The sequence below is a fragment of the Hesperophylax consimilis genome, chromosome 20, assembly GCF_061612785.1.
Source record: "Hesperophylax consimilis isolate HC1 chromosome 20, BYU_Hcon_1.0, whole genome shotgun sequence".
NCBI classification, from domain to species: Eukaryota; Metazoa; Arthropoda; class Insecta; order Trichoptera; family Limnephilidae; genus Hesperophylax; species Hesperophylax consimilis.
In genome coordinates, this window is record NC_142855.1 from 11,684,406 (window position 1) to 11,745,353 (window position 60,948).

Here is a 60,948-nt window from a genome sequence, read left to right on the forward strand (position 1 = left end):
GAGTCTGCATGTGATTCTTCAAATAGGACTTGTTTATACAAATATAATTGCATTCCGAACACGAAAATGGTTTTTCATTTCCGTGAGTCAACATGTGATTTTTTAAGGTCAACAAACGTGGAAATGATATTTTACAAACAGAACAAGAAAAAGGTTTTTCTCCACTGTGAGTCATCATATGCTTTTTTAAATTTCCCTTGTGTGAAAATGAATAGTCACATTCAGAACAGGGGAATGGTTTTTCTCCACTGTGAGTCAATGTGTGCTTTTTTAAAGTCGTCATTCTTATGCTTGAAAACTTGCATTCAGAACAAGAGAAGATCTTAACCCCACTATGGGTTATCTTGTGCTTTTTTAAATCCGACTCTTTGGAACATGAATAGTTGCATTCAGAACATGAGAATGGATGGTGTCCACTGTGAGCCAGCATGTATTTTGAAACTTGTAAATTTGAGTTAAGCTGCTGTCCACCATCTTCTTCAATTTCCCCAGAATAATTCATTTCTGTAATATAAACTTACGCTTTTCATACATGAACCGATCAATATATTATACAACAATTATTATATGAGGCATTTAGAATTTCTTAAGGCTTTATTTCATTATTTCTTTAACTTTTCTGCCACAGAGGAAGCCGTTGCACGTTGAATTATTTCAGTGTTATCAGTTTGAGTGAAGGAAGTTAACGGAACTGAAGTTTTATTGTTATTTTTCTTACCATCCATTTGATGATTTTCTTCAATATATTCCAAACATTCCACCTTGATATTTGGAACTTCAATTTCTATGTAATTAGTAGAGGTAGTATCTTCATTCTGAGTCCGTGGCTCCACCTTGATGGTGGTACCCGTTAGGATAGGAAGATCCATGGTACGGCTGTGAGAGCGTTTAATTAATACTATTATACTGATTTCGAGTAGTCAGAATTTAAACCTGGAATAGAAAATTTAAATGATTTTAACATAATATGCGAAAATATTCTAGTTTCATGTTAGAGAGATCTTACAATAAACGCATTAAAAGCTGTTCAAATTGAAATTCTTAAATTTTGTCTTGATTTCGTAAGGAACTTTTTACATATAATCCCAGTAAGAACAGGGAAAATCGTTGGGCAGACCTCACAAATCGAAACGAATTCCGGCAAGATAATGCAGTCATTATTTGAGCAAATACATACAAAAACGTAATTTCTCAATTTTCTCATCTATAGTAATTTAAGAAACAACCCGCGCATGCCTTCTAGGTGACACCAATCCCTTCAATAGCTGCAAGTTCTTCCTTTTTCCACTTTAAGCGAACAGAAACACAACTAATACTAGAGTGATCTCAAACATAGTCGTTTGGGTTCACTACTACTAGTATCTACTGTCAAAATCGGTAGAAAACTCATAATAAATTGGTTAAAAAACGTAAATAAAAATTTACAAAAAATAAATCGTTTAAAAAGCGTGGATTGAAATTTACAAAAATAAATCGTTTAAATTTATATGTCGCTTCTATACTGCAAAGCGGATATCGTACCTACACATAAGCATCAGGTTAGTGACAAAAACTTCATCGAAAACATTAAAATCCCGTAATTCACTCTCTTGACATCATACGTCAAAAGCAAGTGGAACATACAACTAGTAATGTTTCCATCACGGAATATGAACATCAAACCTCCTGTTAAATGCAACAGGTAACAGGAACTTTTTCCATGCGATAGTAAATAATTAACATCATAAATTCACCTTTATATGGTCAATGTGTTCTGATAGTATTTAACATCCGAATACTTCTAGCCAGACCTAAGCCAACGAAAAGTGACAGAAGCAATTGTAATGTTCTTTAACCATAGATTATTTAAAATTAAGAAAAACCACAGATCCATTCAAGATTACGTCACTCGTCTACATGAATTAATCTATGACTATGAACCAGTCCTAACACATCACCCTTGAGATTGTTTTTCATAAAATTGGCGCTACACAAATATACATCCGAATGTGATTGATTACTGTAATCACCTACCTAGGCGTCTACTGGTTTTGACAAGGGGCGTCAAAATTTTACTCGCGCCTGGGGTACATAATATTCGTAATATCATTTCAGATTGCTGCCATGTTGGGGCTCCATGTATCGTTTCATATTGCTGACATGTTCGGACTCCATGTATCGTTTCATATTGCTGCCATGTTGGGACTACATGTATCGTTTCATATTGCTGACATTTTCGGACTACATGTATCGTTTCATATTGCTGACATTTTCGGACTACATGTACCGTTTCATATTGCTGACATGTTCGGACTCCATGTATCGTTTCATATTGCTGCCATGTTCGGACTCCATGTATCGTTTCATATTGCTGACATTTTCGGACTACATGTACCGTTTCATATTGCTGACATGTTCAGACTACATGTATAGTTTCATATTGCTGACATGTTCGGACTACATGTATAGTTTCATATTGCTGACATGTTCGGACTACATGTATCGTTTCATATTGCTGACATTTTCGGACTTCATGTATCGTTTCATATTGCTGACATGTTCGGACTCCATGTATCGTTTCATATTGCTGACATTTTCGGACTACATGTATCGTTTCATATTGCTGACATTTTCGGACTACATGTACCGTTTCATATTGCTGACATGTTCGGACTCCATGTATCGTTTCATATATATTAACATTAACGAAAAATCAGAAAATATTTTCAAAAATGAGTTCCTAAATTGTATGACTGAATTAGATTTTAAATCATGCATAAACAAAAATACTAGAGAAATGCACGGACAAAAATCGTCTTGCTTAGATCATATTTGGATAAACATAAAATTACAAAACCTATATAAAATCAAAACAATGGTTTGGCAAACGAATATTACTGACCACCACACTTGCTTAATATTGTATGATAATGAAATAAAATCACAAATTAAGGCTCCAATTACTATTAAAAAAACCACAAATATTGCCACTTTAGAGAAAAAATTGAAAGCAGAAACTTGGTGTACGATACTACAATCTAACGATGTCGAACAATGCTCAAATATGTTTGAAAAACAAATTATGGATCATATTGATTCAGACGTATAAAACCTTGGATCACTTGTGGCCTAATAAAATCTATCAGAGAAAAAGAAAGGCTATATAAAAATACAATTAAAAATCCACACGATGAAAATGCTAAGATAGTTCTCAAAAAATATAGAAATAAATTAACAGCTTTAATTAAAAAAAGTAAAGACGACTACTTTAAAAAAATAATCTCTACTTCAGAAAACAATCTAAAAGTTATTTGGAAAACGGTAAATTATGCAATTGAAAATAAGAAAAAAAATAATTCTATAAAATATTTAAAACATGAAAATAATATCATAGATGTATCCAAAGACCCAAAACTAACAGCAAACATTTTTAATTCTTATTTCTCTAAAGTAGGAAACAATCTCGCTGATAAAATCACTAAATCTGTACACACACCAAAAACTATAACAACTAATACCCAAAAACAAAATACACTATCCACTTTTAAAAAAACTACCGAAACTGAAATACAACTTGTAATAGAAAGCATGAAAGACGGATTCTCTCCAGGTTTTGACCACATTTCTGTGAAAATTCTTAAAGAAATGAAAATGTATCTACTGAAACCACTAAACCACCTTATCAATCTCAGTCTGACTAAAGGCATATTCCCAACAAATTATAAAAAATCTATAATATCCCCTATCTTTAAAACCGGCGACCCGCAAAATGTTTCAAATTATCGACCGATATCCCTAATATCGAATATTGTCACATAAATATTTGTGACAAGAGAAGTTCTTGCTTAGTTGGGTTTATTTTGTCTATGGGTATTTTTTTTCGAACTTTGGCAATATTTTGAAGGAAGGAAGTAGAGTTTTGTTTATGGGCACTTCCTCCCCGGCCCATTAGGCCGATGGGTCGGTGGATCCAGTCACTCTCCTTTAAAGGGGCTTGAATCTGAGTTAATCATGTGAATAGGAGTTATAATTTCTTTTAAAAAAGGCGCGGGGTGTTTATCCATTCACGTACAGTTCGTGTTTGTTATTATTTTAGTGGGGAATATGGAATCCCGCTTTTATTGAGTGTTGGCCGATGGTCATGACGGAGTGCTCGTGTTTCGGACTTGAAACCGAGATTGGTTTGGTCCTGGCTGTGGCTGGTTGTTCTCGGCGGAGTGTCCCGCTGCCACTAAGAAAACGGATTGCTGTCTTGGCTCCGTTGAAGAGTCTGGTCGACTACCACGTGCTGCAGGCCTGATGCCCCTGCAGGCGTCCATTGAAGGAGTTGCTGTCCTCCCGCTTCCCCTAAGAGAACGGATTGCTGTCCTGGCTCCGTTGAAGAGTCTGGTTGACTACCACGTGCTGCAGGCCTGATGCCCCTGCAGGCGTCCATTGAAGGAGATGCGTCCTTCCACCAAGAGAAGGATGTCCTGGCTTTCGACTCGGGTCCGTTCCCCGCTGCCGAGAGCATGTCTTCGTTCGCCATCTGTTGTCGTTCTTTCGTTTCACGTTAAGTTAGTTTAGTTTGATTCAGGAGTCCATCGGGTATGTGCCTATATTTATTTCTATGGTTACAATGTTTATCATCTGTACTGCTTTGTTGTAACTCTTGTTGTTTCAATATATTTTCCATTAAGAATTCATTCTTATTATTTATGGTTACCCAACTTACTTGACAGGAAATTAATCCCACAATCATGAGATGAGATCTCAGCTCTACCGCTTCCTTTTAAACATTGGAATGTACCTACCTAACATTGCATACGTTACAATATAGCAAAAATATTTGAAAAGATTGTGAAAAAAAGGGTTGTTGATTTTCTAGAAAACAATAAAATATTACATTCCAATCAATTCGGATTCTTAAAAACAAAAAGCACACAAGATGCAATAGCAAATGTAACATCATTTATATACTCTGCACTTGATGAAGGAAATAAATGCGCAGGAATATTCATAGACCTAAGAAAAGCATTCGATAGTATCTCACACGCAAAGCTTATCAAAAAACTGAAATTAAAAACATCAATGATAAAGCCGTCCAATGGATAGAAAGTTATTTGAACAATCGTGCACAATTTGTTAAAATAAATGACCAAACTAGCGACCAAGAAACATCAAATTTTGGTATCCCACAGGGCACCGTGCTTGGACCAATATTGTTCATTTTGTATGTAAACGACATATTTATTCAACCATTGCATGGTCAAATTATCTCTTACGCTGATGATACAGTCCTTATAATAAAAGAAAAAACTTGGTAAAAAAATAATCTAAAAGCTACAGAAGACATAAATAATCTAAAAATATGGTTTGACAATAACCTCTTGTCGTTAAATAGTGATAAAACATATGTCATTCCTTTCGAAATTAACACTAACATTGTACCTCCAAATCTTCAAATATTCTTACATTCATTCTCTCGCACAACACGATACTAATCACTGCCAACAAAAATTTTCACTTCTGAAAATAGCGGATAAAATTACATATCTTGGAATAATCATAGATAAAAACCTAAAATGGAAAGATCACATCGACCATACAATAAAAAGAGTTAGGAAGTTAATTCATATATTCTTAGAAATTGTTCAAAAACTAATAATAAAAATTATACTAAAAAAACCTCCAGACTTCCCAACTGACAGCATATTCGAAGAATTCAAAGTTCCAACACTTAAAAACTTATTTATAAAAAATTCAATTATACAAATTATAAAAGAAAAAGATAAATACGCATTCATAACTGAAAACCGTACTAGACTTAAACATGTATTTGTGTGCCCCAAATTAAACACTTCTTTTGCCCAACACCATTATACTCACCAAGGAAAATTCTTTTTCAATAACCTACCAATAGAAATCAGAAACATTAGGAACAAAATTCAATTGTTGAACTCCATCAAAAAGTATTTTAGAGAATGTCACACTAAAAATCTTACTTGTTTTTCTTCTTACTGAATACATATATGTTTACATATTTTAGTTAACGGGTCTGATTGCCATGTGTCTGTATTACCTGCACCTACATATATATTGAAATACATGATTATAGTAAATAGTAATTGTACTTATATGAAATGTATTAACTGTATTAACTGCATTGTATTAACTGTACACGTGACTGTATTTGTACATAATATATGAAATGTTAACTCTTCTTCCATCCACAAGCTAAGGCTTTTAATGGAAGACCAGTAAAATTATATATACAGGGTGTCCGGAAACTCGTAGTACAAGCGGGAAACTGGTGAATCTACATCACATTTGGAGTCGATTTTGTAGTATATTTTTTTTTTGATTTGAGCTTTCGTTATCGAGTAAATCGAGTTAGAAGTTGATTTTTTTTTTTTTTTTAATTTTTTTTAATCAAATTCTTATAAATTATCACGGAAGATCAAAGTACCCAACTAATTAAAACTATTTGAAAGTAAAACAAATGAAGAAACTCGGATTTGAAGCATTATTTTGAAATCACCCTTCATTTAATCCGGTGTAATCATAAAATATTTCTGCTCTGCAGGGTTAAACCATCTGTTGTTCAACCCTAAACACCAGAAAAAACTTTAACCCTAAAATAGCCGAAAAATTTTTTTTTTTTGGTTTTTTTTTTTTTTTGAAAATGCTCAAATCAAAAAAAAAATGTTTATTTGGGTTCCCCATGTGGTGTAGATTCTCCAGTTTCCCGCTTGTACTACGAGTTTTCGGACACCGTGTATATATATATTATATTAGTAAAATAAATTATTTTTTCATTGACAAAAAAAAAAAAAAATATTGCTGACATGTTCGGACTCCATGTATCGTTTCATATTGCTGACATTTTCGGACTACATGTACCGTTTCATATTGCTGACATGTTCGGACTACATGTATAGTTTCATATTGATGACATGTTCGGACTACATGTATAGTTTCATATTGCTGACATGTTCGGACTACATGTATCGTTTCATATTGGTGACATGTTCGGACTACATGTATCGTTGTACACAAGCTAAGGCTTTTAATGGAAGACCAGTAAAATTATATATACAGGGTGTCCGGAAACTCGTAGTACAAGCGGGAAACTGGTGAATCTACATCACATTTGGAGTCGATTTTGTAGTATATTTTTTTTTTGATTTGAGCTTTCGTTATCGAGTAAATCGAGTTAGAAGTTGATTTTTTTTTTTTTTTAATTTTTTTTAATCAAATTCTTATAAATTATCACGGAAGATCAAAGTATCCAACTAATTAAAACTATTTGAAAGTAAAACAAATGAAGAAACTCGGATTTGAAGCATTATTTTGAAATCACCCTTCATTTAATCCGGTGTAATCATAAAATATTTCTGCTCTGCAGGGTTAAACCATCTGTTGTTCAACCCTAAACACCAGAAAAAACTTTAACCCTAAAATAGCCGAAAAATATTTTTTTTTGGTTTTTTTTTTTTTTGAAAATGCTCAAATCAAAAAAAAAATGTTTATTTGGGTTCCCCATGTGGTGTAGATTCTCCAGTTTCCCGCTTGTACTACGAGTTTTCGGACACCGTGTATATATATATTATATTAGTAAAATAAATTATTTTTTCATTGACAAAAAAAAAAAAAAATATTGCTGACATGTTCGGACTCCATGTATCGTTTCATATTGCTGACATTTTCGGACTACATGTACCGTTTCATATTGCTGACATGTTCGGACTACATGTATAGTTTCATATTGCTGACATGTTCGGACTACATGTATAGTTTCATATTGCTGACATGTTCGGACTACATGTATCGTTTCATATTGGTGACATGTTCGGACTACATGTATCGTTTCATATTGCTGACATGTTCGGACTCCATGTATCTTTTCATATTACTGACATGTTTGGAATACATGTATCGTTTCATATTGCTGACATGTTCGGACTCTATGTTTCGTTGCGCCTCAATAATCTCTCAAACACCATTATACAGGGTGTCCGGGGGTAAAGTGCAGTAACTTCGTGGGGGGATTCTACATGATCGTAGGAGTAAAAAAGATAAATAACTTTTTCCGAAATTCCAATTTTTTCTTTTTCATACAAAAAGACATACCTGCTAAAAAGCCATAGTGTAGGTGCAAACTTACCCGATAAATTCGCAAGTGTGAACGTGGCAACGTTGCATATTGTGAGTGGCGCGTATCCATGGAAACCGATATTGTGAGTGGCGCGTATCCATGGAAACCGCATGTGAATTGTAAACAATAACAACACAGAGTTCGCCGTATGTTTTGATATTTTACCAAATTCAAAAAGAGAACTGCACTAAAATCACGTTACACTTTTTATTATAAAAAATATTAATAACTCATTGAACACTTAACTAATTTCATCGCTTTTTACTAATTTAAAATATTTTCAAAATGTCCACCTTCTGCTTGTAGGCAAGTATGTAAACGTACAGTAATATTATTTATAATTCGTACATTGTGGCGTATTTCATCTGCGGCTTCGTGAATACGTAACCGGAAATCTTCGACGTTATTTACTTCTTTGGCGTAAACTTTATCCTTCATCGCACCCCAAAAGAAAAAATCTAACGGTGTCAAGTCTGGAGAACGCGCCGGCCATGGCGAAGTACTCCCTCGTCCAATCCAACGATCTGGGAATTGTTCGTCTAGGTAGCGACGAACGGCAAGTCCGAAATGTGGTGGAGCTCCATCCTGTTGAAACCACATTTCACGTCTTCTATTTAAATCAACTTCTTCCAAAAGAACGGGAAGGTCATTCTTCAAGAAATCCAGGTAACTTATTGAATTAAGCCTAGGTGGCAACACATGCGGTCCTATAATTTGATTGTTAATAATTCCAGACCAAACGTTAACGGAGAATTGAACTTGATGGTGCAACTGCCTTACGGAGCGCGGGTTTTCTTCCGCCCATTCATGCAAGTTATGCAGGTTTATCACACCAGTTCTGTTGAACTGGGCCTCGTCCATCCAAAGGATGTTCCCAATGAAGTTCGGGTTATTAAGTTGCTTACGAAGTAGCCACTGACAATATGCAATCCTTGATACGGGGTCACGTTCCAGAAGGCCTTGCACGCACCGATAATGGAACGGGTGCATTCCGTACGTCTTGAAGAGATCCCAGATAGAACTCTTAGGAACACCAGTCATTGCGAAAATTCTACGAAGCGACAATGTAGGATCATTTACAATTGTAGCCATGATGAAGTCTTCGTCCGCTATTGGTAAATTAATAGCATTGTTGTTTCGGGGTCTTCGGCCAATTCCTTGTTCGCGAATAAGTGCATGCGTTTGAACAAAAACACGAGCGTTGGGCACATTACGATTCGGAAAACGACGTCCATATTCCCGGCGCGCCGCTTCGGAATTTCCACCATTTAGTCCATAAAAATAATGAATATCTGCCCGTTCTTCGTTGGTAAAGCGAGGCATTGTCACAATAATTCAATATTAAAATTACGCACAAAAGAAACACATTTTTAACAGTTAGGTTACTCTTAAACTAAATAAAACTCGATGTTTAAGGAAAACACGCACCGAATAAAGATGTACTTTTTAGTAAGACTTAAACACTAGATAAAGACACTAAATTAACAAGTTTTTATTTAAATGAGACTTTTAACACTAGATAAATTAAATTTTCAAAGTTGTTTACTCCGCGCGTCAAATTATGTGACACATTCAAAGCACAGACGTTTGCTTACTGAATTACAATAGCGGGGGGTGCAGGAAGGGGTGCGGGATGTAGATTTGGCAACGACGAAAAAAATAATGCCGTCTAGGCACGTCGGAGAAATTTTTCGTTATTAGCTTAAAAGTACATCTAAAAGTTGGAATTTCAGAAAAAGTTATTTATCTTTTTTACTCCTACGATCACGTAGAATCACCTCCCGAAGTTACTGCACTTTACCACCGGACACCCTGTATAATTTAAATTAAATCAATCACTTGGGAAATTCTCATGTATCTTTCTGCCCGAGTATAACAAAATACCATCGAGTTTTATATATAAATAGAATCCACAATCCTTGCAAAGTTCCCCCGTAACCTTCCGACCGTGAACGGACTCAACGAGTCGTCGGTGATCGGCGGGCCTGCAACGTCCCGTAGCATTTGGGCTACCGTCGTGCCAACTTCAGGTACTCGTTGAGTTTTTTAACATTAAAAAATCATAATAGTGATTTATTTTTGTGGTATTATGCCGTGTGGCGCTACCTCCTTCTTTAGCCAACGTTTCGGACAGCATTAGAGTGCCCATGATCAGGGCAGATGTGTGATGATGGACAACAGGTTGGAAGAGTTGCAGCATCAACAGGATATATACATTTATACATTTGGAAAATATTTTGACTGTCCAACGAGGAGGAATTCTTAGGACAGGCAAAATTTAGATAAAATAAATTAAAGATTGAAAAAAAGAAAAGGACAGAAAGAATAAAATAGATTAAAACACAATGTTAGTTGATGTTTGTATACCATACTTACTTAATCTACTTAATTACCTATCGTATTAATATTTACTTTAATTATTGTCTAGCTAAATTAATTACTTACTTACTTTTTATTATAATATTATCTACTTACCTATCGGTTATTATTTACCTATTTTTATTTAGTTATTTTTATTTTTTCTTATAATCTATTATTCATACTATCCATGTTGTAATTGTTAGTATGGTTACCCTATGCTTGTGTCTGATAAGCCAGCACAGGTACCTTGTACTTTAGTTAACAGAAGAATATTATTGTTGCCAACTTACTTAATAATGCTTCTTTTGTTGACATTTTTGTTTTTATTTTTTTCATACATTTGTTACTAAAATTATGTTTATTTTTGTCTACCGGTCTCGAAACGTCCGTGTCATAAACTTTTCTTTTTTGGTTTAAATTTAATTTAATGTTGTTATTATTTTAAATTTACATACATGTATTTTTTTAAATGATATTATTGTAAAGCTGCACATCTTGATACAGGAATGCCCTAGTGAGATGTGCAGAGTATGCTTTTTATGTAAAAACTGTTTTTGGAATGTAATAAATAAAATAAAATAAAAATTATTAAAATAATTATTATAATTATCCTGTATAGATATTTTGTACAATAAACAGGAACAAAATTAGTCCTACATACATATTTTGTATAAAGAAGAAAATTTGATGGCATATTTTGTATATAAAAGAACAAAAAGGGGTAGAAACGAAAAAAAATAATAGATTACAACATGAAGTTAACTGCCGTTTGTTGAGCACAGATATGAAAACAAAAGGTAGGTACATTTACTTATTAAGATCAAAAAATGCTATTTATTTATTTATTTAACGCCCAGAGGGCTTTTACGTGTAGGTGGTACAATTTTGAAACATGAGAAAGAAATAAAAAAAAAATTACATTAAAAAATAATATATGCAAGAAACAAAATCAAAAAGAACATAAATTAAAAAATACAGCGATTTGACTGGTTTACAAAAATAAAACTTCCATTTAGGAATAGTGTTGAAATAAATCTTTTACCTGATCCAGAAAATTCGCAAATGCTGTTATAATTGTGATCTGATTTATTAATAACGATTTCAGGGATCGCGATTTCAGATCATCTCTCAAGGAACCATCAAAATGAAATCACTTTATGCAATTAAACTGATGTATCATTTATTTGGCAACAAAGTTATGCATATTACTACAAAATTATCTTAAACCTATTACATGCTGGAAGTTACTGGCTCTGTTTCATTACGTTTAGGTACTATATATTAGCGCTTACTGCTGTGCACCGATGTGGGACGTTTAGGTTGATTCTTTCGTGTCCATCGCGCGGTTCAACCCTCCACAGTTAAGAGTAAATCTGCATTCGATCTCGCCGCTATGTGTGGATGATCCCTGGGTCGTCTCCCGACTCCCACGACATCAGTCCAGGCTCTCGGAACTAAAGTGTCGGGTTCCCGCAATTGAAGTGCAGTCCCGCCACCCTGTGTACCCGTTTCCCCTCCTCTCCGTCTCCCCCCCTTGTCCTTTTGACTTTTGATTTAATTATTTTTCAGAGTACCTAAACCTAAGTTTACTTGCTCTAGCGTAATTATAAAAGGATTATCTAATGATGCTTTACTTGAATATTTAATGAATTTGGAGTATTTTACTAGAAAACTTAAAAACTATACTGCGGCTGTATGCAGGAAAATTCTATACGATTTTTTTATTATTAATTTCTACGTAAGATTGATTTTGGCTTTTTAAATTTATGGTGTTCATTCTCGCTATATTTAGCGAGAGAGTTTATCGTGGGATTTGAGTGACTATCTAGGCCAGCGTAAAACCTAGTAGCCTGTGCAAAAATAAAATCTTTAATCAACGGTACGTTAGAGTCATTGTGGAGAGTAGAGATTCTACTCCACTTGGGTGCATTTAAGGCGAGTCTAATGCATTTATTTTGAAAGAATTGGAGTTTATTGATATGAACGTTTGCTGCAAAACCCCAGATTGGGCAAGCGTAAGAGAAACATGATCTGATGGTTGATTTGTAAAGCAATAATTTATTGTCTGCTGATAGACGACTGTTTCTACACATCATGGGATAGAGAGCTGATAGATAACGATTTGCAGCTTTTGTTTTTTCTTCTATGTGTTTTTTCCAAGTGAGTTTATAATCTAGAGTGACACCGAGGTATTTTAATGATGATTCCCATGGTACGTTTTCCCCAAACAGTTTAATGAAAGGGGGCCTTTTAGGCCGTGACTTGTGGAACACGGTCGCAACACTTTTGGTCGGATTAATTGAAATTCTCCACTTTTTACACCACTTTTCTGTTAGAGCGGCTTGTTTCTGTACGCGGCTTGTAGCAGTGGCCGCGACAGTTGAGCTTGATATTATGTTGGTGTCATCAGCGAATTGAGTAATAATGATGTTATGATCTATTGGCTTTGGAATGTCGCATGAATAAATGTTATATAAAGACGGCGAGAGTTGACTGCCTTGCGGGACCCCAGCTGATAGGGGGCGCGTAGTGGAGAATGTGTTATTTATTTTTACTTTGAAAGAGCGATTTCTCAGGAAACTATTTATAAGTTGAATGATTCTAAGTGGGTACCCTAGTTGGTACATTTTATATATTAGGCCATTGTGCCAGACTTTTTCGAACGCTTTACTGACGTCTAGAGATAGAATAACTGTTTTCTTTTTAGTGTTAAAGCCCTCCGTGATGTGTTCCACGACACGGAGGAGTTGATGAGAGGTTGAATGACCTGCTCGAAAACCATGTTGAAAGTCTGGCAAGAATTTACATTTATTTGTGATTTCATTTAATCTTACAAGAATTACTTTTTCCAGGACTTTTCCCAAGCAAGGAAGGAGACTTATCGGCCTATGGTTCTCCGTTAATAATGGATCCTTGCCTGGTTTAGGAATTAAAATGACATCAGCTTCTTGGAAGTCCTTTGGAAAGCAACGTAGTCTAAGTGCTGCGTTGCAGATGGCAGTCAGGGCGCAGATGCCCTTTTTCGGTAGGTATTTAAGGATTTTGTTAGATATTCCGTCAGGACCGGCCGCTTTCTTTTTCTTTAGACCCTTGATGATTTTAATTATTTCTTCTGGAGAAGTGGCTTTAATAGGCGGGTCCTGGGGGTCGAGACTTAATATTGCTTCTACTTTAGAATCCACCTTAGCTACGAAGGCTGGGTCGTCGTGTTCCGTGTTTGGAGTGAATTGAGCTTCAAGGCTATCTGCGAAGGCTTCAGCCTTATCGGTTGCAGAAAAAACTTTACCGTTGAGGCCTTGAAGCGGAGCTATTTTAGTTACTGGACGTCTGAGGCTTTTGGAGAGTTTCCAGTAAGCGTCCCTGTCGTCTTCGAGGGAGGAAATGAATTCATTCCAACGCTCGTTACGGTGGTCGAGGAGTGCGTCGCGTACTTCTCTGTTTAATCTATTCAAGTGTTGTTTTACGATGGGGTTAAAAGAACTTTGCCACTCCTTACGCACTTGGTTTTTTTCCCTAATAAGGTCTTTGACCTCTTCGGGAATACCGTATTTCGCTGAGTTGAATTTCTTTTTAGTATTTTCTAATGACGCTTCGTTGATGCAAGATTTTAAGGTTTTAATTAAGTTGGAGGTGGCAGTATTTAATGCTAATTCGTTAGGTATTGATGTCGGTATTGTGATTTTACTTTCTAATAATTCGCTGAGTTTTTTCCAATTAATTTTCTTTTTGATAGGCACGTGGGGGACCAAAGGATTAGAGCCTCCTGATAATGTTAGAAGAACTGGATCGTGGTCGGAGGTTAGTTCGTTAAGTACTTTTAATGTGTGCAAATGATTCGTTTCTTTTAAGATTACTATGTCAATCACGTCCGGGATTGAGTTAGCTTGATGTAGTGTTGGAATGTCCGGCGCGTCTACTACAATTGATTTAGTGCTAGCGTATTTTGCCAGCACGTTACCTTTTAGGTTTGGACGTTGACTGTGCCACGATCCATGTTTTGCGTTCATGTCCCCGGCTATAATGGTGGGGACATTTTCTTCTAATAGACTGTCCAGTTCGGACGGGATCAGTGGACGTTTTGGTGGTGAGTAAACGGAGATGAGTTTAATTGGTCCTGAAGATGTATTTATTACTACCGAGGTGGATTCTATGTTAATGCTAGAGAATGAATGTGCTAGACGGTGGTCAATATTTTGTTTTACTAAAATAGCCGTGCCGCCGCCTCTATTGGTTAATCTGTCATCACGGTATGTGATGTAGTTTGGTAATTGAAATTTCTTAGATGGTTTGAGCCATGTTTCATTAATGAAGAATACGTCGATGTTGTATTCTTTAAGAAATTCAATTATTTCACCTTTGTGGGTGATGACAGAGCCATTGGCGTTCCAATAGGCTGTTTGTAGATTGACTGATTTATTTTGGTGTCTAGACATTATGATTCCTTAAAGTGGCTTGAATTTTAAACATTTCGTCAGTAGCGAGTTTAATCGTGGCTTGAAGAGCTTCTAGCTGTTCTTTGAGGGCTTTAACGTGAGCCGGGTCCATCGGGGACGAGGGTAGTTGGGACTCTTGGGTGGGGGCTGGACCCCTGTCTAGTCTGTGCTGCTGTGAGTTTGAGTGATACATATGGGCTTTGGGCTGGTTACTAGGACCCCTATTCGATTGGTGCTGTCTTTGTTTATAAAAATGAGGCTGAGGCCAGCTACGGGAATTTGGATTGGGAGAGATGCGTGGGTGTTGGGATGCGGGATTACGGGCAGTGGGGGTAGGGTTAGGGGTGGGGGGAATTATGGAGGGAGGGGGGATTGGGACAGATGGGGTTGGAAGGGTGGGAAACTCCACTAGGGAGGCTGCGGGAGCTGCTACCTGTCTGGGGGGGCTTAGATGTGGAGTTATATTTACCGATTGTCTATTATTATCATTTTGAATTCTGTGATTATTAATTTGGTACCGCCTATTGTTTTGTAATTTCACGTGTAGTTGGAGTTACGGTTTCTGTTATAATTAGGGTTTGAATTTTGGGGCCTGGCAGGGCACCCACCATAGTTGGCCGTATGGGCCCCTTGGCATAGAGCACATTTGGCCGGGGTGTCCCGAGGTTTTGTGCAGTTAGATGATCGGTGAGGATCACCGCACTTGACACAGCGCTCGCTGCCATGGCAGCAATTCGCTGAATGCCCGTGCATTTGACAGCGGTAGCACTGTCCAATGCGGGCCTTGTTTCTTAATGATTCGACCTGAATCCTTAGTCGAAAGATTGATGAGAGGTTATTGAAAATGCCCTTGGCTGTTTCATTTTTGGTAAGTGTTACTAGCACTAAAGGTATCGGCAATTTTGTACGGGCCGCCTTCATTCTGTGCACTGAGATGACCGGGTACGATTTGGCCAGCTCTTCTTTTATCTCCTCGGGAGAAATGTCTTCAGGGATACCCCTTAAGACAACCCGTAAAGGTTTCTCCTCCGGAAGCCTGAAGGAGTGAAATTCGTTATTGTTGGCTATTAAATGTCTGGTGACCGCATTATGGTCGCGCGGCGTTTTGGTGATTATGTGCAGGCCGTTTCCCATCTTTTTGGCGAAAAAATCGATGCCTTTATCTTCCAGGGTGCGGAAGAGCGTCCTAGTCTCCGACTTTTTATGAAGGACTATTGGCGGAATCCTAGTGTATTTGATAGGCGCTTCGGTATGCGCCGAGGTTACTGGAGCTGGGGAGTTAGATCTTAATGGCGAAAAACGGTTGTTAGTTGAGGTAGATGCTGCCGGTGAGGGAGATCTAGATTTACGGTTTAGATTTTTTTTGGGTACCGGAGAGGCCCTTGGAGAGTTTGTAGGGGTTACTGAACCGCTAGAATTGGCGCGAGAGCGCTTGCGCCTGGGGATTGTTTGAAATGGTGCTTCCGATTCGTCGGATGAAGATGGTCAGTCTTCCATGATGACCAAATTCTCTCTAAGAGAGGCACTGCTTGGGATGGGTGACGCTACGTGCCTAGGTGAGACTGAGGGGGATTCTACTGGGGAGAGTACTTTGCTAGGCGCGGTACTCTCTTCCAAAAACTGTTTCATCACTAATTTGGAGAGGTGATCTTTCTCATCAAGAGAAAGTTCGCGATGTTTACGAGCTTCCAGGAAGTCAAAAATATTGTCTTCGAGGACTCCGGCAACGCGCTGGGAGTACAGGGTTGACATTATTGATCGTTAAGGTAAGTGTTTTTATAAAGAGAATGTGGTTTTAGAAATGACGGTACGTTGCTAATGTTATTATTAATTGCTTTGTTAATTGCTTTGCGACCGAGCTGGGCGAATTCTAAGAATTTGGCAATTTGGACGAATATGCTAATTGCTTTTTAATGGCTTTAATGTTGAGCGAGTCAAATTTCTGGGAATTTAATATATTCGAAGGGGTAACCGGCTGTTGCTAGGCTTTTAAGGCTGAATAATTATAAAATGGGTTTTCTGTACACCCGGCGAGCGGAATAATTGATTTTGAATTATTTACGACTTGTTACTAACTGGAAATTTATTGAAAGTGAGTCACGGGAAAAAACGCGGCACTTGAATTATAAGCAAATATTTGAAAACGAAAAAACTTTGAAAATGAAAAGCAAGATTTGCCTCAAGCCGCTATGTGTGGAAGATCCCTGGGTCGTCTCCCGACTCCCACGACATCAGTCCAGACTCTCGGAACTAAAGTGTCGGGTTTCCGCAATTGAAGTGCAGTCCCGCAACCCTGTTTCCCCGCTTCCCTTCTCGTCCGTCTCTCCCCCTCTTATTTCCCCCTTGTCCATAGTTAATCATTCCTTTTATGAGCACAATTTTTGCGTTAGCGCTTATCCCCTCTACATGGTCGATCACCATATAAGGTGATCCTTCTGATTGCACGTGACCAAGGCATGTTTTACACTAAATTGCTGCGTGATCGATGTAGTGGTGTATCCTATATGATTTCTAGTCGTATAGATGCTTGATTAACGGTGGATATGAGCAACTCATAACAATGCAATAGGGATAACTGTTTTTGTTTAGTATTTAGTAACAGTTTGGGATAATACCTACCATCATTTCCCATCATATACTATCATACCTACTATCCATTTTCGTTCATTAAAACAGCCTTACCCACACTGGAAAGAAGAAGATGATTTTTGTTGCATTGTAAATTGTCGAAGGTCAGTACATTATTCGCATTTGCGGCAAGCAATTGCAATTGTTGTGTCGTCGTGAATTGGAGTCGTATATTCACATGCTTTGTGCTCTGTTTGCAAAATATCATCTCGTTTTGGAGGAAATTTTCACCCTGTGTACAGTGCCAGTTCGTCAAGAGCCATACTGCAGGGATTCACGGGAATTCAAGGTAGGCTGTTTCCATCATTCCACATTTCCCGTGATTTTCTAACCCAATTGAATGTGATTTATATTTTCGCATCCTTATTGATTTGGTTTACAGTCCATTCCGTGTAATAGAATACGATACAGTTTTATTATCAAATTTAAAGGGATTTCATTTCCTTTATCATCACTTCCTTCAATAAAAATCAATTTCGATGTTTCACATTCGCCAGGCGTCCCGTTAAGGCTAACATATATTACTGTCAAACTTGTTGTGAAATCAGATATGAGCGCATCAGCAGAATGCTGCCTGCTCTGCACATAATAATAATAATAATAATAATAATATTTTTAGGTATCACTTTATAACTCATTTCAATACGTTTCTATTCAAATTTATTTCAGTTCAAAAGTTATGGAAGTCTAATTTTATATTTGCAAACATAAGTTTGTGTAAAATAAGAGTTTTATTGTTGTATGACTTAACATAAAATAGTACATAATATACCTACAATGGTTACATTTTTGGTAATATAAACATCACTATTATTAGCAAATAACAGTATTTAAAATTTAAAAATTTAAATTATACTTTACAATATGTTTCGTCACATGTCTTTTAAAATTAAAAACAAGTTCCACTTGTGTTATACTAGCTGACGTGTACCCGGGGTTGCTAGGGGTTATCCTTAGGGGATAGACATATACCATCGCGGACTTTTCTACACGCCTTTTTTAAGATATAAAATTCCGTAGTACATTATTTTGATGTATCTCATTAGATTTACCCAGCGTTAGCAACGTAAGCGCCTGAAAATACATTTTTTATGACTCGATTACAAAAAACCGACTTTTCTTTATTTTCTATAAATAAAAAATACATGTTTTACGTATATAAGCCTTCCGAGAGAAATTCTATAAATGATTAGTGAAAATCCTATCAAAATCCGGTGCGTAGTTTAGAAGAACTAAGCACGCAAACAGACAGACGCGGATAGCGTCTTTGTTTTAAACGGTTTGGAGAACTGTCGGTATTTCTTGGATAAATATTGCAAAAATAGATAGACGATTATACGACCAATGCATTGCTAATTTATCATTCCTTGCACTTGATGCGAGGATTTGGGGATAAAAGAAATATGTATACATAGGACAACTTGTCCTAAAATAAACGGTGACTAATTGGTTCACTTATGAACTGTGCCCAGTGCATATGCTAATTGAATTCGTTTTTCTTTTTTTAAGAACTCACTTATTACGTCGTCATAAAATATCCTCGAACTTTGGAGACTTACAAGTAATTTTTTTTCTATTGCAATTATGGAAAGATCAGAAATTCTTTGTTGGTTGTGTGTACTACGCAGATATGAATGAATTCTTTTTACAGCTGAAAACGAGGCCTTTCCTAATGGACTTCTTGTTGGAATTGTTGCCAATAACGAGGCTAGTTTAATTAGTTGCGGAAAGGCTAAAGTTAATTTATTTTGTACGCAAAATTCCAAAATTTCTACCAGCGTTTTTGCCTCAAACTCCGGCGTACTATATACGCACATTAATTCGTTTTTAAGACGTTTGAAATCAAAAAAGGGCGAGAAAAGCGATTTAAGATTTTTGAATTGCAAGGATGGAAATTGTCGAGTGAATTGACTGAAGAATTCTGGTTCTAATAGTTCTAAAAAAGTTAGTTCCTTCATTGATCCATATCTCGCATCGATTTCGCTTAAAATGTTGTCTCTGATTTCTTGAAAAATACATAGATAGTGAAATTTGAGGTCATCAATGTTTCTTTTTCTTTTGGGTTCCCTCGTTAGTTCTATAGCGCTTGTATAATTGGAATCGAAAGAAAAATCTTTCATAAAACTTTCAAAATGCTTAATTTCTCTGATGCAATATTCCATGTCAGTTGTTCCTTTTTGAACAAATTTAAATAATTTATCCGTTCGTTTATAAATTTGTTCGTAAATATGTAAAAAAAACATAAACTCGAAATCCCCTAGCGAAAATAAAAAAGATTTTGAAGAACTGACAGTTTCCCCATCCCAACCATCAGGTGAGTCGGTAATGTTTTGGAATAATTCTACAAGCTTAAGACGCTCAGAAGAAATTATTTTTATTGTTTGAGAATCATTACCCCAACGCGTGACGGCGCCGCGTGGCGTCTGGCGACCACACAATTGGTTGTAAAATTCTGTTCGTTTCGTGCTCGATTGAAAAAAGTTACCTATAGATTTCACAATATGGAAAAAGTTTTTAGTTTCCGGTATCCTCTCGCATGATTTGGACAGTATAAAATTGTATGGACTGCACCAAACAAACATCGCATGTGCACATTGTAGTTTTACTATTTTCTGCACGTCGTTTTTGCAGCTGGACATAAAGGGCGCACCGTCGTATGCCTGTGCTACCAACTTTGAAATGCAATTGAACTCTTTTAATTTATTTATAATTACTTCAGTTATGTTTTCTGCGTTTCTATCCGCGCTCACATCAAGAAAACCTAAAAATCTCTCAGTGATTGTTGTTCCGGTTACATACCTTAAAATAAAACATAATTGTTCAGATCCACTGGCGTCTGGAGTCTCTTCGACTATCAGCGCCACAAAGTCACATTCGTTAACTTCGCACTTAATTTTATTAATTATCACACAACTAATAGCGTTCACAATATCATTTTTGATTTTATCATCCGACACGCCTCTAAAAACGGTTTTGTGATCACGTAAGTGATTTCCTAAAATACCATCGTATTGAGATACCAAATTGACACATTCTAGAAAGTTACCACGGTTAGTTGAATTAACTGATTTATTATGACCGAGAAATGGCATTTCTTGCTTGGCTAAAAAACAAGTAATGTCTATTAACCTGCGAAATACACAACGGTTCTGATCTACTATCTCATTATGGCGTAAAATCTCGTCACTGCTTTGAGTGGATAAAGTGGTTTCAATTCTGTCGGATCCAAATTTGCTGAGAGCTATAACGGCTTTGTAATGATCTTGCCTTTGCTCGTGCCTTATGGCCCCATCATTATAATGACATAAATCATTGTAACCCGAGAAGTTCCAGACATTTTGATCAGTAGAAAATAATAAACATGGCCAACAAAACATGCGCTTTAATTTTAGGGATCCACTTAACCACCAAAATCTTTTATATACATTTGGTTTAAAATTCCGATTGTAACCTTGTTTTGTATTGTGAATTATTTTTAAATCAGGAGTTGGCCTTCCATCAGCCACAATTTTCAACTTTTCTGACAATGAACATTTCGAAAAAGTTGTTTCCTTCAATAGATAATAAATAACATCGCTTTGGTCTATTATTTTATGATCTGTCACGGTTTTAAATGAATTAGATGTGGAGTTGGGCAGATTTTTTGTAATTTTTAACTTGCCAGAATTACTGTCGACTTCGCCGTGTGTTCCAGTCGGATGTGTAACTGCAATAAAAAAGTTACAATTGTATTAATGTTCAAACATCTCATTTACTTACTACAAAAATAATAGCTACATTTCTAAAGATTCAGGTCAGACACATTTTTTTGGGTGTGATTTTCTTTAATTATAGTAGAAAGTTATTCGGACTGATATTTTACGCAAGCATTTAAATAACCGTCTTCGATCAAACTTTTGAGAAATAGCGGCAGAAACACGTGTTATCGCTCCGCTTTATTCGAAAACAGATATTCCAATTTTAATAAATCATCTTTCCTGTATAATTCTTACCAGCTGTCGGCTCATCTTGTATGGAATACTCCAAACATTTTCTTTTAACATCTGGCAGATCTGTGTCTATATCTGTATGCGGTAGTTCACCAACACTCTCTCTTACAGTCTCTGACTTCATCACGACGCTAACACTATTTGTGTGCGGGAGTTCACCATCGCCGTCGCGTCCTGTCCGTGGTTCTATATCGATGGTGACACTATCTGGGTTAAAAAGACTCATTATAATAATACCTCAGACATTAATGCGAGTATCGTTGAGTAAAGTATACAATGGTTTTCACCAGTAGCGGCAGATCAATAATAATGGAGAGTAAAATAGCAAATGTTAAATCAATGTCCAGTGTTTATACTATAGCATGCAAAGTCGTAAACTTTCTAATAAAAGTGTGTTTATCAGAAGCGACCTGCCAGGTAAGTATGTTTGCTGTATCTGTTTGTAAATAATAAAACTAGATAGAGTCATTGATGTATTATATTTAGATGAGAAAAAGTGAAAAAGGGGTTCCACTCTTGTCCGGTCAATTAGTACAATTTGACCTCCACCGCTCTACCGACCGACTGCTCGCCGACCGACAGGAAACTACAAAATTCGGTTCATGCGCAGAATGCACCGATTAACGCTATTGGAACACGTTTCGATAATAGCTCGTACCTTAATTTTATATCCCTATGGATAGAGCATAGGAAATCAATTGTATAGCACAAAAACGGTGCTATATAATTCATTCAGTTATTATTACTGTAAAACACACGAATTTGAACCCGCGACCTTCGGATTGTTAGTCGAGAGCCTTACATCTCGACCTCGAACCCCTCGACCTCGAAATGAAACGCCGTTGCCGTTGCTGTAGGAATTAATTAAAGCGCCTATTTCGTGTATTATTCTTACCAGCCGTTTGCTCAACACTCAAGGAATATTCCAAACATTCTTGCTTAACATCCGACAGGTCTATGTCCATATCTGTAGGCGGCAGTTCACCTCCTGCAGTACCAGGCTCTGTCTTGACAGTGACATTATCTGGGTCTGTGAGGTCCATGTCCCTGCTTTGAGAGCGTGCAATCAATACTAGCGATCAATCAGTCCTGAAAGCAAACTTTATCTTAGTGTCAGTAGCCATGCGGACTGCTGTTTTAATTTTTTTGCAGACTTAATTATAACATCATAAAATTGTAAATGGTAGTGCAGACAGTCACCTCATTGAATTTCGTATGCCTAGCATTTTTAAATGTAACAATATCAGGACTAAGCATTTAAAAAACGCTCTTGTACTTAAATTACATGAAGTTAGGAATAGATACGCAGAGGTGACAGATCTATTTAACTGCATGGAAAGTAGGTACAAGAAAGCTACAGTAGTGCAGACAGCCCTGATTTACATAACCTAATTGAATTTCATATGACAAGCATGTTTAAATGTAACAATATCAGGACTAAGCATTTAAAAAAGCGCGTGTACCTAAATTACATGAAGTTAGGAATAGATACGCAGAGGTGACAGATCTATTTAACTGCATGGAAAGTGGGTACAAGAAAGCTACAGTAGTAGTCCAGTCAGCCTGTGTCGTAGAACACCATTTAGACCAACTAAATAGTATAAAGCTAATTTTTTCCCCATCGACTACTACCATTTAGACAAGTGTTTAGAAAAAAGTCCCCACCCCTACCCCCCTTGCTTCCCCCCCTGTGCCCCACCAAACATGAAAAGTGTAAGGGTTTCGTAAATCGCGTCTATCTCAATTATTAAACAACATATCGGATTGAAATTTTTTTTATTCTCTTTGCTGTAACATTTTCTACAAAAAAAGTTCAGTTAACTTTCGTCGTAACTTTTACCGTTTGTTTGTAATTCGTATGATAAGGTAAAAATTTGTATATTTTTTGGCACATAATTTTATATTTTGTCAAAGAACTTTTCAGGCCGACATTTTATGAAAAAATATTTCCTACAAAAGTTGTAGTCCCTGTTATTACCTTTAAAATAATATATATATATATATATATATATATATATATATATATATATATATATATATATATTGACCTCTTCCCGTAGTATGTTGATCCAGTAAGAAGTTGTTAGACTAAGTTGATCCACCTTTAACACCATATAACTTGCCTATTATGGAATATATCTGTATGAATTGGCAACAGTGGTACAATAATTATCAATGTTGCCAGTTTGCCAGAAAAACCATTTGATATACTGTTCATAAAATTTTCAAAATTTGTATGGAGATCGGATGCATAATTTATGTTGATCTACCCAAATTGGCATACTTATGTTGATCTCATATATATTGATCTATTTCCGTAGTATGTTGATCCAGGTAAGAAGTTATTAGACAAAGTTGATCTGTGTCCCTATATATGGTTTTACTAAATGAACCAATCAAGGGGCAATCGGTGGACTGTTCATCACAAGGTTTTATGTGATTCCGTAATCTTTTGTGATATTGAACTCAAAGTATTAGTCTCTAGAGTCGAATATCACATGAAATGACTGTGAGATGGTACCGTTTCAAATCAAAATGACGTGTGTTGCTTGAATTGTTTATAAGAAATGTATGCGTATTTAGATTGAAACGAAAATTTCGCAAAAACAAATCCATAAAAAATCATAACTTAGCAGGGGTACACGGGTTCATAGGGTGAGGTTTGTCTAGGTCCTGGCGGCGGATGCGTTTGCCCATCTACTGCGTGGCGGGCCGAATCGAAAGAAACTGGTTGAGGGATACCTTTCGACCATAAAAATCCAAAATGGTGGCAAAAGGAATAATGTTATGTAGGAAATTTTGAACCTCTATCTTTTACCATCTCTCCTGATTACGATTCCTGACTTAGTAGGGGAGACCGGGTTCTTGGTTATAATGAGTAATTAATGGATGATTGGACGCGGTTGGAGCTAACTAAAAACTGTCCAAAGAAGCGAAGCTACATGATTTTACCGCACATATGCCTCAGGGATCTCATTTCTACAGTATTCAGTCTACTTTCAGCCTTCTTCTGCCAGTTCCATGCCTCACTTCCATATATTAGGGTAGGTACCAGCAATCCATTGTGGAGTTTCGCTTCTTTGGACAGTTTTTTTGCTATCTCCAACCGCGTTCAATCATCCATTGATTACCCATTTTAAATAATTACCCATTATAATCAAGAACCCGGCCACCCCTACTAAGTCACGAAGCGTTATCAGGAGAGGTGGTAAGAAGTTCAAAATATACCATATAACATTATTCCTTTTGCCGCCAATTTAGATTTTTATGGCCAAAAGGTATCCCTCAACCAGTCTCTTTCGATCCGGCCCGCCACGTAGTAGCTGAGCAAACGCAACAGTGTACCCCTGCTAAGTTATGATTTTTTTTATGGATTTGATTTTTGCGAATGTTTCGAATAGCTCTAAAGATGATTCTTTTAAAATCATCTCATATTTAATATTATTAAACAATATGACCGGAAATCGGCTGAAGTAAAAAAACAACTACAAGGTGGTTACAAATACTATTATATTAAATCAATTTTGTCATTTAATTCCCAAACAATGTGTATTTATATTCATTTAAATTAAAATAGCAACTTCACATTAGAAAAGAGAGGACAACGAACAAATAAGTACATTGACTAAGTGTTACGGACGGACATGCACTTGAGCTTATAAAACTTGGGAGCTGTACTCACAGAAACTGGAGTTTAGTTGTAATACCGGTCAATTGTACCGGTATAATCATCCCCCAAAAACATTAAAATAGAAACCATATAAACTACTAAATGCGGTTTAAAGCTAACGAATCCACCTAGATTTAATCAATAATCCCATATTTTTAGATTCCATAAGTACCCACTCTATTGTGTACCTAGAGGTAAAACTAAGATATTGCCTAATATTGGCAAAATATGGCAGAAATGGCTCCAGTGGATAAGTAATAAAACGTATTTTATAAGAACTTTAAAAAAAAAATTGTCTAAAGAAACAGATAAATTTTTAAAACAATTATGAATAAAGTACATTCTGGAATCGTTAATAAGTCGTTTTGAAATATTTCGTCGTGTTTAGTAATCAATAGTATCGCGGTGGCAAGACGCAGAATTCCATAGCCGTTGATTATCAAAGACAAAACAAATAAAATTATAATTATTATATGGGTTAAATGTATTATAATCAGGGTGTTGTCACATCCCGGCAACTTGTAATAATATTACTCTAAACTGCCGGGCTTAGCAGGTGCATTGTCTTAACAACGAAGTTTTGGTCTGATCACATTTTCAATACAGTATTATATTTTAACGAAAATAGTTTTCATACAGAGAATATACAAATAAACCTTTTTTGTGTATAAAAACATATCTGCTTTTAAGTTAAGATGTAGTGTGATATGATTTGTATTTTTTTATGAAACACTTATATGAAGCATGAAGGAATTATCAAAATTTAAATAAAATATATTGTATAAGTGTTTTATCTTATCTTTTAGTTGGTATTACTATAAACTGCACGTGTTAGTTTTACTTCTGCCATTTGTGTGCTAAAAATACTTTATTCAACTTCTCGAAGCTAGCAGCTGTGGCTTTTTGTAGGAAATATGATATCTGATTATAATATTTCTGTTTTCATTTTTTACAAATAAAAACTTGTGTGAATACCGCACCAGAGTCATACAGTCCTAACTGCTCCCGTCTGGAGCCAGTGAGACTATGGCATCCTCAAAGGAGACCTCGAAGGAGATGACGAGGAGGAAGGTGGGAGAGTACCTAACTATTCAGATATGGTCACCAAACACTAATTGTAAAATAGTGCAAATTAATTTTAATAAAATTTATTTGAACCCGCGACCTTCGGATCGCTAGTCGAGAGCCACCTCAAGTAGTTTGATATGTTTGGTGACTTAGCAGGAGTGCCCGGGTTTATAGGGTGAGGTTTGTTCGGTTCTTGGCGGCAGATGCGCTTGCCTACCAAATGCGTGGTGGGCCGGATCGATTAATCCTCTTTCAACGCATCGCCTTGAAACGCAGTAGGAGAGTTGGATTCTTATGTTTATCACTCGAACACACTGACAGATTACTACCCACCCGTCATACCTATTTTCTTCCCAGAAGTCACTGTCCTTCCTTTCTTTCAAAATACCCCCAACACAGCATTCACAAAGATGACATTGGCCTTGAGAGTTACGATTTTCCTAAGGGCCTCCTGTGTGGAGACGATGTAAAAAAAATACAAAAAATAAACAACCATCTCGCTAAATCGTTGGCGGTGACTAATGGTAGGGGTATTGGTTATCTAATAAATGGTTCCCGGGGCGGCGGTACACATAATTGTAATAATTCTCGAGGGCTCTGATGTACAGACACTATGGCTCCTGTTGATTGACGAACATATACTAAAACATCGTTGGTTGGAATCGGTGCTTGAAATGACTTTAGCCATGTTTAATAAAAAAACAAATTGGAATAAATTTATAGCAATTTTAATTTAAAATTTGAAAAATTAAATTCTCACCGATCTAATCGCCGCAATTTTAATAGGCACATATTATGGATATTACGCTTTGTTTCAACTTAATCATTACAAGAAACTTACGTCGGGAGAGATGGTAAAAGATACATTAAAATAAAATTTGATTCAATCAATGTTCAAAATTTCTCTTTTAAAATGACCTAGACAAACCTCACCCCATGAACCCGGGCACCCCTGCTAAGTCACGAAACGTAGTAAATGATGCACTAAAGTAACATTTTTGTTTAATCAGGTTCAAAAGATTTTTTTAGTATGGATTTGACGTTTGCGAAAGTTCCATTTCAATATAAATACGCGTGAGGCAGTCTATCCTCTTTAAGTACAAAGTCATTTTCATAGAATATGGATGTTCTAACAGAATCTAAAAAGTACCACAACGCGCGCGAAATACAAGTTACAACGCATGCAAGCCGTCAAGTTTGTCTGAAATATATGAATCAACAACATAAATCGTGTAAAATGTATATGCGACCGAAAAATGGGCGTGGTTTACAGCTAAATCTCGATGACACAAGTTGATCTGTAGGGATTTACATATGTATGTCAGCTTGGGTAATGGATCAACATATCCGGGGTGGATCAACAAATGCAAACGGATCAACATATACCTGGCGTACCGTCGCTCGAGATCAACATAGTACGAGAGGGGATAAATATATATATATATATATATATGTGTACTTTATGGCTAGGAAACGCCAAATATCAACCGTGAAAGTCGGGATGTGACATCAGAGTGTACTGGCCTTGAGGAGGGGGTTTCGGGTTGTTGCATGCAGAGTGACTGATGTCAAGGCCATAAATAGGTCAGTTACGGAAACCCGCCAGACAGAAAGGGTCGCGTCGCGAGAGTCCGTGTTTCGCAGTGATTGTGTTTTATGGTTTGTGTTTTACGGTTTGTGTTTGTTTTTGTGAACCAAAATGGAGGGCGAGTCATGTGTTATTTGCAATGAACCTTTATCTGTAAGTCAAAATGTTACAGTTACTTCTAAGGGGATTAAAACTTTAATCGAATCTAGCCTTCAAAGGAAGGACGGCCTACAGTGTAAATTCGAAACTCTTCCGACAGTCAGTATACACAAAGAATGGCGTAAAGTGTATACCCGTAGTAGTTCAATAAAAGCTTACATAGCGAGCTCCAAAAACGTTGAAGATTTTGAATCAAACAGTGCGCCTATAAAACGTAGGTCTAATTCTCAGAAGTTTAATTTAAAAGTGAATTGCTTATTTTGTGGAATGGATGCGGTGGTAAATATAAAGACTCCAACAGAATATAGGAAACCGGTCCATTTAGTTCATACTTTAACTATAAAACAAACTATATCTAAATATATTGAAAATAGGAATGATGATTGGGGTGATTTGGTTAGGTCCAGGCTAGAAGGAGTTGTAGACCTCGTAGCTGCTGAGGGGCGTTAGCATTCCGACTGTTATGCTAGGTTTTCGAAACAACCCACTCAATCATCCAGTACGTACGCAGGTCGTGGTAGACCAGTTGACGATTTATTAAAAGAATCATTCATAAAAGTTTGTGATTTCATTGAGGAAAACGATGATTGCCAGCATAGTATTTCTGACCTTTTGCAATTGATAAAAAGTGTGTCAGGCAGAGACCAGGTTTATGAAATTAACTACTTCAAAACTCACTTAGGCACTTTGGTGAAAGACTTCTTATTACAAACATAAAACATAAATCCTCCATCGTTTGTTTAAGAGATGGGGCGGGCAAGGTTTTGTCTGAAACTTGGTACTCTCAAAAGAAAAGCAATAAAGATGATGAGATTAGGAGAATCGTTTCTACAGCAGCAGCTTTGATAAGACAAGAACTTCAAAATCAAGTGTATGATGACTCGACTTACCCCAGTGTTGAAGATATAAGGTCAGGCGGGAAAGATGTTGTTCCACAACTTCTAGATTTGTTTTTAAACGATCTAACGAAGAGAAGAAGGCAAACTTCAGACGAAAGTATGGACGTAAAACGAAAGAGGACTACCATAAATCACATGATATTAAAACTGTGTAGGCCTAGGTCTTTTCAATCACCTGTCCAGTCTGCTTTTGGATTATACTTATCTAGACGGTATGGCTCTAAACATTTAATAGACATTTGTTCATCTCTGGGATGTTCAACGTCATACTATGAGACAGAAATGTACTTACAATCGCTGTTAAAAGCAGGCGGGCCCCAAATTGAGGAAAGGATTTTTTTCCAATTTGTATTTGACAATATTGATATCAACTTAAGAACTCTTGACGGTAAAGACACATTTCACGCTCTCGGAGGCATACAGTGCGTAACTCCAAAAACAGCTGTGTCGAGTGATGTCCGAGTTCCACGTGTTAAGACATGCGACTTTGAAGGTAAATTCAATGTCCCAGTTTTAATGTATACTAAAAAGGCGAAAAGTGGCTTAAAGTCCTTAACAATAGAAAACATTTCTGAAAATATGCCCACTCAATGCTTAGTCTCAGCTCGTAACATGCTATGGTTATGTAGTTTTGCTTTTGTGCCAGTTTCACTACCTGGATGGTCTGCATACATGCGAAACTGTTACGATGGTAGACAAAACTTTGAACCATCTTATGTACTGGCTTTGCCTTTTATAAACATAGATCCAGGAAATCCGACTGCTATTTATTCTGCCCTTAGTTACGCTTCTAAAGAGAGCAAGTTAGCTGGCCAGCCGTGTATTGTCACTTTTGACCAACCACTTTTCCTGAAAGCAGTAGACATTGTTGCAAGTTCTTCTACAGAAAGTGAAATATCTGGAGGAATCGTCAGACTAGGCGGATTCCATCTTCTAATGAGTTTCCTTGGTTGCTTAGGAAAGTTTATGGAAGGTAGTGGAATCGAAGAAATGTGGACCTCTGTTTATGGAAAATCAACGATTCCTCACCTTATGTCAGGACATGCTTACGCAAGGTCTTATAGAGCTCACATGATGACCCAGGCAGCTTTGATGTTACTGCTATTCGAGGAATGTTCATCTCTTAAAGAAATGATTACAAACGACTTTAATGATATTCATATCCAAACAATTAACAAACAAACAACTGTTGAAGACGCCATGAGAGAGTGTAAAACAAATGAAATAATGACAAGACTAGAAGAAGTGTATGAAGATTTGGTTAAAACTAGTAGAACTTCAAAACTGTGGCTACAAGAGTTTAAATTGGTGAATTTGGCTCTAGACTTTATTCTGGCAGAGAGAATCGGCGATTGGAATTTGCACATTAATACAGTCAAGCAAATGATACCGTATTTCCATGCTGCTGGACATTTGCTCTACGCCAAATCCGCACACATATACTTACAACAAATGTTGAGTCTACAATCGAAGATGTCAAATGAAGACTTCGAAAGGTTCGTCAATAAAGGTTTTTTTACAGTTCGGCGTACAGATGGATTTTTTACCGGTATCTGGACGGACATGACCATAGAGCAGACAAATGCGATCATCAAAATCCATAGGTGGCCTTACTCATGGACGAGGATTAAGCGAGAGGACGCTAACCAAGTTCATTGCTTGCGCTCCTGCATCCCTACAAATTTGTGAGGCTTTCGAGAAGTTCTCTGGCTGCTTGACTCAGTTTAACGAACAGCACACTGAACTTAGATGCAGTAGAAGAGAAAGGGACTTGCAAGATATTAATAAATTTCTCCACCAGCACCTGAAGAAGTTATAAACTTAGTTTCCTGCAACTGCAAAAAGGCTTGCAAAAATAATTGTAGCTGCTTTAAAGCATCACTTGATTGCACAGACATGTGCGGGAGCTGTGGTGGATCATGCAGCAATGTAACTTTGGTTGAAGTCGAGGAAAATGAATAACCTCTCATGGAAGTTTAGGATATGATCAAATTAAGATACCGCAATTATTTTGTTCTAAAATAACATCTTTAAAAAATATTACATGCATTTTCAAACCAAAAACTATTTAAAATACCTATTTTCGCTGTATACAAGGACTTATTATTATTTGAAACAAATTTAAAAAGTGGGGAATTTAGGTTTCACCGAGACTCGATTAGTTTTATTTATGGAAAATGCAATAGTGTACCTTGAAGATAAAAAACACTATCACTATACAACAATATCTGCATTGCAACGCCGCGCCGGCCGGCCCCACCTCGACCGAACCCGCCATGATAATCTTGCTGGATCTCCAACAAAGCAAGTACTATTTTATTTCATTTTAAAGGTAATAATAGGGGCTACAACTTTTGTAGGAAATATTTTTTCATAAAATGTCGGCCTGAAAAGTTCTGTGACAAAATGTAAAATTATGTGCCAAAAAATATACAAATTTTTACCTTATCATACGAATTACAAACAAACGGTAAAAGTTACGACGAAAGTTAACTGAACTTTTTTTGTAGAAAACGTTATAGCAAAGAGAATAAAAAGAATTGCAATCCGATATGTTGTTTATTAATTGAGATAGACGCGATTTACGAAACCCTTACACTTTTCATGTTTGAGGGGGCACAGGGGGGGGGGCAAGAGGGGTAGGGGCGGGGACTTTTTGCTAAACACTTGTCTAGATGATAGTAGTCGATGGGGAAAAAATTAGCTTTATACTATTTAGTTACATATAAAAACACAGGCTGACTGGACTATAGTGTATACAGCCCTGATTTACATAACCTCATTGAATTTCATATGCCTAGTATATTTAAATGTAACAATATCAGGACTAAGCATTTAAAAAAACGCTCTTATACCTAAATTACATGAAGTTAGGGATAGGTTCGCAGAGGTGGCAGGAACGTATGCAGTAACTGCATGGAACGTAGGTACAAGAAAGCTACACTACAAAATCTTTTCGATCAGTATTAATTTAACCTATGTCTCCTTATATTTTTGTATGAACTTTATCACATATTTTTAGATGCTTTTAGAGCTTGTATTCATTATATATTTTTTGACTCATTATAAGATCCAATGCCTCATTTAAATGTTTGTTTTTATTATGTTTAATATGTTCTTATGTTTGTATTTAACAGTAAAAGCATTGTATATAGTGTATTTATACCGTTGATATTAAATTAAAAATAAACAAAATTTTGTCTGCCTTATACATTCTATCTATATATAAATAAAAATTTAAATTTTCGTTTATTCAAAATTTTAAATCTCCGAAAGTACTTCACCGGTTGCTTTGAAATTTTGATACAACTTTGCATTCAAATACGCGTGTAATATTCATGAAAAAACATGTTTTTTTTTTAAAACAACTCCATTCGTTGAATAAGCATGCTTCGTTTTTAAATAGCTTCTAAATTCTTTGAACGAAACAGACTTAAATTACTCAAATTGATTCTCCTCTTTGTTACTAAACTTAAACGAAGTGTTTTTTAAATAATTTTTATGTATTTAGAATGTCATTGATTAGAATAATTATTGATGAAGGCAAACATCCAATAAATGGCCATATATCACTAATGAAACAGTTAGTTCATAGTTATTTAGCAAGTTAAAAACTTCATTGAGACGAATGCACGTTAATGTGAATTGTTTAACAGCAACTGTGAGTTTTAATAAACGTTTGCATCGGTCAAATGGATATTAATTTATTTTATTAAATAAATAGTATGAAAAATATGTGTTTAGAGATCGGCTTGTTGTAACAAACCAGCAAAAATAGTGCGAACATAACCTCAAAATACAAACATGTAAGGATTCGTAGAAAAACGTTGCTGTACACAGTATAATTAAATTGCAAAAGGCAGTATACAATTATCACCGTGTAGCCGTACGTCAGAAAACATGAAACCCAAGATAAACACAAATCTACTCACGTACAGGGCAAATAATTAGGAATATTGTCAAACACGCCACACCCGCCGCGCAGTTGATAAACGTCAGATGATTTTTCCATAGAAAACAGACAACTTCGCATGAGGCCATAGACAAAAATAAATTTATACCATCTACATATATACCGCAGTACTTACTATAAACGCTTATCAAAAATATTCTCAAGGTAATGGCGCGACTCAGTCGCGTAGGCCAATGTCGCTGCTACTAGAATAGTTTTTTTTTTTTTTTAATTTAGTAAAAGATAATACATTTATATACATTATTTAAGAAATTTTTTGACTGCCCAAAACGCACTCCTTAAAATCCCACAGACACTCTCTCGATACCTTACAATAACAATAACTACAGATACCATCTAATACAACCACCACTTTATTAACTTCCTTTATACATACCTCAACCTTACCGATCCCTCCTCATCCTACCCCCTCCCTATTCCCCCCTAAATAACTTGTCTCTTGAAATTTAATTTTCCTTAGTAAATATACCGGAATCACTACACTTGTATACAATACCTATGTGGAAACCTGTAAATGGTTTAATTATTGTAATTCAATTATTATTATGTTTTTATTAATGTTAACTGTTGGTATCCCAAATAAAATAAAATAAAACTACTCGCTGCGAGTGACTCAAATAGCTGCTAATAAAGGTAGCGGTGACTCGATTAGAAGTTGTTCTAGCCACGAAAAACACGCGAATTTGGCGAATGAAGCGCTGTGTGTTAGAGATAAGTAGAGGTTAACTTTTATGTCCCTAACAATTATACTCGAGGGAGATCCCATGCACTCTTATACGCTTCGAAAGCGAGGACTTCTGCCTATCAGAATGCGCCAATAACAGAGCGACTCAACTGCTTAACGATTCTGCATTAGCCATCGACATTTTCAATGTCACCTACAGACAATTCAGTAACTATCTTTTAACACATGTCACAAAATAGTAAAACTGCCTCTGTAAACTTTTTAATTTGTAATCTTCTCCATGATATATTCGTGTATAACCGTTTTATGGAGAGCATGACAAAATAAATAAATAAGATGAGGTGAACTAATCACTTCATAACGAAAATTAGAGGGAACCCACCCTTTTCCAACGGCTGTGTGAGGAAACTGATTTTTTAACCTCCTTAGCCACTTCAGGACTCTAACATTTTTTTGTAGATATATGAAGCTACATTTATTTTAAAACGATTCTAGACCCTCCAATGTCCCTGCATGCATATTTGTTAGTACGAAATAATGTACGCTTACTTACATTAATAGGAACACAAAATAAAAACACATCAGAGTAGTGTTCGCCTGTTGGTTTGACATCTAAAATGAGATAATTAAGAAGGAAAACAATATTTACAAATTTGAAACATAAAAATATACAAGTCGCATACAATTACTAATCAATAAATCACTTTCTCAAGATTACATATTTTATCTTTGGACTTCAAAGGCATTTCACTCGCCGTTACTTACTCGCGATTCCAAATTGCGATTGTCTTCTATTAGATACAATGAGTGGCTATCGCTCCCCGTTACAATGTGGCACCAACAAATTATCATGTGTTAAACTTGTATTGTAACATCATTTGGGTAAACAGTTTGTTATATTGTTATGTGCGATTTGGTGTTCAGTACCCACTCGAATAATATAATAATAATTGATAGTTCATGGTCTATGACTTCATTATTGTCTATGTATATTATGTATAACCTAATTGTTGTTTGTTCGTGGCTTTTCACGCGTTTTCGAGTGTTCTAGCCTCTATTCAATTCTAACAGCGCATGCTTTCGTCAAGCAATCGTTTTATCATGTTCCCAAACTTTCATTCTACATAATATCCCATGCACTGTTTAACCCTTGCAGTTAGATCAATCGTCCCAAGCCTGTGACAGTTACTGGTGAGTTGTTATACTCATATTTTCTGTAAGAGTTTTAATCACGCTAATCATTTCGGTTGCATCTCAATTTATATCGGCCGGTGTTCAAAATAAAACTGATCGGATACAGCATACTCAAATGCACACATTCTCTGTGTCTAAGGCGACCTAGCTTTTACGCCAAACGTTACACCTTTCTATTTGACAAGATTGAATACAGCTAACCCAATTACATTTCTTACAAACTTACGTAGTGTCACTAACCGAAGAGCCTTTGAACTGGCAGTCTGATTCAACCAAAATTTTCGAAGGAATTGATTAAAATCAGCACAAATTATAAAATGTAGATTTTGGGAATTGTTTTAATCGCGGAATAAAGGATCCAATGTACGGCAATACCGGTTTATATATAGATATGAACGAAGGCAGCGTCATATTACTGTAATCCGACGATTCTCTCAACCGTTTTTAAATATCATAACTTCAAGGTCAAGATCGTCAGATGTATATCCTTACTAGCTGAGGTGTACCCGGCGTTACTCGACTTTTCTCTGCCATCTATAAATATATTCTGCGTGTATTATATATATAAACCATCCGTAAGAAATTCTCTAAATGATAATAAAAACCCAATCAAAATCCGTTGCGTAGTTTAGATAAACTGAGCGCATAAACAGACAGACGCGGATAGCGACTTCGCTTTATACTATTTAGAGATTTCCAAGCATTTATTATGCGTACAACTCCATTGTTTAGAAAGAATATTTCAATAAAAAAAAACATTTAAGCCTCATATAAATTTGAGTTCTTTTAAAGCCTTGAATTAATTAAAAGGGAAGTTAGGTTACAGAGACAACACGCGTGGTTCACTGAACTAGGTCCAGTGGACAAACTTGTGATTTACTGTGTTTAGAATAGCACGTAAGCCTGTCGGTCAGACAATCTGTCACCGGCTGCCATAAACATGTCACGATAAGCTCTTTTTTTGTTTAAAAATACCTTCCTGTGCTTTTGAGATGTGCACAAATCATTCTCGGGCAAAAACTAATTCTGACGAAGTTTCTTTCCATTCGCACGTATTAAAAAATCACTCAAAAATTCAATAAATACAATTATTCACACTGCTTTTCGAAAAAATAAAGTGAGACAGCGAACGCTGAAACATATAAGTGTTTGAAACAAAACCTATTGACAGTACGTCGTACTCTACTACTCTGCTCGCTGTTCATCGAGAAGTAGAGGAGAATCATCCCACTGACGGGCGAGCATGTCCGCGGCGAGCAGTCTCAGCATGGCGTCACGCGATTTATCCGGTGACATCCAAAAAAAATGCTCGCCGCTCGCCTGTAACGTCATGCGTGAACATGCTCGCCCGTCAGTGGGTCGCTTAAGCTCGCAACTGTTGTCGCGAGGCACGAAACAAAGAAAGGCGTTCATAATAATATAGCTTATTCACCAGTACACGTATTCTTTGAATGGCTCTCTTTCGAATGCGTTCCGTTCCAATTAACTATGAAGGATGTTATTTTGTAGCCATTTAATTCATTCAGACATATTCGTTGTTGTTATTTTTTGTTATGCGTTTCGTTATTCGCTTTCAATCTAAAAACAGGAACCTATATTTTTATGATTTTAGTATGAACATAACGTGGCCTTGTATTTATGTCAATGTTCGGTTTCAGGTTTATTTTTGGGCTTGAACTAACTACCATAACCACAGCGGTGCCATGGATCTACTAAATCCAGACAATGTTTCCATTAAAACGGAGCCAGGGCCCCCAAAACCTTGTGGATATGAAATTCCGTATGCGAATATAGATTTCGAACTCCCGATTGTGAAAAAGGAATGTTTGCATTATGCTTCAAGTAAGTTGCATTGCATATTTTAAAAATTCAGATGTGCAGAATCCATGTTCATTTTGAAATTTTCGCAGGCAGAACATGTGCTTGTTCACGTCATTCTCTCTTGCCGTACATTCATGTTACTTATGGAAAGTATTAATCTTAAAATGTATCTCGACAAGATTCTACTAAACAAAGCAAACTTTCACTTACATTGCTCACAAAAAGTTCCGGGTTCCCCAAGTTAATACCTCATCTTTTTTATTTATAAAATTATATTAATCGCCCATCGGACTTTTTCATACTTGTGATGATTTTAGCGCAACTGAAGTTATCATGGCGTTAATTTAGCTTATATAAATTGTAATACCAATGAGTGATATGTATCTATAGATATAAATGAATGTTTCTTTGTTTGTCCCATTGGTATTCATCCGATTTCAAAGTTTTATCAGATGAATCGTTAATTTAACTAATATAAATTATAATCGTTGAAAGGCATGTTAATATAGAGGCTCTAGATTTGTTGATGACGAGAATTTAGAGAAGGCAATGATTATATAAAGCAGAAAAGCCGATACCGTTAGCTCGCTCCACATACGAGCCGACTTGCCCAAAAACGAGTCGAGGAAACGACCCGTTCTTATAAAGTCAACAATAAGCATGAACGAGTGTTCCTCGACCATGTGCACATCGGTACGCAATGGACCAATGCTGCTAGCTCCTTAGAGCAGGCTGCATTTAAATACCTTTCATATAGTATTTCAAATTGAGATGACCTTAATTTCGAATTAAATAAGCTGTTAGTCTCGGCATAACAATGTACTTATTGTGGTTTTGTTTTTTCAGGTAGCATTAATGTGGAGACTGTTCCAATCAAGGCAGAAGCAGGACCCCGAGAAGAAGATAAAGAGGTTATTTCTTATGTGGAAATTGACGTAGACCTCCCGAATATTAAAAGGGAATGCGTAAAACCCTCTGAAATACTTCCCCACACAGCAGGTAAAACCGACTCTTGTTTTTTTAAATTAACCATTCGTGCTCTCCTATTTTTTGCATGTTTATGTATTTATTAAGCCCAATTCATCTTTTTCAGACTCATTATTGACGCACGTGAAGATCCATCCTGTCGGAAAACGATTCTCCTGTCACCTTTGCAACTATTTCTGCTCTGGGAGGACAACGTTAAAACTGCACTTGCGTACCCATACTGGAGAAAAACCTTTTTCATGTTCTGACTGCACATATGTATGTTCTCGAATGTATAATTTGAAAAGACATATGCTATCTCACAGTGAAGAAAAGCCTTTTTCATGTTCCGACTGCAACTATTCATGTACTCAAAAGGGATATTTGAAGAGGCATATGCTGGTTCACAACGGAGAAAATCCTTATCCTGATTCCACCTATTCATGCTCTACAAAGGGACAACTAGAAATACAAACTCTTACTCCTGGTACAGAAAAACGTTTTTCATGTTCCGACTGCACTTATGCGTGTTCTAGAATGTATACTTTGAAAAGACACATGCTGACTCACAGTGGAGAAAAATATTTTTCATGTTCCAACTGTAGCTATTTATGTTCTCAAATGGGAGATTTGAAGAGACACATGCTGTCGCATAGTGGAGAAAAACCTTTTTCATGTATAGACTGTAACTTTTCATGTTCTCAAAAGAGATATTTGAAGGTACACTTGCGAGTTCACAGTGGAGAAAAACCTTTTGCATGTTCCGACTGTAACTTATCATTTGCTCAAAAGAGATATTTAAAGATGCACATGCTGGTTCACATTGGAGATAAACCTTATTCATGTTCCGACTGTAACTTTTCATGCTCTCGAAAGAGATTTTTGAAGATACACATGCTGGTTCATAGTGGAGAAAAACTGTCTTCATCTTCCCAAAAGGGATAGTATCGAATATTATTTAAAGAAGCGCTTGCTGACTCACAGTGGTAAAAAACCGACAATATATAAAAATGCTACACACCGACAGCTTATTAAATACATTGTATATAATATATGAACCAGCTGATAGGATGTACAATAAAGGTGTGAACACACGCACGTGCGCGACGTCTGCATTACTAAATTCCCAGGACGACATGTACACGAAAACATAACCTTTAATTTCAAATCAACTTGTTGGAATGCCTTTCTTCACCTTCATCTTTCTTTCACATGTCCCACGCGGATCTAGACGGCGCAGATCGGCCCTGCATGGGGAGCGTAGAATTGCATTGCTTGTATAATAATAATAATAATTTGTATTCCAGGATGTGGGGAGGTTAGTGCAATCCCACACGGCCCATATATATTCATATTTTTTGTACAATAGATATGTGAAAAATACAAAAATACATAAAGAAGAATAAATTAACAACATAAAAATTTATGGATTGTAAGTTGTCCAGATATCTGCTTCGCGTATGTTGCGTACGTGTGCACAGTGGTTCTAACCATGGTAAAGTTACGACAATGATAATAATGGCGAAATAGACTACGAACATGTTGCATAACATAGATAATTTTACGTGGAAACTACTCGCATTTTATAGTAAAATTGTTTCAATGTCTTATAAAAAAAATAAAATTATCAACTTTTTGAAGAAACAATTTTTTTTAGTATTATTATTCATAAAAGCACCCGTGAAACTGCCAAAGCAGTTTGTCAGCAAGTAAATTTAACATAACAAGAAGCCATAATATAGAAAACATATAAAGAAAATAACATTTCAAGTGACTACAATACAAAGCACAGATAGACTTAACACAGTCAACATACTCGGACACAAAATACACACACTCAGCATGATTACTATTTATGCAATTACATGCATACAATCAAAGGACACTAATAAAAAATGATTTTGAAACATGTTGAATATTCTTATTATTACTAGCAAACTTTTTTTATTTTCATTTGATTAAAATGATACCGCAAAGTTTGTATGAGTGAGATAATAAATAAGTTTGAAAAAAAATAAATTATTTAATCATATACAAGTATTAAACCAAAAAAATATGTAATTCGTCTTGGTTTGTTTGCATACTTATTGAGTGTAACATAAATGAGCTTTATTGCTATCAAAACGATGGTAAAATGATAAATAAGGTTTTTCGTAAAATAAATACAAAAAAATATTGCTTTCCGTTTTCCTGCCTGCCGAATATTGAATTTTCCCAAAACTATTAACGTCCCATATGATAATCATTTATTTTTTTGGTAAAAAGATTCCCTTCCCTTGCCTGCCCTACAACCGGGTGGCGATATAGTTACTCTGTTTTTGCATTGTGCAGACAGGGGCGCCCTTGTGAGGTATTACACCAAATGAAAATGGAGCAGGATAAGCAACGGGATTTTTTTTCTGTAGCTGGTCCTACAGAACTGCCCCTTAAGTTCTTTGTTAGCGCTTATTTCGATCAGTTCTTCTAGTCATATAGATATACCTAACGAATAATAATTGGTTCGTTAGGTATATCATCATACAGATATACCTAACGAACCAATTCCAAACTTCGAGTCAGATATAAATTTAGAATTATCCCAGATTAATATTGAAATTAAAGACATAGCGGCTTGTATTAAACTACTGGAACCTAAATGTTGCTCAGGACCAGATAAAATTCCCCCATATTCCTTAAAAACTGTGCAGGTAGCGTCTCTTACCCACTATACCTACCTACTCTTTAAACAATCACTTTCATCGGGTAAGTTCCCGCAAATATTGAAAAACAGCTTTCTTACTCCAATATTTAAAAGCGGAGACAAGTCTTTTGTTGAAAATTACAGACCGATATGCATACAATCGTCGATACCGAAAGTTTTTGAAAAGTTAATTCTTCATAAAATATGTTCTTGTGTAAAATTTAATATTTCTTCTTTTCAACACGGTTTTGTCTCTGGCCGATCTACTCTAACTAATCTTACACTATACGAAAACTTTATCTCATGTGCTCTCGCTAACAGGCAACAAGTCGACTCAATTTATACGGATTTTAGTAAAGCGTTCGACAAGGTTTGTCATAAAATCCTTATAAATAAATTGTCAAAACTTGGAATAAGTGGTAAACTATTACACTGGATTAAGGATTACTTATCAAAACGTATACTGACTGTATGTATCAAAGAACACTTGTCTTACGAATTCGAAGCCACTAGCGGTGTGCCTCAGGGTTCACACTTAGGACCAATATTATTTATACTGTTTATAAACGATGTCACTTCTATTTTCTCTGATGTTCACATATTATTATTTGCTGATGATATGAAAATATTTAAAATCATTAAAAATATCAATGACTGTTTGTCCCTACAATCCAATTTCAAAAAATTTGCTGAGTGGTGTTCCATTAACAAACTTACACTCAATATTAAAAAATGTCAAATTATGAGTTTTTTCAGAATAAAAAACCCCATCAAATATAGTTATACACTGAACAACCACATTTTATTATCTGTACCTGAAATTAGGGACCTCGGTGTAATCTTTGATAATAAATTATCATTTAATAATCACATAAATGTCATTACTAGTAAAGCAATGAAAATGTTGGGCTTCATTACTAGAATATCTAAAGATTTCAAAAATATCCATACATTAAAATTACTTTATACAACTCTAGTCAGAAGTCAATTAGAATATAATTCGTCTATATGGAACCCTTCCTACAAAAACTATGCAAACTCCATCGAAAGAATCCAACATAAATTTCTCCGAACAATTAACTTCAAATTAGGAATTCCCTCTGACGACATTGATTACGATTCATTATTACAATTAATGCATCTCTTATCGTTAAAACATAGAAGAATACTTAATGATCTAATTTTTTTATTTAAAATAATCAATCACCGGTTTGACTCCCCTGAATTAACTTCGTTGATAAACTACCATGTTCCCTGTAGACAAACTAGACTCAAGTCACCTTATTATTGCAACAATACTGGAACTAACGCAGAACAAAATTCAATAATACATCGCTTGCACAGATTAGGCAATGAATATTCCAACATCGATCACGCTGATTGTCTATTATCATATAAAAGATGCATAAAACAAAAATTGTCGAATAATACCATACCATCATAATGTTAAGGTACTTCAGATTAAAAACTATTAGTACTCGATAGGTAGAAGCTGATATCAGTGCATTATATATTATCATAGTCATCATAGGTACTATGTAAAACTTTATCGGACTGTCAAGCAGTGTCGCACATTATTATTATACACGCGATTCTCCCATTTATTACTTTTGTTTCCTTTTCATATTATAATATTATATATTTTATTCTTTTCATTTTCTAATAGTTTATACCTTTTGTTTCCTTTTCATATTATAATAGTATATATTTTATTCTTTTCATTTTCTAATAGTTTATACCTTTCTAAAAATTTTTATTTTATTTTTTACAAACTCTTATTGCCTTTCAGACATTTTATAAGCACTTCATTCTTGCTTATACTACTTTATTGTAGATTATTACATATAATGTCTTACTTTGACTTAATACTATACTACAGATTGCTACTTATATTTTATTTATGTCTCTTTTTTTTATACTTTTGACCTTACTACTATTTACTGATTATACCGTTATTATACTTACATTTATATTGTTGCATTCCTTATGTTGCTGTACTATTCTCTGTAATTTAGTATGTGAATGGCACACGTTGTGCCGTGTATGTGAAAATAAATAAATAAATAAATAAATAAATAAATATGATATCCGATTCTTCAACTTTCCATTTCCACAGTCAAAATGTCTATGTGAAGTCCATCTAAATGTTGAACGTCATTATTACCCTGGACGTTTTTCAAAAATAAGTTGGGGAACTATGAAAATTCGCGGCTTCCAATGTGCAATGTTTTGGTTCAATATATTAATTCTGTAGAGAAAAGGAACGTAGACTCTATTTATATACATCAATAAACAACTTTACGATATATAAACATACAAATATCAAATAAGTCAAGTAATTTCTCAGTCTATTATTAGTACCTATTACGTAAACTATTTTATTTGTGTTAGGTGTATTGTGTCATTTACGGAACTCTTAAATATTGAGTTGAGGTAAATGGGGGTCCGCTCGTATGTACCCCCATTTGAATCTCGTGGACCCTCAAATTTTTGACATAGACCCCCAGCAAACCGATATCTGGGAGTCCATATAGACCACTTTGGGAACCTCTGATCTAAACCATCTTTGACAGGAATGGCATCTGATTTGGATGGCATGTGACGTCACGCAGCGGCATCCCTCACGCTTGGCAGTAAAAAACGGACTGCTTTAGGTTCAGTCCTGGATTTGTCAATAGGCCTTATAGGCCGCGGCCTAGGGGCGGCACTCGCTCGCTTTGGTAAGCCGTGTATGCGATTATCAAAAATATCAATACCTATCAAAAACTGTCTGCGACGAGTTCATTTGCTTAATGGCTGAGAAAGTACTGAAATGCATTAGTGATGAGATGAAAGAAGCTAAATACTTTTCTTTATAATAATAATACGTAATAATACGTTTTAAATAATGGAGAGTCATGTGAGCGATTTCTTAAATTCTTACCTTCTGTAGGACACAGGGCTCAAGATATGTTTGATGCCATTACTTTAGAGCTAGAAAAGTTGAACATAAATCTAGAAGACTGCCGGGGTCAGTCAAATGATAATGCCTCGAATATGTCAGGAATTTATAATGGTTTACAAGCCAAAATTCAAGAACAAGCACCACTTGCCATGTTCGTCCCTTGTGCAGCTCATTCATTAAATTTGGTGAGAACCTCGGCCGCTGAGTCTTGTACGCCTGTCACTTCTTCATGTTGCTGGAAGAGGTATATACTTTCTTTGTGAAGTCAACCGATCGTTGGAAAAAATTGGCTAATGAAATAGGAAAACGAAAGACGCTGAAGAGAGTAAACCTCACACGTTGGTCAGCAAGAGCAGATGCCTGTCAAAGTGTAAGAGATTCCTGGGATGAAGTACTTACGGTTTTAAAAATAATTGAAAATGACGCTACACAGAAACCCATCCCACGAATTGAAGCAAAGGGAATTCGCATTAAATTGAAAAAACTAGAAACGGCATTTATGATCGTATTTTGGAATGCTATTTTGGACAGATTAAATAAAGTGAGTGCTCAGATTCAGAACTCATCTGTTGATGTACTGACGGTATCTGATCTTTATGGATCTCTTCTCGAATTTACAATAGCAGAGCGAGAAAACTTTGATTTTTTCGAAAAAAGTGCAATTAAAATGAGCGCACTTAAGCAATATCAGGGCGACATTAATGGGACTGGGACACGGTCAAGCGGCTTGATCGCAAGCACGTAGTTTATTGTCTATGGCACTTTGTGTCAAGCATTTTGACCGTGTACCGAAGCTGGCTTGCAAGCATTGCGCAATTCTACGTGCTTGCGGCGAGGCTTGATGCGAATTTATATTTTTGTGGGAATAGACAAACGACAATAGACAAATAAATATCACGTATCATAAACAATGATATAAATTGAATAAAATGGTTATAAAATAGGTACTTAGTTATTGTTTTTGTGTTCAATTTGTAGAAATCCATCTAATTTAAAAATTCTGGAAGTATTTTAGTATTTTTTAATAATTATGACAGCGGTTTTCAAGGTCATTAATAATCAAACTGTAGAATAAATAATTTTCTGAATTTTCAATGGAGAAAACATATTTTTTGTATGAATACCGCACAAGATATTCATACAAAAAATAGCTGTAGCCTGTAATACACTTTGCAAATGCTCATGGGTAAAGCGGTACCTTAACTTGTACCATTCTTGACACCAAATTCGTTTCTTTTTATTATTTTATTCAAACATAAAGCTAACGTAAGAGCCAAGAACGCTTTGTCTTTGACAGATTCCATTTTGCCGCGAGTCACGAAATGACAGGAAGGCATAGAAGTACATATACATAGACCACCACGAAATCACAGGAAGGCGTGGCCATGCTTGACGGAGAGGCTTGATGCGGGCTGTCAAGCCGCTAAGCATAGACAATAATAGACAACAATAGACAAAAAACTAGGTGCTTGCGATCAAGCCGCTTGACCGTGTCCCAGTCCCTTAAGAGTAAGAGGAACCCTAAAGGCCCGTTTATAATAGGAATAAGCGGTAAGAATAAGCCGTAAGGCCCTAGGCCGTAGAAGTTGGAAGATAGGAAACCTGTGTATCCGTTTATAATAGATGGCAATAATCTTTTATTTTTTTCCCTAACCGAAAAGATGGTCCAACTTTAACTTTTGCGGTTACGGATTACAGAAAGCTGAGATATATACCGAGATTTATGTATTTTCGATCGATACTCTATGGTATCTACTATTTGACAGGAGTGGTTTATTTATGTATTTGACAATCGAACAATAATATTTGTGTTGTAGAAGTCCTAACAATTTATAGAAATTGGTCTGCGACATTCTTGTATATTTCTTAAGTTGATCGTTGTCTACTGTCTTTAAACAAATTATGGAAATGTCCTGTTTTCTTCCTTTTATGATTAATGGGACGCACACTCCAACGTCGTTTTTTCCTATTTTTTTTCGTCAACTGTGTGTCTCCTATTGCAGCGTATGCTAGCCCCGGAATTGACAAAAACATTCCACATGCAACAATATCTGATGAATCCATCGTTTCAATATTTATTTATATAAAACAATATTACTTTTATAAGACGGAAGAAGAATATACTCTCGGTTGACAGATGGTTGACAGTTGACGTAGACAAGTGACAGCGGCATAGTCACTTCTATGGACGTATTCTATTCTATTCCTATTTCAATTATAAACGACGATCTAAAATATTACGGATTACGGATTACGGCACCGGCCTATTCTTACCGCTTATTCCTATTATAAACGGGCCTTAAAGGCCCGTTCGCATTGGTCGAGTAGTTTAGTCAAGTAGCGAGTAATTTAGTAACTGGACACGTGCGAACACCATAAATTTAGTAGAGTAGTTTAGTCAGCGATTTAGTCAAGTCAATCCATTCTGTTCTATTTTTTCGGGCGAGTAGCGTCCCTCATCATGTGTCTATGGCAGATTTATAGAGTTTATCGATGGTCTATTGTCACTGGCTGCATTAGTCAGTGATCAGTATAGCGAGTATAGCATTAGTAGCCGTCAAAACACGCCAAAATGTCTTGTCGTTGGAGCGAAAACGCTACTGTCAAATTCGTGACGTTGTATTTACAACACGAATGCTTGTGGAATATAAAGTCGCCCCGATATAAGATCAAACAAATCAGGGAATCAGCATACGCTGAATTAGAAAAAGGGATGAATATTCCTGGATTTGGTGATAGGGAGATAAGAGCGAAAATTAAAAGCATCAGGTTAGTGAAGTTTTTTTTTTATTTATATGGTATATTACAAGTGCCTGTATTATTATAAATTTATGTTAAAGTAGTAGCAGAGTCATTAATCATTAATAATTTCTTTTCAGATCTACCTACTCACAGGAGTTAAAAAAAATAAAGGAGTCAAAACCCTCCGGTGCCGGAACTGACGCAGTATATTCACCATCAGTCAAATGGTTCAATCTATTAGATGGATCCCTCAGAAACATTAATACAATGTTAACAGAAAGTGAAAGCAACTTGGCAAGTACATTTCAATTCTATTCTATCGTTTATACATCAGTTTTTAATGTACCATTCTTGTCTGCCAAGGTACCGATCCATCGTTCACAAAGTAATCTGCATATCTTTCTCGAAGATCTGTAGACCTTCGGGATGAACGATTGGACAGACAACTTGGTAGTGGTTCCAATCCTTGAGGCTCTGGCTCCACCCTCCAATTACCAGGGATAACAGTTCCTGAATCAAAATTGTCTTTGTCTACTGTATATTCCAACTGCTTGTTCTGTAATTTTGTCTCTCTGAGCCAATTATGTAAAGCGCAACACGCCTTTACAATGCAAACAACCTTCTCAGGACTGTAGGGCATCGGTTTCTCAAACACTCTGAATCTGGCAGCTAGTATACCGAAAGCATTTTCAACTATTCTTCTGGCCCGAGACAATCGATAATTAAAATTTTTTTGCTTTGATGTTAATCGATTTCCTGGGAAAGGTTTTAAAAGGTATTCTTTCAAGGGAAATGCATTATCTCCAACTAGTACATGCCCTTCTGGCAGAATACCGTTTTCTAATGCTTGATACAAACTACAGTTTCGAAATACGCCTCCATCAGAAACCCGCCCATTACATCCAATGTCTATATAACTGAAGCAATATTTATGATCTACAACTGCCATTAAGACAATGCTGTTTGTCTCTTTATAATTGTAGTATAAACTTCCTGATTCAGGAGGTGCTTTAATGACGACATGTCTGCCGTCGATTGCTCCACAGCATCCAGGAAAGTTCCATTCTTTTCGAAATCCGTTCTCAATGATATTCCAGTCTGTGGTGGCGGGAACCTGAAAAAAGATTTATAATAATGTATACATTCGATTCTACTTTATTTTCAGGAAGACATTATACACACGGATACAGATACTGAGGAAAGCAGAATTACTATGAATTCTTTTCGTGAACCCGTATCTAAACCCCCTACAAAAAAAAAGCGGCTTTCCCAACTTTCGAGTATGGTGAGTCAACTAAAGGAGATAACTGAGGTTGCCAACTCTACAGAAGAAGACGAGTTTGAGGTCTTCGGCAGACACGTCGGCTTACAACTGAAATCTTTGCCCTTGCTATTGGCACTTGAAACCCAGGAATATATTCAACTGTACATGAACAGAATTCGACGCCAACACCTTCAAAATTCAACTGAGCAAAATAGATTCACCAGGATAGTCACACCAGTATCAAATGATTCGCAAGACTCTCCATGTAGTAATACTTCGTATTATGATGATGTAATTTATTTAGATGAGCCCCCAGAAGACACATATGAAATTGAAACACATGAAAACCATGACATCGAATAACTTTAATGTAAATTTTAATATTTAAACCATGTGAAAATTAATAAATGTTTCTCAAATTATATTTATAATTTATTTAGAAGCGTTTTAGATACAGCTATAATTATAGCGGGATGGCCTATTTTAGTGGCTATTTCAGTGGTCGTTCCATTGGGAATTTATGGCGAATGATATGCTGAAATAAGCCATCTACTATATTTGTAGCTGTGTGAAACAGCTCTTAATCTTACCTTGATAAATTCCTTTAATGATTCATAGATAGCTTCACAAACTTCTATAATGAATTCCGAAACAGTTGATTTTCCAAGTCGAAAGAGATGTGTGATTGTCCTTAAACTACATCCTGTAGCAAAAAAGTAGAGAACTGCCTGTAATTTGGTTTTTGCGGGAATTGCACTTCTGAAAAGGGTATCCGTGCGTTGAATTTGTGACTGCACTTTCATTAGAAGGAAATTAAAACAGCTTTCAGTCATTCTCAAAGTCGCGAAGTATTCTTTCGGATCTTCAAATGCCATTTCCTTCAGAAGAGAATTTGTAGCTCCTAATGCATCTCTTCTATTAATCCATTTTCGTATCCATAGTTTTTTCACTTTCGTCTCACTAATTTCTTCCTCCACCTCTTCTAAAATATCCATTACAATCAGCTTAATTAGCCTATTTACTTTGTTGCGTTGCAGCCCGTTCATCTTACGATTTGACACTTCACTCGTGAAATCTACTCGACCAATGCGAACGCTTTTTGGTCAGTCAAATGGCGAGTAGCGAGCTACTTGACTAAACTACTCGACCAATGCGAACGAGCCATAAGAGAAAAAACTTCATAGACGAAGCATCAAATGAGGAAATTGAAACAACCTCCAGAGACTCTTTCAGAGTCAACACCTTTTTGGTAATTCTGGACAAACTGAGAGCTGAGTTAGAGAGAAGACATGGTGCATATATAATCTTTAAAGAAAAATTTTCATTTTTAACAAAAATGAGTGAATTTTCAACACAAAGAGTCTCAGAAAAAGCTCAGTCTCTTGTGCAATATTACTGTAATGATTTAGAAGACGATTTAGTTCAGCAATGTGTACACTTTTGTAGTCACATTTCCTCTAATACGACGGCAGAGAAACCTGAATCGACATCATTACTGAATCTTTTTAAGTTTTTGAGGAAACAATCTCTGTGTAATGTTTATCCAAACTTGGATATAGCTCTCCGCATCGCACTTTGCACCCCGGCCACAAATTGTTCTGGAGAAGTGAGTTTTTCCTGTTTAAAGCGTGTGAAAAATTACCAAAGGTCTTCACTGTCGCAAGAAAAACTTAACTCTTTGGCTCTTCTGAGCATTGAAGCAGACTTAATGAATACTATAAGCTATGAAGATATTATAGATGATTTTTTCAATAAAAAAAATGTAATTCTTGTTATTAAATTTTACTAATTAAATTAAATTTTAAGTTTAAAGTTTATTTTATTTTTGAATATTTATTTTTAAAATTGTGTGTCACCTAATGGCAGCCTAAAAGTGAGTGATTATGTTTTATTTTTTTTTTATATGATAGATATTATCGGTGACATTTTCCAAGAAGGGGGTAGGGGGCGGCGCAAACGATGTGGCCTATACTTGTGAAAAGTACAAATACGGCCCTGTTTAGGTTGCTTGCTCATTGGTCAGTATCATATTATATTCCCATCGGCTGCGAAATTTGTACATGTCTTTGTATAGCACACCAAAAATGAAAACGATATGATGAATATTTACTATAATTATTATTGCCGGTAACCCGGTCGTTTATTGACATCAATGGTTATTTACAAATCATGTGCTACCCGACTCACTAGACTGATATGTCCCTAGGTATATACATGACTTGAATTCACAGAAAGACCAAAGCGAACACGTGCTCCAGCATTTGTCTCTGTGATTTTACACGCAGATGGAGGCGGCAGTTCGAATTATTAGACCTTAAGTATTTACTGAATAGTTTCACCGGTCCCGCAATAAAAAAAAAATAGAAAGCCAACTTGGAAATACACCCATTAGTCGGCAGATTTAGCTCTAGACCCTCATCAAGTCGTAATCCGAAATGGGTGTATCGTTAAGCCAGCGACCCGGCAATAAAAAAAAACCTTCGCCCAAGGCTAGGCTAAATTGTAATTGTTTGAAGGTCTTTTGTACAAATGTCATTTTAGCATCTTTTAAAATAATAATAACGACTACGGTGAGAATGTCGATGCCAGCGCCACGGACTCAAACAACGTACCGAAGTGGTGTAAAGCGGAACCACTTTAGTTCCAGCACCCCACGACAGGTGCGCTACGGTCGCCGGATTGTGCAGCTCAACACATTCCGCAACCAAAAACAGTATCCAGTACCCAGTCAGAGAGTGATCATCTCGCCTCCCCTTGGGGCGGCCGCCGAGGCGCCTCCGCCCAGGAGGCTGCCCTCTCGGCGGTCACGATCTCGCCTCAACAGCTGAAGACAGATTCCGCAACCAACAGTCCCGAGTCAAGAGTACCCAGTCAGACAGTCATCATCTCGCCCCCCTTGGGGCGGTCGCCGAGGGGCCTCCGCCCAGGAGGCTGCCCTCTCGACAGTCACAATCTCGCTTTTCGAGAGTCATCATCTCGCCCCCCCTTGGGGCGGTCGCCGAGGCGCCTCCGCCCAGGAGGCTGCCCTCTTGGCGGTCACGATCTCGCCTAGTTCTCGACACTTCACATTTCCGCACTCGACAGTCATCATCTTGGGAGTCATCAACCTGCTCTCCCTCTTGGAGCGGCGCCGAGGCAGCTGCCGACCAGGGAACTGCCCTAGCAGAAGTTACCGTCTCGCCTCCGCCGAGAAACTTCCTGCTCTCCCCCTTTGGAGCGGCACCGAGGCTCTTCCGACCAGGGAGCTGCCCTAGCAGAAGTTACCGTCTCGCCTCCGCCGAGAAACTTCCTGCTCTCCCCCCTTGGAGCGGTGCCGAGGATTTTCCTACCCAGAAGCTGCCCACTCAGAATTCGCTGCCTGCCGACTCCGCCCTTCGGAGCCTTGGCCCAGGTTGAACAACTTCCGCCCTTCGGATCCAACCCAAGTTGCCGCTTGTGTTGTCGGTGATAAGTGCGAACGTGGAGATCCGTGATTCCAGAATCATCGTAAAGGGAAGTGTCTGCACAATTTTTGCATAATTATCTCGTAACGTGACCCAACTTTTAAGACAGTGAATGAAGATAATTTAGGATTAAGAAAAAGGACAATTAGTTTTAAGAATTAATTTTAAGAACTATCATTAAGCCTAGATTAAGACTAACCCTTCTTTATACATTTTATTAAATACATTTTAAGAGTGTTTTGTAACTAAGTAATTTCTTTTTTTACTCGTTCCTCCTTTTCTTTTACATGAATAATATTAATTATTAACTTCCCTTAAGTAGAGTTGTAACAAGACAATGTATGTTCTGAGCCAGGTAAATATCCTCCTCGTTTCTTCCTCTTTGTAACTTCCTTATTATAACCTCTAATCAGATACTATAATATATTATCTGATTAGATAATAATAATAACTATTATAAAATATTACCATTCGTTATTTCGGCTACTGGTATTATACCTATCTCTCTCATTGAAAATTTAGGCGTATTAGATCTATCAAAAAAATTATATATAAAAACGCAAAAAACAATCATTTTAAATACATGTAGGATTACGAAAGATTTTTTAAAATATTCATATTGAGGCATAATCAGTAGGATTTACAGGCTCTGTTAGGAGTTCTACCGAGTTGAACCCTCTGATATGAAAATATTTGAAGTCGGTGAATTATTTTCTCATTTGATCTCTGGTGAGTTGACGTGTTGTTCTTGTATTGTTTTGTATTTATTATGCTTATATAATGAACTTGCATAATGTGGTTTGAGTAGATGATCATTATTTGTGGAAAAGTGTGTGGAAGGGTTTAGTTTTTCCTGTGGCGAAGATTTAACCCGGACATAAAGACGAAATTTTAATTCTTGTTGTATTGATATGTGTAGTTAATTTGAAGATCGAATTACGTATATCGAATTGTGTTTGTAACTAGTTCAAAGATTCAATTATTTTAATTTGTATGTTGAATTACGTTTTTAGCTTTATAATAAGACTTTGAATACTGTTCACACATAACCTTTTAAACATTTTTTTCATAAACTTACACCTCCTATAAACACGACCTCCTGGAACTCACCTTATGGACTAGTAGAATAATTATAATTATGTTTATATTGCATACCTACTATTATAATTTGAAACCTTGTTTTATTTAGTAATAAATAAATAAACGATATCAAAAATTATGTAGGTATGTATACTTCTAAATAATATAAAACAATGTGGCCATCCACGTCTGTCTGTTTGTGGGCTTAGTTATTCTAAACTACGCAACGGATTGTGATAGGGTTTTCACTATCATTTAGTTAATTACTCCCAGAATGTTTATATACATGTATAAATTGAAAATTACTAAGTTTGTTCTTATTGGTGCCAGGAGTGTTTAGAGAGTACCTAGTTTGAATTGTAGAAGCAAAGTTATCCGTGCACGGAAATGAGATAAAAATCAAATATGGAAAAAATGTGAATTTCATGACATTGCATGAAATTAATAGTAAAAAAGTCACAAATAAAATAATGTTTTGTGGTAAAATTCAGGGTACATGATTAACAATGAAAGAGTTCTGAAGATAATACATGACTTGGAAATGAATGGTCGAAGAAGTAGAAGACATGGAACGATCTAGTGAAACAAATACTTGTTTTATAATACAATAATAGTATGTCCACTCCAAACCCTCAAACTCACCAAACAAAAACTAATAAATTGGTTATCGAAGAAAGCAAACACTTTGTGGCTTGACATTATACAAAATGAAACAAACACTTAGTTTTAAACCACTTTATTTCGAGTTATATTCGTCGACCGGTTTCGATTGGACTCAATCTTCTTCAGGACAATAAAATATAATACTAAATTATAATACAGAGTAAGGTATAAGGTAAACATAAAAGAAAGAGAAAGTATGGAGTAGAGGGAGAGAACATCAGAGACTGGTTGGTGGAGGGGGAGGGGTTGGGGGAGTGTTTGTTTCATTTTGTAATAAATTGGTTATTAATTTGATGTTTAAGCTATTTTTCTGTACCAATTAAATAAACATCGATCTTCCCAATTACAGTTCCTGACTGACAAATATTTTTAATAACAAAACAATTGCTTTAATTTTGTCTATGGTTAACCAATTTAGTCAATCTGTCACCGTGATTCTGAATTCTGATCGTAATTTTATTTATTATCCTTCAAGCTGCTAAACAAAGTGATATATACCACCTCAATAATGTAACTGTTATTAATATTTCGCGCTCTAAATCATATCTACGCTAGAAATAACTTTCACCCGCATTTTCATGGGATTTTTTCTATAATTAGCATAATTCTGAATACGAATTATTTGGAACTCCTCTGAAATACCATAATAATTCTGTTCCAGGCTCTGTTTCTTGTGAGATAAAATATACAACCAAAGACCACAGCATTACTTGTTCACATCCTAACAGAGCGCCATGGACCAGCCTAGTCCAGACATTGTCCCTATCCTCATCAAGGTGGAGCCAGGAATATCAGATGAAATTGAATGTGGAACGGCTACCTCTTTTATAGAAATAGAAGTCCCAAACATTAAGAATGAATGTTTGAAAGTTTCTGAGATGATTCATCAGAAAACTGGTAAGGAAGCTGCAAAAAAATTGTAGCATTTACTAATATCTAATTCCACTTTCGAACATAGATACATATTTCGATAAGGACCTCTAATCTCTGCTATTTTAGGTTTATTTTCTCATTTTTCTTATCTTTGTCACAATATAATACATACACAGTTTTACTTTGATGTCTTTAAAAGAAAGACGCCATGTTTTTTTGCTATTCGGCCGTCAACTATTTTCCATGGGGATTCTGCAAACCTAATCGTATAATGACATTTTATAACTTTTCTATTTATTTTAAGTGGTGTGTACTTGATGTTCTATAGCCACTAGTAGGTTATTTTTCCGTATATAACATAAGCTTATCTTAGTAAATAACTGTCGAATATCTAAGACCCTGATTTTAGCAAAGAGGTCATTTGAGGGATGGGTAGGTTGGCAATTAAATATAATTCTCCAGATAAGTTTTTGAACTATAATAATTGGATTGGTAATGAAATTAGCACAACTACCCCATCCCAATATACCATATATTGCTATGGATTGGAAAAGGGTGAAATATACGCTTCTTAGAGTCTGTAAATCTAAGATGGATCTAAGGGAGCAGAATATATGGCAGAGTTTTCGGAGTTTTTTTTACAGTGTCACGTATATGGGCTTCCCAACGTAGCTGGTTATCTATGATTATTCCCAAATATTTAACTACCTTTGTTGATTTAAGGGTAGAGCACGTGCAATTAATATTAGGTATGGTTTCTGAAGAGTGTAAGTTGAGTGAATGATTGGTTTAGGGCAGTTATTAGGTATATTATGTTTGCGCAAGGAAAATGTCATATATTGTGTTTTATTGATGTTAAGGGTGGGGAGGTTAGTATCTAGCCAATTCTTTACTTTTATTAGGCCATTATTAGTTTTGTTAATAACTCATTGCCATGTCTCATCTTCGAATATTAAGACAGTGTCGTCTGCAAATGATAGTATCTGTCCTCCAATATTCATGGCACATAGTGAGTTAATGTATATAAGAAATAAAATTGGTCCTAGTATACTACCTTGAGGGACACCATAGGACACAGATATTTTTTTGCTTATATGTATTTTATGTATGTATTTTATGAGAGTGGATGAGAGTTTGTTGTGTTTGGTTCATTAGATAGTTTTCAAACCATGTGTAAGCTACTCCTTTTATTCCAACCTGATATAGTGTTTCTAGCAGTAGGGGATGAGAGAGCGTATCAAATGCTTTAGCGAGATCGATAAAAATAGCAAGTGGCTTACCACCAATGTCAAGATTATAAGAAACAATCTTTGTGAGGTCGGCAATTGCATCTGAAGTGCTCCTACCTTTGCGAAAGTCATATCGATTGTCCGTTAATATTTTGTTGTCTTAGAGGAACTTATGGAGTCTATTTTTCACAGCTTTTTCTACAATTTTAGATATTTTGCATAGTAAAGATATCGGTCGGTAGTTATTTACAGATAATTTGTGACCTGCTTTGGAAATTGGGATTATTGTGGCCTGTTTTAGGGAGTTAGGAAAAATGCCAGTTTTAAAGCTTAAGGCGATGCAATACGTAGTAATGCAAAATCATGTGTTTTTGGTTTGAAAATTTGGTCGCCTAGAAATGTTTCAGATGCTTTAAATAAATACCGCGAGTAGAATACATCTTGGCCTTTAAAATAGTCGAGTGTTTTTTTACATAAGTCTTTTTATAAGCCCAGAAAAAAAATAATTTATAAGGCCTATGAAAACTGCTTTCAAGTTCAAAATCTCTTACTTACGAACCCATTTTCGGTTATGGTTTTATTGTATAATGTGGAGAATTTAGTTATTTATAAAAAATCGAAAAAAATTTAAATATTTGTGCCTGAACATCCACAAAATAAAATAAAAGGCACTTTTTGGGCATGTTTTTTTCTTGCATAAATCAAAACAGATGGATGGTGTTAAGCGGGAATTTAAGCCTTATCGCCATCTACGTAAGGTGTGTTATTGATAGCGGCTCGATTCAAAATATTACACGACGTAGTGCATCGCCTTAAGTTGATTATGTGTTTAAGAGGGGAGGCGATATATTTTTGGGTGTATTTTACATACATTAAGTAAACACTCTTCATACTATTCACTATTAAATAAAACAAATCATATCAGTCGAGCGATAATAGGTAATAAAATAATTTTATTTTTTAATAATTCCTTATTTGAATGGCTTATTTATTTTGTTTAAATGCAGGCGTTGTAGGTTCGATTCCTCCGCTCGCTAAATCCTCCAACGTTGCACAAATTAATAATAATAATGTTAATTTTCTATAGCGCTATTTTCGTAACAAAATCACCCCAAGGGCACAACAAATTTTTTCACATATACTGCTGTAGTAGGAGTTTTTTCAAATATTGTCAGATTATTTGTACGCTGGGAATGTTAGTCTGGTAAAAAAACATATTAAAATTGAATTTGCAGACCTTAATTTCCGTACATTAATATTTTTTCAGGAATACATCCTGCAAATGACAATGATGCACATGGCAATCAACAGCGTGGCTCCAACAAGAAGCGAATGCATAACCAGTCGACATCAAATACACTCTCTTGTCACGCCTGCAGTTACTCAACTTCAAAAATATCTAATCTAAAGAGGCACCGCTTAACTCACACCGGAGAAAAACCATTCTCGTGTTCAATTTGCACGTTTTCGTGCTCCGTGAAGTCCAGCTTAAAAACTCACCTAATTACTCACAGTGAAGAAAAGCCGTATTCGTGTTCCCTATGCAGCTATTCGTGTTCGCACAAGTCATCGTTAAAAATTCACATGATGTCTCACCGTGGAGAAAAACCTTTTGCGTGTTCCGTCTGCAACTATTCGTCTTCCAAGCAGTTTTCTCTGAAGAGACACATGCTGACTCACAGTGGGGAAAAACCATTCTCGTGTCCCGACTGCAACTATTCTTGTTCGATCAAGTCGAATTTAATTAATCACATGCGGACGCACAGTGGTGAGAAACCATTCGCATGTCCCCACTGCAGTTTTACTTCCTCAATACAATCGAATTTAGTAGATCACCTGCGTACTCACAGTGGAGTGAAGCGATTTCCGTGTCCTGACTGCAACTATTCATGTTCGAAGAGGGCGATTCTGGAAAAGCACTCTCTGACTCACTGTAGTTAAGTTGCGCACGGAGGTAACAATCCTTGTAAGTATTACATTCTGGTTGCGAAAGATAAAAATACGGTTTACTTCGTGACACATTTAACTTAATAAAATGTTATCACGACACATTTTACTTAATTTGTCATAATTACATTTTATTCACTTGTAACGTGTTCAATGACAAGATAAAGTGGCGTGCCAGGCGCCAGAGTTCCTGGTAACATACTAACAACATGACGGCGTACCTAATAGTAAGACTTGTTACTTCTTGAGACAACATATCGCTAGTTAAGGACCATCAAATTAATGCGAAACAAAGTCGCAGCAATTAAAGCATTACAAGTCGTAAAACGGCGACGTTCACGAGCGCGTCGGCCGAGAAGTGAAATCTGGTGAAATCGAGAGAAACAAGTACTTAGTTCTTATTTATTTCTTGAGTTAGCTCGCATCATTGTGTATGCTTATAATATACAAACATATGACACATTGACGTTTGGAAAACATATTTTATATACAAAAGAAATTGGCTGTATAAATGACATTAAATGGGTACAGTGTCTACCTTACTAGGAAATCCTGTTTTGAGAGCAGGTGCAGTTTATAACACAATCAGTTTACAACGAAAATAAAAATGTAAATCAAGTTTTCAACATAATATTATATTCAATATAAAAATAATCGACATCGTACCATTATTGGTAATGCATATTTATAAACAGGTTTTAACATAATAGTTGATGTTTGATCTGTCTTGGCTGATGATTCAAGACTCGCTGTAAATAGTGCAGCGCGCACGTCGATCCAGCTCGTCAGTGCTACGTCGTCAGTCGACCGACAGTGCGCGCGGCACCATTGCCTTAGTTTGCAATTTATACTATGTATATTTATTAATTATATTTAAGATAGATCCATATTTTATTAAACAAAGTCCACGGCAACTAGCGTTGACATACTGAGAAGTTAAATCAAATAAAGCAAATAGGTAAGTACCTAGCGTTTATTTATTTATTAATTAATCATGGGCTCACATTATCGTGTGTGCTAATAATTTATGAACAAAAATCAATGTATTGAAATTTTACTAATATAATTTATATTTCAATATTTTGTATGTAGCGTGAATAAAACGTTAAGAAATAACTTTTCAATCAATTCAAATGAGAAATATCTGCTATTGGTGCAAAGCGTTGACCTAAAGCCCCCTGCCGTCGCAGGATTAATCCTCTGCTAGCTAAATATCCGTCACTGCACAAGCAACGTTTTCCTATTATTATGATGGAGTAAGAGAAAATTAATGTTGACCCTGAGGCGTATGTGTGTAAAACCATGTATGATCGTGTGAGAAATGTAGAGATCCGCAAAGAGTGCATGGATGATGTTTGCGTAATGAGTAAGATCAAGAAAGGTACGCTTAGATGGTTTGGGCATATTGAGCGAATGAACGAAAAATGGAGTGTAAGGAGAATATACGTTGCAAATGTGAATGGTAGCAGAAGTCGGGGACGCCCGAGGAAGACCAAGTGAATCAGATAGTCGGGCCATGTCAAGAGTCAGAATAATAGAATAGTATGTATGGATGTGAATGAGGGTCCGTCCTCTCTGCTTACCCCTTATGGTTAGTTAGTTAGAATTTTGGATTTGGCCTTGACTGTGCAGAAACGGGAAATCCGTTTGATAAATTCCCCATCTTGACAAACGGATTGCAATCTTCAAAGCACAGGCGTCAGATGGGAATGCTACCCTTGTTCTACCGGTACATCAATGGAAGATGCTCCGAGAAACTAGCACCATCGATCTCTTCGGCACCAGTGCATAGTCTGGAAACACGCCAAACGCGTGCCCAACGTTTGTGCACGGTTTTACATTTTGAGTTTGACAGCTCGGCTCTGCGGATCACTCTTTCCTCTCGTCAAAAACGTCCTCCCCACAGCACCCTCTAGAATGACGTAGGCACCTAGGGAAATTATTTTCTTCTTTCCCAACCAAATACAAAATTAATAAGTAGCCTGTAATGTTTTTATTCTTAATTTATAGATTTTCGAGGAGTCTTGTAAGTAACTTAAATTGTTAGGATAATTAATAAATGCTGTCCTATTAAACTAGAAATAGTTTTATCTCTTAGCGGTGTTTTTTTAAGGTTAACCTGTATATTAGTTATAAAAATTATGCTACATTTTATTGTGTTTTTAAATATATTTTTGCTAAATTAACGAAGACATTATGAACGAAATAAAAACATAGCAAGTACATCAAAAAATAGTTTCATTGGTTGCCTCACTTTGCAAAACCGCACTTCATATCTAAGTTGATCGGTTGACAGAAAAGGTATAAGAAATCAAAAAATTACAAGTCATATTGTTTGTTTTAGGCTGTTTATGACTTTGTAACTGTGAAAGGATATACGCTGAAGCAGGTGGGGATAAACCACTCTCGTGTTCTGTCTGTAATTATTCAGTTTCTCACAACTTACAATTGAAGACGGATCTGAGCACAGTCGAGAAAACTTAGTCAAATACGAATTAATTAATGAATAGAGGGTGGAAAGAAACATACCAATTACAAATTTTCACAGACGGTTGAATTGGTAATATACAACAAAGTATTTAGTGAATGTAGACTAAAATATAAAAAAGCAGGACTAAGGAACAAAATTAAAACTGGTTTTAATTTTGTTACTTGGTTGGTTGGATACAGGTTTTGGCATTGTAGCGGGATGGGGAAGGAAAGGGATGATGGAATGTTGCCGCGCAACTGAAATTAAAAAATAATAAATTAGCAATTTAAAGGTACAATTAATTTAATCATCATGAATTTGTACTATTCATACCTAAAATGTGATACAATTAACTTCTGTAACGATAGTAACTAGTAGTGAATATGTCAGCATGTATGTTTATATTTGCAATTTTTTGTTGTACCAATTGCAGGTTCTGTTCATGAATTCGTTTTGATTGGAGTTGATGTTGCATTTGTCAATATAGAAAGGGGTTTACCGTCTGCTATATAGAAGCGGTGCGTGGACATTTATTTTGTTTACCAACTCCAGGCAATCAGCTTTTGAGTTAATAATTTTGTAAAGGGGCATCTGATCAGCGACAAGTCTCCTGTTGTAATTTCGTGATTCGAAAACGTTTCTCGATTTCATCGTAAGAGTTGTATGTATATGTTGAATGATTTAAAATTGAGTAATTTTAAAACAACATTCTTATCTAATAAATTGTTATGTCAAATACCAAAGTGTTTGCTTTCTTTGACTGTTGTTTCATTTCAATTAACTTTCCGGGTGCGCTACAGAATTTCCAATCGAACGATCGCTTGTGCAAAATTTATATTCATCCTAAAAATGTGGGATAAGCGGTGAAATCTAAGTGGATTCACTGGCTTTGTGAGGCAGTAAGCAGTTCACGTGTTTCTTTATGAATATTTTGAGAAATTATATTACTCAAATTGAAAACTAAGCATCCATCGCTCGACTATTTAGGAACTACAGACTCCCTGTGTATTGAAACATTTTTAATCATTATTTTAACCTAGATTGCATGCAGTTGGTAAAACATACTTGGACATGGCCGATGCACGGAATGTATTCGTGTTCACGAAAATCGCTACTGAACCGGCACATCTTGACTCATAGTGCTGAAAAGCCAATTTCATGTTCCTACTGCAATTATACTTGTTCTAATAAGTCGTATATAAAAAGCCACATGCTTACGCATAAAGACGAAAAACCTTTCCCGTGTTCAGAGTGTGACAATTCATTTTTTACTAAAAGCACGTTTAACGATACACATGCTGACTCACAGTGGAGAAAAATCTTTTCCGTGTTCCGTCTGCAACTATTCATGTTCCCGAATGTCACTATTTAATAGGCACCTATTAACCCATAGCGTAGAAAAACCTTTCTCGTGTCTGGACTGCGAATATTCATCTTCAAATAAGTCTTTTTTTTTAATTTAATTAAAATCAAATTTAATAATATAATTATTAAATTCTGCAAGTATTTTTTTGGTTTTTGTTGTTGTTACAGCTGTTCGGCTTTCAATGCCATTTTCAAACTGTGGTTTAACCACGTTTAGACGACTTATTAATATGATTCTATTTTACCCCCTCCCAATTTAAAATGATTTATTACCGGTTAAACCAATTTACTGTTTTAATAATTGTGACAATAGATTTCATATTCTGTGGGGGTATTTTGAAGTCTGTTTTCCCCACATTAATGTTATCTTAATTGTTTAGTAATGATGTGGCAGTTAGTAATTTATTTAAAATTGTTTTATTTTATGTTTCTTTATTCATTGAAATTATTTATTACATGCATTTAGGATTTTTCGACCACCATGCTAGGCACATGCCCGTGTTATGGTGGTGTTATATTGTTTGTTTTGTGAACATACTTAGAAGCGGGGCATAAATAATTTTCCTTACTTTATTAATTGATGTTATATTAGGGTCATTGGTTCTTTTATTGATTTCTAATTGTTCAAGTAAATTTAATCTAAGGCCCTTTCTTTCTATGTAACAATGAACTCAAACCCTTGCACATCAGGGCAGATG

General features: G+C 36.0%; 1 protein-coding gene and 3 long non-coding RNA genes across 5 annotated transcripts in view; 2 read left to right on the plus strand and 2 right to left on the minus strand.

The window, feature by feature from the left end:
• The window catches only part of LOC149414085 (uncharacterized), a 3,235-nt gene extending 1,425 nt beyond the window's left edge, over positions 1 to 1,810 (minus strand). The window contains exons 1-3 of the long non-coding RNA XR_016304071.1: positions 1,734 to 1,810; positions 719 to 933; positions 1 to 504 (exon numbers count right to left, since the gene is read on the minus strand). The exon at positions 1 to 504 is cut by the window's left edge and continues 1,425 nt beyond it. This is a non-coding gene — a long non-coding RNA (uncharacterized LOC149414085). The remainder of the gene's footprint in view (positions 505 to 718; positions 934 to 1,733) is intronic.
• Positions 1,811 to 18,335: 16,525 nt separating this feature from the next.
• LOC149414086 (uncharacterized) lies at positions 18,336 to 32,899 on the minus strand. 2 transcript variants are annotated; one of them, XR_016304020.1, is made up of 4 exons: positions 32,848 to 32,899; positions 22,423 to 22,616; positions 21,531 to 21,734; positions 18,336 to 21,244 (listed from the first exon to the last, which is right to left on the minus strand). It is a non-coding gene; the product is annotated as an uncharacterized LOC149414086 (long non-coding RNA). The 2 variants fall into 2 exon arrangements; XR_016304021.1 differs by having other exon boundaries at positions 32,844 to 32,895.
• Positions 32,900 to 34,556: 1,657 nt separating this feature from the next.
• Positions 34,557 to 39,250, plus strand: LOC149414087 (uncharacterized). The gene is made up of 4 exons (XR_016304043.1): positions 34,557 to 34,760; positions 36,422 to 36,605; positions 37,431 to 37,583; positions 37,678 to 39,250. It is a non-coding gene; the product is annotated as an uncharacterized LOC149414087 (long non-coding RNA).
• Positions 39,251 to 45,485: 6,235 nt separating this feature from the next.
• On the plus strand, positions 45,486 to 47,602 carry LOC149414088 (uncharacterized). Its single transcript, XM_089643771.1, has 3 exons — positions 45,486 to 45,943; positions 46,054 to 46,214; positions 47,086 to 47,602. The coding sequence occupies exons 1-3, from the start codon at positions 45,747 to 45,749 to the stop codon at positions 47,541 to 47,543; spliced, it is 816 nt and encodes a 271-aa protein (XP_089499897.1). The 5' UTR covers positions 45,486 to 45,746; the 3' UTR covers positions 47,544 to 47,602.
• Positions 47,603 to 60,948: the final 13,346 nt, after the last annotated feature.

Bases quoted from the DNA above. Each gene is read 5' to 3' on its own strand.
- LOC149414088 (XM_089643771.1), top strand. From the start codon at position 45,747: ATGTCTTGTCGTTGGAGCGAAAACGCTACTGTCAAATTCGTGACGTTG. The intron at 45,944-46,053 runs GTTAGTGAAGTT...ATTTCTTTTCAG, and splicing joins GCGAAAATTAAAAGCATCAG to ATCTACCTACTCACAGGAGT. The intron at 46,215-47,085 runs GTACATTTCAAT...ATTTTCAGGAAG, and splicing joins AAGTGAAAGCAACTTGGCAA to ACATTATACACACGGATACA.